At 35.8% G+C, this 72,089-nt stretch overlaps 2 protein-coding genes and 1 pseudogene across 4 annotated transcripts in view; 1 reads left to right on the forward strand and 2 right to left on the reverse strand.

The window, feature by feature from the left end:
• Window positions 1–36,576: 36,576 nt before the first annotated feature.
• Window positions 36,577–44,573, reverse strand: LOC128239434 (putative nuclease HARBI1). 3 transcript variants are annotated; one of them, XM_052956059.1, is made up of 6 exons: window positions 44,454–44,573; window positions 43,887–44,026; window positions 43,032–43,226; window positions 42,566–42,638; window positions 41,155–41,336; window positions 36,577–40,818 (listed from the first exon to the last, which is right to left on the reverse strand). In XM_052956059.1, the coding sequence occupies exons 1-6, from the start codon at window positions 44,517–44,519 to the stop codon at window positions 40,593–40,595; spliced, it is 882 nt and encodes a 293-aa protein (XP_052812019.1). In that variant the 5' UTR covers window positions 44,520–44,573; the 3' UTR covers window positions 36,577–40,592. The 3 variants fall into 3 exon arrangements, with proteins under 3 accessions (XP_052812019.1, XP_052812020.1, XP_052812021.1); XM_052956060.1 differs by lacking the exon at window positions 44,454–44,573 and adding an exon at window positions 44,230–44,290 and having other exon boundaries at window positions 36,578–40,818; XM_052956061.1 differs by lacking the exons at window positions 43,887–44,026; window positions 44,454–44,573 and adding an exon at window positions 44,073–44,281 and having other exon boundaries at window positions 36,579–40,818.
• Window positions 44,574–45,491: 918 nt separating this feature from the next.
• LOC128237944 (uncharacterized) lies at window positions 45,492–46,853 on the reverse strand (annotated as a pseudogene).
• Window positions 46,854–67,842: 20,989 nt separating this feature from the next.
• Window positions 67,843–72,089, forward strand: part of LOC128237945 (uncharacterized) — a 9,686-nt gene continuing 5,439 nt past the window's right edge. Inside the window, exon 1 of the mRNA XM_052953519.1 lies at window positions 67,843–68,169. Coding sequence (XP_052809479.1) covers window positions 67,843–68,169 — 327 coding nt within the window. The remainder of the gene's footprint in view (window positions 68,170–72,089) is intronic.

Raw genomic sequence — 72,089 nt, forward strand, 5'->3', positions numbered from 1 at the left:
TAAACCAAATTGCGATGACACATTTCCTACAGCCTTCCCACCAAGAAAACAACATGTTTGGTGATAAGTGGTTTAACATGAGCCAAATTTAGGGAGAGGACTCAGTTTTTGTCAAATGAGGGGGGTCATAACTCTCGAGTGACGGAGGCAACATGGCTGGTTATCGTAACTGACCGAGATATTATGCCAATACATATTCTTACCAAATTTAGTGATGATTAGTTTAAGTTTTATTGTTTGTTAGTTTTTTTTTGCAATAGACCGATTTAAGGTAATTCAAATAACATAAGGGTGATAACTCTCGAGTGACTCGAGCGACATGGCTGGTTAACGAACTTATTCAAAATATTATTCAAATCCACATTCTTACCAAATCTGGAGTTGTTTAGACAATGGATCGAATGACTATAGTGATATGGCTGGTAATCATATCTGTCCGAGATACACTATTTGACAAATTTAGGTAATAGGTCTAAGAATCTATTTATACACCATTCTGACCAAATGTATTTATTAAGAACCTTTTTATTTCAGGCACTCACACCAGGTGCATACGTTTGGCCTGCCCAAATTTTTCTTATTGTTTTATAGAAAGAAAGAACACAAACTAGCCAATAATCACACCTATTTTTTTTCTCACGTTATTTCAATTTTCTCTCTAAATATACGTCAAAATGCAGCATTACTAAGTTTATAAAATGTATAGTGGGCCTGCTTACAGACTACCCTAGTTTTGCACACGAACACCAACATTGGTGTACGTATGCCACTGAGAGGCAAAATTAAATACAACATATAATGTCTTGATTATCTTCAGCATGCAATTAAAACGTATTGAAATGAAAGTTTGCAAAAAGACCAAACACAATTGAACACTTGAAAGCAATCAAATGTCGTTTGTTCTTTAGTTCTAAGTTGATTTTGGACTTTATTAAGGTCTTGATGGAAACACTTGTGTATGCTGAACAAACAATACAATTGATTTGGGCCCAATATACTGCATCGCAAAATGTAATCGATCATTTAGAGTGCTTAAATGAATTTGACGAGTAAGTGCTCCAATCTTTACTCACACCTATAAAACGATCCGTGCCACTCGAATTGTATATAAGCTATAAGTCGCAAGCAGTCAGTGCTTTGTTAAGCGATTTTGTCCATGGGATAACGCTCGAGCACCGCTTGGCTACACATTTGTTGCTTGGTGTTAAATTCATGCAATATATTAGTTTTAAGCTTAACCTATACATTTGTTGTTTCATTCACAATAATAAGGCTTATTTTCCATATATACCTAAATCAGCTCTCCATTGAATATCGATACTTGAAATATGAAGGTGGCGATTGGTGATAAAGTGTACATATCATACGATATATTAGCTGTAATTTGGTTTTTATTTTTAAATGATCACAATATCATACGAGCACAACAGCAAACGAGCACAACAGCATACGAGCACAACAGCTTTTATGCGTTTCATATGTTGTCGAATCCTTCTGCCTGCGGATAATTTACATTTTGCTTAGTTTTTTTATTCTCTATTTTATCGTTTTAGTGATAAAATCAAAATGGAATCGTATCACCGTGATATGTTTTGCAAATATTTCGGAACATTTGTATATTTGTTTACACCAAAAATTGTCCTAATGGGCCTTTAATATGTTCTATGTATTTTTTGTAGTGAATTGAGTTGACATTCAATATAAAAATAGTACCAAAATGAAGACTTTTATTCATGTCAAAATTGTAGAAAATAAAGATATATAGGATCTGACACGAGTTATCATTTAATACCAAGATTTTATTAAACAAGTTCATTAACAACTTTCCTGGACGAGTCTAATGAAAATCTTGTATAAAATGACACCGAGTTTCAGATCTTTTTATCACATGCTTTAAACGTTGTTTTTATTACCAATTTAGTTCCAATTTCTAAACCAAATGAAAATAACAAAAACAGCTAGCAGTTATCAAGTTTTAATTCTGATAAAGCGCTGAACATGTCACAAATATAAAAATGTGTAGTAAAATATCCAACAACATGAATAGCGAACAATTTTAACAAATAACAACAACAATAAGTACAAAATTTGATGACGTCACACTGAGAGTACATGCATTTACGCGGTTTATGTGACCTACAATGGTCTGTCAAGTTTTACTGAGTGCACGGATTTAGAAGTTATTCGCTGTTGTTTTCCAGTTTTGAACGTCGGAATAACCGGTGCAAGGGGAAATTGACAGTGATGAACGTCTGGAAAGCCGGTACTAGGGGTGTTGACAGTGATGCACGTCTGAATAGCCTGCGCTTGGAGAAGTTGGCAATGTTGAATGTCTGAAATACCGGTGCTAAGGGGAATGGGAAATTTTGAACATCGAAAAAGCCGTTGCTAGGAGCAGTTGACAGTGATGAACGTCTGGATAGCCGGTGCCGGAGGAGTCGACAGTGATGCTCGTCTGAATATCCTACGCTTGGAGAAGTTGGCAGTGTTGAACGTCTGAATAGCCGTTGCTAGGAGACGTTTACAGTGGTGCATGCATGAATAGCCTGTGCTAAGGGGAGTTGGCAGTGTTGAACTTCTGAATAACCTGTGCTAGAGGGAGTTGGCAGTTTTGAACTTCTGAAAAGCCAGTGCTAGGGGGAGTTGGCAGTTTTGAAGTTATTCGCTGTTGCTTTCCACGGTGACATTGAAGCGTTTTCTTAGTGTACATGGATTTTCACAACATGGCGATGATTACGACGAAGCCTTACTCTGTACTGCATGGATGTTGGTGTTGAAAAAGTTCCACAAAGAATGTTTCCAGAGAACATGCTGTTCTAGCCGTCATGAGATGTGTAATGAGAAGCCTGTGCTGTTGAATTCGAATTTGTGTTTTGGTAACCGACAGCTGATTAAACTGGCAAGCAAATTTTATGGCATTGATTGCATATTGCCTGTTAAGATGGAGATGTTTGAAATGTTCTCGTGTTATTTGTCACTAATGTCGCTGTATTTGTTGACGGACTGGATATTTCTGTGGCTAGTAATCTGCATTATCTGGTTGGCGGAACATCAGAAAGTTTTCGAACAAGATGCTTTCTGGCACTATCATTCGTTAGCCATTTGTCTCCCGGAAGTCCTACAGCTTCATTATTGAGGTAAGTATTTGTTGGCGTTTTGTTTACAAACAATGCGAAGGGACATCTCGCGTGTGATTAATCTAGCTAATAGAAATGTCTGATACACACATGTGTAAGATAAAAATATTCGTAATGGGTATATTACACTGAAAACAAGGGTAAGCATGTGATAAAAGAATGTTATGTATCGTTATATAAGTTTATATTGCTAATTGTATCTGAAAATTAAACAATTGTTAAGTAATTGTCCATGAACTTGTTACATGCTGATAAAGTTAGACAAACCTATGTGAATAGCAGCTAGCAAGTGCTCCGTGGTACTGCTTAAATGCAAAATTAGTCATTTTGTCTGATACATCCCATATGTGTCAACGCTCTCAATGTTTATAATTGATTGTATGCATATGTGTATATGGGCTGGAGGCCTACATGCAATCAGTGATTGAATTTGAATTTGAATTCAAACAAATTGTATAGCACATTTTAGCTTATGTGAATTATTGTATTGAAATAGTGGGTGTCATCAGACGTTATTTATGGTATTTCAAACGTCCTATAACATTACTTCGAATAATGATATAACACTGATGTGATCAACTTAAAGATTAAATATTGACTCCTAATCATTCCTCCTTTTATGATTGTACAGACTTTTATAATATAAAATTGCAAATGTACATTTGTTACACTCGATCGAAATACTACAGGTACTAGGTATTTTATGTTTGTGCTAACGCCAAGTTGTGTGAGGTATGATTGACTTTTTTACACTCTACTTATACTCCGAATTGACCTATTCGGCGTACTGTAAAAACAAACACGGTACTCGGTACAAATTATGGTGATTTCTATGTAGAGATGTAAGAAAACACAACATGTAAGGTTGCCTTTAAAGTAAATTTTAATATATATTGTATTTCGATTTGGTTTCATTTTAGGTCATGTAGCTGTATTTTGCCCGTAGATTCTGCCACACACCTCTATTTGTTTTCTTTGATTGCGATACTTAACAAAGCTTTTAAAAGCTTTTTATGAATATAAAATTTGGATACTAGGAAAATAAATTGATAAGCATCAATCTCGGGAGTTGTTTTCTTTATAATTACAAAATATATATTTTTAAAGGTTAATTCGGTTTGAATATTGTTCTTGTCAAGGAATACTTTTAACTTTGACCAGAAATGTTGAACCATATTTCATATTGCTTTATTTCCAGTATATTCGATCTATTGAACATTATATCATATTTTATTTTCCATTTTATTACTCGATATATTTCTTTTATACCATTATCACTTATCAATGGTTTCATGATTAGCCCCAATAACAAACAAGGGTATTTTCTACGTCAGACATCAAAATGATCCCAAATTTTACCATTAATTCGAGATACAAATGTTCTAAGAGAAATCAAATCATGGTTGAATTGTACTTTAATTTAGAATACATTTTTAATCGTTATGTTAAAAATAAGACAGCAGCCGGTAAACGTTAATGGTGATTTGGACGAATGCTTTTTATTGTTTGTAAATATTGTAATCGCAGACTCTGATCAGTATATTAATTTCAATACTTGTTACACAGTTTCAAGTACAGTTATTCTTGACAAATGCCTCAAAGCAACATGGATATTGTATATTTAGAACTATAGTTAGAGGGAAATGACACATATCAGCTGTACAAATTCCTAAAACAATGGCCAATGTCATCTGAAATAAATTAGGTCCTTTTGATACCTCAATGAAGTCCCAAAGAATGAGGACATCTCCTGGTGTCACTTACAAATAAAACTTTCAAACCATTTACATTTATAACGTAATTGTTATATGATGAGCAAATAAACACAAACTATATCTCTTATTAGCGATAGCTCTAAAATTGACCGAATTTCTGTTGCTGATTAGATAATGCACGTGAAACGCTAATTTCAAGGTAATCTGATATGTCTGTTGTGTGTATCATTTAGATCTTCATCAATCAAATAACAATTGTGTTACAAGTTCTAGAAAATCTAGAATAATATATTGGATTCCTTTTATTGTATCGGAACAGAGAGTGCCATTAGAATGTATTAATTATATCGGGGACGTGCTGAAGTCTGACTTGATATAATATGTTGCTCAATAATTTGCATAGTTAACGTATGAAAAGCGTAATGGCATATTGGTCATGTTCAAATGCGACATGACTAGAATCACAATGATGCTTTTAAGTTAAAATATCGTTTCGTTTTTCATGTAATGTATTGTTCTTTGTAATGCAAATGCCATATATTTTTGTGACACCCAGTCATTTTTTCTCTTAATAGCCTCCGCATGAAAAACTTAGCGATCGCATGAAAACTTGGCCATGTATTGTATGTTGATGTTATGTGAGGTTGTCTCGGCAGTTCCATGTTATAACCGCTAATACAATGTTGTTGTACTTTGAAAAAATGCTTTTGGATAACTATAAAAACACGTTTAAAAACTCCAGCGATAAACTTCGTTTAGGTATTTCCAAAAAGCGTATCTGGTTTTCGGCAACGAAAGTTTGATACTTTAATATTATTTGTTTCAAAACAAACAATAATTGAATTACGGAAGACAATTCATGTCTGTTGTTTATGTTTCTTTTTGTTAGACGTGTATCTTTCGTATAAATTCGGTAAAGCATTTTCCTCTGAACAATGTCCTTGTTTATGTTTGGCTTGTCTCTGTAGTTTTTATTGTGGTTTTATCTATTAGGGAGCAAACGTCGCAGACGCATATTTTCAGCAGAAGGTATAGATTACGTTTTATATGATATCTTTTGTAATTGGTCACGAATTGTAAAACGAAAACAGGCTTATGGTATTGCCATTTACTTTACAACGATACAGAAGTTATGACAATTTATCTCATACCACGTCCGTAAAATGCTTGTTTTAAAGCGAATTCGGCACTCGTCGTCATTTAATATAAAACATATATTAATTTCGTTCAGGAAAATTAATAATCAGCTCGCCCAAAAGGCTCGCCTTCATTTTCCTGAACTCTTAAAGTAAGTAAAGTTTTGTTTTAAAATATAACGAGTGTCAGACCCTTTATAATTAAAAATATAGTGCGAAATCTGATATATGCATACTGGAAGTAAGTTTCTTAAGAATGCATCTGAATATCCGGTGCAAGGGAGTTGCACGGTCTGAATAGCCTGAAATGAGAGGAGTTGGCAGTGTTGAACGCCTGAATAGCCGTTGCTAGAGACTAATCCGTGAAAACATCGGATCAGGCGGTGATAGGGAGAGTTTACAGTGATGAACGTTTGAATATCATTTGCTAGGAGAAGTTGGTAGTGTTGAACGTCTGAATAGCCAGTGCTAGGGGGAGTGTATGGTGTTGAACGCCTGAATAGCCGGTACTAGGTAGAGTTTACAGTGATGCACGTCTGAAATGCCGGTGCTAAGTGGAATTGGCAGTTTTGAACGTCGGAATAACCGGTGCAAGAAATTGACAGTGATGAACGTCTAGAAAGCCGATACTAGGGGGAGTTGAAAGTGATGCACGTCTGAATAGCCTGCGCTTGTAGAAGTTGGCAATGTTGAACGTCTGAAATGCCGGTGCTAAGGGGAATGGGCAGTTTTGAACATCGAAAAAGCCGTTGCTAGGAGCAGTTGACAGTGATGAACGTCTGGATAGCCGGTGCCAGGGGGAGTAGACAGTGATGCTCGTCTGAATATCCTGCGCTTAGAGAAGTTGGCAGTGTTGAACGTCTGAATAGCTGTTGCTAGGAGACGTTTACAGTGGTGCATGCATGAATAGCCTGTGCTAAGGGGAGTTGGCAGTGTTTAACTTCTGAATAACCTGTGCTAGAGGGAGTTGGCAGTTTTGAACTTCTGAAAAGCCAGTGCTAGGGGGAGTTGGCAGTTTTGAACTTCTGAAAAGCCAGTGCTAGGGGGAGTTGGCAGTTTTGAACTTCTGAAAAGCCAGTGCTAGGGGGTGTTGGCAGTTTTGAACTTCTGAAAAGCCAGTGCTAGGAGGAGTTGGCAGTGCTGAACGCCTGAATTGCCGTTTTTATGGGAGGTTGACTTTGCTGCACGTCTGAATATTAGTAGCGGATGTTGGCGGAGTTAACAGTGATACACGTCTGAATAGCAGGTGCAAGTGGAGCTGATATTGTTGCACGTCTGAATAGCCGGTGCTAGGGGAGTTGTCAGTGATGCACGTCTTAAAATGCGTTGGTATGTTTTTTTACAGTGTTGCACGTCTGAATAGCCGGTGCTACAGATAGTTGATATTGTTGCACGTCTGAATAGCCGGTGCTACGGAGAGTTGACAGTGTTGAACGTCTGAATAGCGGGTGGTGGGGGTGGTTACAGCGTTGAACGTCTGAACAGGCGCTGCTTAGAGGAGTTGGTAGTGATGCACGTCTAAAATAGCCGATGCAAGGGTGAGTTTGCAGTGCAGTCTCTTTTGTACGTACTTTAACAAGTACAACCTATACTCAATTATAAATTAACCACTTCCATATAAAGTAGTGCCTATCAAACCATTATAGAAAACTTAAGTAAAAACTTTTACTATAGCATACGATTATACCTCTTGGAATGCGACTCTCTGTATAACTAAAGAGCTTGTCCAAGTTGTGAGAGAATGAGAGTTTACACGTTATATAAGGCCAGCTTTTCTTTATAGAGATTACTTCTACAAAACTATATGGATAACGTGAACATGGACATTGTCAGCAAACTTTTAAAGATCGTCGATGTACCTCTATGTTCCTACTTCAGAAGAAATATCAACGTTCATAAAGTACTCAATTATGTATGTAGCTAAATCCTCTATTTCAAGTAACTTGCCACATACTTATCATTCTCATATTATTATAACTATGCTTACCGACTTTGGTATATATTACCATGCGTGTTGATACTGGGCATGAGTTACCATTTAAATGTAGGATGCTACTTTGTTTGGAAAGGTTTCATTAGTTAGTCTTTGCTTGGACATAGTCAGTATTGTAAATTTTATTTATATCATTGAACAGACTCAATCAGAACGAGACTGTTATTTTCATTATCAATTGTTATTCCCTAATTTCTCTTAGGTTCGACGTGGATATAAAGGACCGATTTCTATCAACTGTAGCTAATAATTCCCGCTTGTCTCGAATTTTCCGAGGCTCGAGGTTATTTTCACCGGTCCATGAAGTTCGAGCCAACGGGCTTCGACTGTATTGTATACAATGTTCGGTCAATATAAGACCCCAACAACATGCCTTCCAGCTACCTTTCTTTTCCTACTGTTCTAAGTTGATGAAAATGCCTCCTTTTAGTTCCTTCTTCTTGTTAAATCCTCTTATTGTTCATACTCTTTGTGCAAAATGATTTATATAACTGTTTGTATATTTGTTCGTTTAAATTGTCCAACTTATGAGTTGTATTGGCCATGTATGCGGAGCGTATTATCGAATTGAAACATTGCCGACCTGAGATTGCCAGATGGCTATAAACTGTTCAACAAGTTGAAACTGACGTTTTAAGCATAGTTTCGTCACAAGTTTGATGAAAATTATACCAGATAGTAAAAGGTGTTTCCTAAATTAGAAATTTGGTGTAAAAAATGATCTTACACTGGTGCACACAATTCGTTATTTCCCTACTTCTTGTTACAAAACAACTCATACTATCTCATTCTTAATTGCCATAAAGCTCCTATTCTATTCTTATTTTTCTATAGATAACTACTGTAGAGCATGCAACTATAGAACACAGATTATCCTAATCCGAAGTGTCAAGTGCGACCAATGATTAATTATATGAACAATATATCACATGTTTTAATATTCTCATGGAATCTGAGCATTTTGTATGAATAGTGATGATGGATGGTACTGTCATAATTGCATAAGTTGAAATCACGTTTGAAACATCTGTTGTATATGTGCAATCAGATATGTTATAAATGTGCAATATGCATTGCATTATACAAACATATTTTATTTGTTATGCACGTTGAAAACATCTCTGCTGGAAATTCAAAGATGAGCTGCAAGAAAACTGTTCTCGCCATTTTGGCATGTGTCCTTGTAACTGCTCAAAATCTGAAAAAAGTCCCTGAAGGAATGGATATTAACGAGTTCGATAAAAATGTAAATACTTTTTTCAACTTATTTGATAAAGATTATTTTAAAAGTAGTTTAATGATTTCTGAGTTATGTTTCTTTAAATCGATTTTAAGAGTCTTATGTCATTGTAGTTTGGGACACAAGATGGTAGAAAGTAGAAAAAGGTGTCAGACAGGTATACTTTTCATATTGTATATATTTACATTCAGTGGTGTGTCTAGTTATGCAAACAAAATGTTGGACTGTGATATGGTCTTGCAAAATATAAAAAACTAAATCCTTTGATAACCTCAGAAACTCATGAAAAAATGCAAATACGCAATTTGATGTTTTCATTAACCATTGCCTTAAAGGGAATGTACACCAGATTGGCACCAAAAATATATTTTCTGTAACGAATCTCAGGACAATTATTTAATAAAATGTTTTACGCTTTGATATCATAATTGTAAAAAAAACATACCAAAATATAAAAAAAAATCGAGTCGGAGAGCGGGTTCGAACCGGTGTCGCAAAAATTGCAGTCCAGTGCTGTATCCACCGTGCTACGAAGGCTTACTCCAAACAGTTGGAATATTTAAGCTATATACCTAACATGGTCATATCACGTGATAAGATCGACTAGCCAATCACGCATAAGGAATGAATTCTACTATACCTAGTAATATTTTTAACTATGTGGTACTTCAGATAGTAAGTTCCAATTCATTGTACACATCGATACCAAGTTTATGTCAGTTTTCGACAAATTGTTTTTCGCTGTTTTATCATACGGAGTACAATCCCTTTAAGTGGATCACCCAAATCACCTTTATAATTTAATGGTATGGTTGTTAAACAATAAAATGAAACAAACACATGATTTAACATGAGTTTGATTTACTTTAATGATATGAGGTGTTTTATCGGTATAATTACCACACCGGCAATAAAACAACGCATACATGAAACAAGCAACTTTCCTCTTTATATAACCTCAGTAAGTATATTATTTAAGTTGAATTTACTGGTTAAAAGAAACCCTATAAAAATCAAATAATTTATCTATATAATAAGCTTTTTGCCACCATTCCCACCTAGAACTGATTTGTATGCTAATGGACCCAAAACCTGTTCACTTTTTGAGGTTGATTTTGTTTTATTTATTATCTATCAAAATGATCGGCAAAGTCTGAAGTAAATGGAAGTGATGGCCTAAATTTCCAACGCTTGGTATGGCCCGAGAAATCTATGGCGTCCAAAAAGGCCAAGATCAAATTTCAATTCAGTAAAAATGCTATGTTTTAACATGGCAAATTTCATAGTAAGATAAGGATGATTAAATTATTTTACACATGGATATTACTTCCCTAAAACTGTTCTAAAATTATATCTACAACATTGACCACTTCAAAGTACATGTAATAATCATTTCAAGGTCAGAGTCTGAAAAATACCAAATTTCTTCAACATCTCTTTCTCCTTTTTAAGTTTATTGATCTATTTGGACTTTTTTGAGACTCTATTGCTATAAAAACGGAATGCTAAAATTTCAAATACATTGAATACTAAAGGCTATCACACTCCTTATATCAGCTGAATACTGAGGTTGTCAACTTATTATCAACACATCATTGATTGTTATTTTATTTAAAGAATGAAAAAAAACGAGTATACGTGCAGTTTAAATGTTTTCTGATATTTCTTTTTCTTAATTACTACACCATTATATTGCTCAGTGAGAAAGAGTTATATTTAGTACAGATATTGATATTTTACGTAAATAATATTAACTTCAGTATAATGTCTTTTGAACACAATCTGTAGTTTTTAAACAAAAAAACGCTCGTCTGATTTTACCCTTTTACGGTTTATTTATTTTACATAAAAATCTTCAAATTCTTCTGAATGGCATTTTACCACACTTTTCAACAACAATGTTGAAATCTTATAGGCAGCAATACCTTCTATAACTCCATACGTTGGTATGATCCGCCTTTCTGTTAGACAAACAGTAAAGTTTAATTGTAACTTAGTACTAATAACAATTGCATACGAAGATTTTCTACTGTTTGATGAATCAAAATCACATCCATATAGATTATATCCTGGAAAAGCAAAGTCTAAATTTGTATCTTCTGAGCATTATCTTGTTTCCACAAAAAATGTTGATTTTGGGCATAAAGAGATATAACATTGTAAACAATACCTTGAAGTGTTCTAGACTGACATTAACAGGGAATGTAAGTGTGTGGTTTAAAGACCTTGTTGTTTCCAACCGTTTTATTTCAATTTTTTTACCGAAAATGCGACAAATATTTTTGATTCATTTTATGTACGTATGTAAAGCTCATTCAGAGATTTGACTCCGCTCAATGACACATAATGACAATGGTAATTTGAACGACCAGATAAATTCACAACAGCAGCCTCAATTGTATCACCTTGGCATCTGTGAACTGTTTTGGCTGCAGCAGGCCTAAGTGATATCTGGTTGCGGCGCACTTGTATCTTCCAACAGGGAATTGCCTCTTTATTTCTTGAATTGGTGTCCAAGTTCTTGGAGTTTTTAGCATAATTATATAGATGCTTAATTTCATTTCAGTTGTTTAAGCCAATGTTTTCTCTATCAAACTTGATCAATACAATTACTCCTTTTCTGGCAATTTTTGATCTTACAGCCATGACTTGACCTAATCCGTCATCAACATCTTCATTTGTGGATAATTCTACTCTTGTTCCAATAGAGATCTTCAAAGATTGTGGAAGACCCATTGTTCTGGACAGTTTTCTTTGAACTCTTTAGACAATTTCTGATTTGACTTCATCAGTTCTGTCACCACACAATATCCCAATCTTTCAAATTTCTTTTTCACTTTCACTAGACAAATTATAGATCAAGTCATTGTATCTGTCAACAGAACCATTTGTGAGAAATATATGTTGGGTTTTTAAGGGGTAAATTTGATTCATGTAAGCTGTTCAAATTACCCGTTATACAACGTATCAATGTCTTGTTTTGTGTATTGTCCCACACGCTATCGATTTAGCAGCTTTGCTCACGTTAAATAATCTTTTTGTCTCATTATTTGTGTCAAGCTGAATATTTCAAACACATACTTCCACAAATTTGTCGCAAGAATTGAAAATCCAATCATCATATACTCAATTTTATCAGACGTCAGTCCCACAAATGGCATTCATTTTCAATTTATTTAGTGTTTCAAACTGATTATTTTTATATCCTAATTAATACTAATAAAAGGTTTAAAGGTCTCCTAATCTTGTCCTTTTCAAAAATGTTCGTTTTACTTTTATAGCATTAGCGGTTTATTAGTTCAATTCATATCAGCTCGATTTTGAAATGAATAAGAACAAACTATCGCTTGTTGAATTGGTCTTTAAACTGCGAATTTATGTTAATCGAATATATATTATGGCAATGACTACTTTTCGAAGCACTTAGCGTTAAAAAAAACTAGTTCAACAGTAAATATTGTGGAATTTGTATAAATCCCTTTAGCGGATTGTGTGAGTGGAATTACGCCGCATATGAAACTTCCGCACGTATGTCTCTATGGGGGGGGGGGGGGGGGGGTACAACCGCCAAAGCCAGCCCTAGAGCAAATATAACTAAGGTTATAAACCGTTGCGTTTTTTCCATAGTTTTTCGACATACGTTATAGAAATACAAAGTGGATGACATAGTGGACATTTCAAGGTTCATTAAGGGCATCCATATTTGCTTTATTTGAAACAGGCGCGCGAGGATATATTGTCTTATCCTATTACACAGTAATGAATCAATATAACCACTAATGCCTACATTGTTTTGTTCTAAGCCTATGATATGGCGCCACAATAATAATTTGTATTTTTTTTCAAATTTATTTCAATCATTGGATTTAACAATCTTATTACATGTCACTTGATATGTTGAAAAAATAATATTGATTACATGAAAACAGGAGTTAGGGCCTTCGATTAAGAAAAAATTGACACATAGAACAATGGGAATCGTAGGACAACTGTGTACATTGTTTTTTATATCCATCAGCTATATCAGAACCAGGCCCCAATACCGCAAACATACTTTATTCAAATTTCAATCTCATCTTTACTAAAATTACCACACCTTATCTTAATTTATGTAATACTTGAGTGTTAACAGTTTTTGAAAGCGCATTGTCTCTTAGAACGCCTTGATATATTGTTAATTTACCAATATATCGAGGCGTTTTAAGAGACTATGCGCTTTCAAAAACTGTTACCGTAAAGATTCCAAAGAAACAAAATTATCCTGCAAACGTAAGAAAATGAGTACAACGTAGTACTTTTCTGCAATTACTCAAGTCCATTCTTTGCTCTAGAAGTTAATTTATTAACACATTTTTTTTATCCACAAATTCTAAATCATAGTTTTAAGAAAAAGAGTAAAAATCATCCTATGATTGTTTTTTTCTGTAAAAAAAGAAATTTGAGATTCAGCTAATGATTTGGCTTCAATATTTCCGTGAAAATGCGTTCAGTTAAGGCTAACGTTACCTTACTTCAGACAACTGTTTTTGTTTTGTTTTCCTGTTGCAACACGGCGTATATATAAACTGCAAGCGAGGAACCAAACTAAACGCATGGCAGGTTTCACACAGAAATTGGTTTCGGCATCCTGATTGGATGGTTATTATATATGTCTTTACCATTTATGCCGGGAATATAATAGATCGTCAAAGATATTTTGTAAAACTGGCCCCAGAGTAAGGATTATTGATGACCAAGACTGCTGTTTTTTTTCTTCAAAATTCCAAGTCTTACTTGAGTCCTTGTCAATATATACCCATTCATGTGTGCGGACGGACGGACTAAAGGACGTCCGTCAGTGTGTCAGGCTAATTTCTTTCTCTTGTATGGACATATTTTAAAATAACTTGCCACATGTATTTGACATACCAAGACGAAGTGTCTTTGCACGACCTGTCTTCCTACCTCTAAGGTCAAGGTCACACTTCTTCATATAAGGACATAGAGTAAAGGTGGTCTTGTCAGGGCTGTAGCTTTCTCTTTTGTGAACATAATTTATAATAACTTGATATATGTGTTCAACATACCTAGAAAACGTGTCGCGTGCAAGACTCGTGTCCTTAACTCTTAGGTTTAGGTCACACTTAGTGTTTAATTACAATGGAATGCTGCATTTAAGATAAGGTGGTCGCAGTAGTATTAAAACAGGGGTCAGCGGCTATTTTGAAAATTGGAACAGTAGAAGATGGCCGCGATAGGGGTCCAGGGGTTCCGCGGCCATATTGGAAAAATATTTCTTTAGGCGGCACATGTTTTTCTCAAAACCGATAATGACGGGATACCGTTAGATGTTGTGAGACCGTTGTCAATGTGGGTGCTAATTACTGTATGCAAATTTGGCTATGAATGAAGTCCTTCATTTGTGTGCTTTTTCGATAGTAATTATGGTTTTGAGAGCGTATGTCAGAGAATGTTTTCTTTTCAATAAGATCGAGTCAATGCTTTCGTCGGGTAGCTGATAATTTTAAGGTTTTATTGGGGGTTTCAGAAGCTTCACAGCCATTTGACATGAAATGATTTTTAAAAATAACCGTAAGTGTCAGTGTGGTAACATATTAATTAGCCCTCTCAACTTGTCATTAGCCATTTCCAATAGAATAATTTGTTACCACACTGACACTAATACTAATTGGATTATACATTACTATTCGTATTATTAAACAATCAATAACCTTTTTAATCACAAGAAGCCAACAGTTTTAAATGCTTTTATTTCTTAACACAAACGTGAGCAGATGTAGAAAAAAAACACAATGGTATTAAAATGTAATAATTCTTAATGCTTCTGAAGTTTTTTGGAATAGTTAAGTTAAAACATTTCTTTGAGAGTACTGTTACAATAAAACCTGATGAAAAAAATAGCAGATGTAAAAATAGGCATGATATTAGAAAGTAATTATTTTAAATGCTTTTCAAAACACTTTTTTAGTTACAAAATTTATTGGACTAAACATTACTATTCGTATTATTAAAACCATCAATAACCTTTGTAATCACTAGGAGCCAACAAAGTTTAAATGCTGTTATGTCTAAATACAAATGTGAGCAGATGTAGAAAAAACACAATGGTATTAAAATGTATTCATTCTTAATGCTTCTTAAGCTTTTTGGAATAGTATGTTAAAACATTTCTTTGAGAGTACTGTCACAATAAAACCTGATGAAAAAAAAAAACAGATGTAAAAATAGGCATGAAATTAGAAAGTTATGATTTTTTAATGCTTTTCAAAATACTTTTTCAGTTACAAAATTACAAGACTTGTTTTGTAAACAATAACTATCATTAAAAGTTGCACAGTCTGCCCATGAAACAACAATACAAATCACAGTGTACAGCTATTTGAGCATAATACTATTTACAACAATAAGTAACAACAAATACATAACAGAGTATGACTTTCAAGTATCAATAAATATGTTTGGAAGATAACCAATACAAATCAGTATACAGCTCTTTGAGAATCATGGAATGAATGTATATGTTATTGAAATAGTTTTGTTAAAAACTGTTAATGAGGAATGATTAGAATGAGTAACAATAAAAACCAAAACATTCAATAAAAACCCCCAAAAAAATGTTTTAATACTTAAAAAATGATATAACTTTAGAAAATAGTTATGATGGGGAAAAAATAAAATGTTTTGCATCAAAACTTATAATGAGGATGAGGTTTTGTTTGTTTTTGTTGTAAAACAATTTAAAATGTAAACACTAAAGTTATAACAGCAAAAATGTAAATTGAGTCTATTTTTCAAGTGCTTTTCTGTTAATATGTTTCAATTATGAAAATTACATGACTAGCTTTTAGAAAAATTCTAAACCATTACTCATGACTTATAAGTAACAACAATCACAGTATACAGCTATTTGAGTACAATAAAAACAAGGTTCACATTTTAAAACGTTCCATATCAAAACTTATGAGGTAAAAAGTGAATATCAAAATTTATAATGAGGATGAGGTTTTGTTTGTTTTTGTTGTAAAACAATTTAACATGTAAACACTAAAGTTATAACAGCAAAAATGTTTTTTAAACTAGTTAGCCACTTTGGAAAGAACATTAAACTATGTGAAAGAAAATGAAAAAAAAAATCTAATTATATGTCAAACGTTCAGGTTGTCTTCGATCTCTCAATGGATATCTCCTAGCAGGTAGTTCGAGATTTGCAAACTTTCTCATAATCTTATCATGTAAAAGTAAAATAATTTCTATAAGAATGTCAGTGAAAGAATAAAACACAAGGCTGATGATGGTTGTTGTGATGAAAACAATTATATCTAAAACAGAATAAACGATGATACATGAAATGAACCTTCAGGATCATTGAATTTTTTCAGAGTTATTCGCATTTAGCCCTAGAATGTTCAACAATTGAGCTATCCTCTGAAATTGATCTTAAAGGCTCTGAAATCACAACCTCTCTCAACTCAATACTCCCTCCATTTCGTCTTTGGCACCTCCCTCTACACATACACACACAAACAAACGCAAGTAATACAAACAGCAATGCAGTCATGATGGGGAGGATGATGGAGAGGATGGGGTAACGTGCTATGAATAATAAAAAATGATGATAATCTTTATATAATAAAAGTTATCTCATATAATGCCATAAAATAAATGATTCTTATCAAGGCATCTTTGAAATAGATCTACTTTTATTGATTCAAACCATTATCTTACATCTAATGGAGGATACATGAAAAGCTAAAACAAAGGATGGATAAAACAAATGAAAATTCATAGATACCTGAAATAGATATTTCCTCATGATATGTTGTCAAGGGTGGAGTGCTGTAGGTTGTAGTGGCATATGTTAAGATCGACACAGGTAGAGCAGTTATATCATCTAAAAAACAAGTATTGAAAAAACAACAACAAATATTGAAAAATGGTTGTGATATGTTGACCTTTTTAGATTTCCATTCAGACTTAAAAGCAGCTTATAGTAATTTTGATGATAGATGAATGCTAACATGAATTGATTTCAGGTCTTGAGTGATTTATGAAAAGCCGAAAAAGAGCAAAATGAATAATAATTAACACCTGAAATCGGTATTTCTTCCACATCATTATCCATTCTTGGGGGTCGAGTGGTGTGGGTTGTAGAAGCATAAGTTGATAGTTCATCACCGGGCTAAAAATAAATAAGTGGATTCTTGTTTATTTATGTTTTATCAACTTCAATGTTTTTGAACATTTGATATTCATGGTGTATATATTACACTATGAGAGGAAGTTTGCATAGTAAAAATCAAACAGTATTGATTCAACCAGTGAGAGCATTGAAAATGTCTGGAACGTCATAGGTGACTGCATTCAAGCATGTTAAAAGTGACTATTAGCATTTTTAGCGATACTTTTTATTGAGGGCATTAGTTATGATATTACATATGTAAAAACACTCGCTGTTCATTGATACTTACAGGACATGTAAGTGACTCCCCGTCCGGCTGGATGATTGTCAATGCCCTATTCCCCACTATATCTTCACATGCTAGAATGGGCGAAGTATAAAGACTTACCGCTTGAGCTGCGCTCATCGGTGGCGATGGTGGTGTCTGTAACAAGTGTTTAATATATAAGTACAACGAGTATAAACGCGATCATATGTATAACGTAAGAATATATATTTTAATGTTGAAACTTGAATAAGCGAAGTATAAAGACTTACCGCTTGAGCTGTGCTCATCGGTGGCGGTGGTGGTGTCTGTAACAAGTGTTTAATATATTAGTACAACGAGTATAAACGCGATCATATGTATAACGTAAGAAAATATATTTTAATGTTGAAACTTGAATGAGCGAAGTATAAAGACTTACCGCTTGAGCTGCGCTCATCGGTGGCGATGGTGGTGTCTGTAACAAGTGTTTATTATATTAGTACAACGAGTATAAACGCGATCATATGTATAACGTAAGAATATATATTTTAATGTTGAAACTTGAATGAGCGAAGTATAAAGACTTACCGCTTGAGCTGCGCTCATCGGTGGCGATGGTGGTGTCTGTAACAAGTGTTTAATATATTAGTACAACGAGTATAAACGCGATCATATGTATAACGTAAGAATATATATTTTAATGTTGAAACTTGAATAAGCGAAGTATAAAGACTTACCGCTTGAGCTGCGCTCATTGGTGGCGGTGGTGGTGTCTGTAACAAGTGTTTAATATATTAGTACAACGAGTATAAACGCGATCATATGTATAACGTAAGAATATATATTTTAATGTTGAAACTTGAATAAGCGAAGTATAAAGACTTACCGCTTGAGCTGCGCTCATTGGTGGCGGTGGTGGTGTCTGTAACAAGAGTTTAATATATTAGTACACCGAGTATAAACGCGATCATATGTATAACGTAAGAATATATATTTTAATGTTGAAACTTGAATAAGCGAAGTATAAAGACTTACCGCTTGAGCTGCGCTCATCGGTGGCGATGGTGGTGTCTGTAACAAGCGTTTAATATATTAGTACTACGAGTATAAACGCGATCATATGTATAACGTAAGAATATATATTTTAAAGTTGAAACTTGAATAAGCAAAGTATAAAGACTTACCGCTTGAGCTGTGCTCATCGGTGGCGGTGGTGGTGTCTGTAACAAGTGTTTAATATATTAGTACAACGAGTATAAACGCGATCATATGTATAACGTAAGAATATATATTTTAATGTTGAAACTTGAATAAGCGAAGTATAAAGACTTACCGCTTGAGCTGTGCTCATCGGTGGCGGTGGTGGTGTCTGTAACAAGTGTTTAATATATTAGTACAACGAGTATAAACGCAATCATATGAATAACGTAAGAATATATATTTTAATGTTGAAACTTGAATAAGCGAAGTATAAAGACTTACCGCTTGAGCTGCGCTCATCGGTGGCGATGGTGGTGTCTGTAACAAGTGTTTAATATATTAGTACAACGAGTATAAGCGCGATCATATGTATAACGTAAGAATACATATTTTAATGTTGAAACGTGAAGTATAAAGACTTACCCTCTCGTGGAGAAGCTTGTGGATCCGCTCCACCTCCTCCCTCATTTCCCAGAATATCAAATATTCTTCGCAGCTAAACGAAACTTTTTTATCCTTTGTAATGTCGTGTATATGAATAAATGTTTCACCCAAAAATGGGGTCATGCAAAGTAACTTCCTCGTTCCAATCCTAGAAATTGCTTTTGCCACACGGCCACTTCGGCTTCTTTTTATGGTGAAGCTCATGTATTTTTTTTTTTTTTTTTTGAAAGTTAAAAAAGCACGGTGAAAACAACATGTTACACTCTCTATATATAGTATTGAGTTGAGAGAGGTTGTGATTTCAGAGCCTTTAAGATCAATTTCAGAGGATAGCTCAATTGTTGAATATTCTAGGGCTAAATGCGAATAACTCTGAAAAAAATTCAATGATCCTGAAGGTTCATTTCATGTATCATCGTTTATTCTGTTTTAGATATAATTGTTTTCATCATAACAACCATCATCAGCCTTGTGTTTTATTCTTTCACTGACATTCTTATAGAAATTATTTTACTTTTACATGATAAGATTATGAGAAAGTTTGCAAATCTCGAACTACCTGCTAGGAGATCTCCATTGAGAGATCGAAGACAACCTGAACGTTTGGCATATAATTAGATTATTATTTTTCATTTTCTTTCACATAGTTTAATGTTCTTTCCAAAGTGGCTAACTAGTTTAAAAAACATTTTTGCTGTTATAACTTTAGTGTTTACATGTTAAATTGTTTTACAACAAAAACAAACAAAACCTCATCCTCATTATAAGTTTTGATATGAAACGTTTTAAAATGTGAACCTTGTTTTTATTGTACTCAAATAGCTGTATACTGTGATTGTTGTTACTTATAAGTCATGAGTAATGGTTCAGAATTTTTCTAAAAGCTAGTCATGTAATTTTCATAATTGAAACATATTAACAGAAAAGCATTTGAAAAATAGACTCAATTTACATTTTTGCTGTTATAACTTTAGTGTTTACATTTTAAATTGTTTTACAACAAAAACAAACAAAACCTCATCCTCATGATCATTTTGATGCAAAACATTTTATTTTTTTCCCATCATAACTTTTTTTCCCATCATAACTGTTTTTTCATCATATGTATTTGTTGTTACTTATTGTTGTAAATAGTATTATGCTCAAATAGCTGTACACTGTGATTTATGTTGTTGTTTTATGTGAACCTCATTTTCTAAAGTTATATCATTTTTTAAGTATTAAAACATTTTTTTTTTTTGGCTTTTATTGAATGTTTTGTTTTTTATTGTTACTCATTCTAATCATTCCTCATTAACAGTTTTTAACAAAACTATTTCAATAACATATACATTCATTCTATGATTCTCAAAGAGCTGTATACTGATTTGTATTGGCTATCTTTCAAACATATTCATTGATACTTGAAAGCCATACTCTGTTATGTATTTGTTGTTACTTATTGTTGTAAATAGTATTATGCTCAAATAGCTGTACACTGTGATTTATATTGTTGTATCATGGGCAGACTTTGCAACTTTTAATGATAGTTATTGTTTACAAAACAAGTCTTGTAATTTTGTAACTGAAAAAGTATTTTGAAAAGCATTAAAAAATCATTACTTTCTAATTTCATACCTATTTTTACATCTGTTTTTTTTTTCATCAGGTTTTATTGTGACAGTACTCTCAAAGAAATGTTTTAACATACTATTCCAAAAAGCTTAAGAAGCATTAAGAATGATTACATTTTAATACCATTGTGTTTTTCTACATCTGCTCACATTTGTATTTAGACATAAAAGCATTTAAAACTTTGTTGGCTGCTAGTGATTACAAAGGTTATTGATGGTTTTAATAATACGAATAGTAATGTTTAGTCCAATAAATTTTGTAACTAAAAAAGTGTTTTGAAAAGCATTTAAAATAATTACTTTCTAATATCATGCCTATTTTTACATCTGCTATTTTTCATCAGGTTTTATTGTAACAGTACTCTCAAAGAAATGTTTTAATATAACTATTCCAAAAAACTTCAGAAGCATTAAGAATTATTACATTTTAATACCATTGTGTTTTTTTCTACATCTGCTCACGTTTGTGTTAAGAAATAAAAGCATTAAAAACTGTTGGCTTCTTGTGATTAAAAAGGTTATTGATTGTTTAATAATACGAATAGTAATGTATAATTCAATTAGTATTAGTGTCAGTGTGGTAACAAATTATTCTATTGGAAAGGGCTAATGACAAGTTGAGAGGGCTAATTAATATGTTACCACACTGACACTTACGGCTATTTTTAAAAATCATTTCATGTCAAATGGCTGTGAAGCTTCTGAAATCCCCAATAAAACCTTAAAACTATCAGCTACCCGACGAAAGCATTGACTCAATCTTATTGAAAAGAAAACATTCTCTGACATACGCTCTCAAATCCATAATTACTATCGAAAAAGCACACAAATGAAGGACTTCATTCATAGCCAAATTTGCATACAGTAATTAGCACCCACATTGACAACGGCCTCACAACATCTAACGGTATCCCGCCAATATCGGTTTTGAGAAAAACATGTGCCGCCTAAAGAAATATTTTTCCAATATGGCCGCGGAACCCCTGGACCCCTATCGCGGCCATCTTCTACTGTTCCTATTTTCAAAATGGCCGCTGACCCCCTGTTTTAATACTACTGGTCGCGTCTTGGCCGTGACGTTCTCTAGTATTGACATATTTTAAAATAAATTGCCACACGTTTTTAAAATACCAAGAAGATGTGTCGCATACGTCACCCGTGTCCCTACCTCTAAGATCAGGTTTACACTTAATAATGTTTGTTCACAATGGATTGCTGAATATAAGGACAGAGTATAGGTAGTACTTTCTCTCGTATGGACATATTTTAAAAACACTTGCCACAGGTGTTTGACATACCAAGACAATGTGTCGCGTGCTAGACCAGTTTCCCTGCCTCTACTTTCCAGGACACACACTGTTTGATCACAATGGTATGCTGCATATAAGGACATAGATTATTTGTGGTCGTATGCAGGCTATAACGTTGTTATGCAAGGACGAATTTTAAAATATCCTGGCATTTGCTTTCTGCCCATAAAGGCAAGACGTTGCATGCACGACCAACTTTATCATGTACTAATCTTAATCAATAGGTATATGTCCCTTTCGGAGGCATTCCTCTCATATTGAGACAATTTTTGTTATTGCTGTTGATTGTTTTTGACTATATTCTTATATAATGTTTTTATGTTGTTGGTTATAAGCCAGTGTTAAATTTATAATATTTAAATTGTTTAAATATTTAGAGCATGTGAAGTGTTGCAACTGGGATGTTTTAATGACAACATGTATAGCCCCTTTTGTTTAAAAATTAGCCTAGATAGCAATGCTATACCCTTATGCCATTGTCTCGCAGTTGTCGCCGGAACCTCAAAAAAGAACCACCTAAGAGATAACAAAAACTTGATAATTCCGAAATACAAAATTTCGACTGTATACCATTTGGGTTAAAATGATCCTTAAGCCGACGGTACTAGGCGGGCACCTTGACCACTAAAGTCATGTACCCTCAATTGTATTTAGATATTTGATTTTTTTGTGTTTGTAGTTTTGTTCCATGTCTTTGTTGGTATGATCGTTGTTGCTTTAATGATAACAGGACATAAAAGTAATGCCTTTTTGCTGTTTTATTTGCTAGTAACTACTGCTGTTTTAATGGATAAGAAACGTGTGTTTTTTTTTTAAATAAACACGGTTCTAATGACTGAATGTGTCTTTATTAAATTATATGCCTGACAAAGTTCATAAACTAGCCAAAGATAATCTTTATTAAATAAATAAAGTTTAATACAATCGACTGCTTGCGAGTGAGGATCTTCTGTAAGAAAGCGTTACATTTTAAGGTGCAAGGAGCATTCTGACTAGTCTGGTTCCCTGCTTACTGATATTTCATACAGTACGTCAGGCAAAGACCAATAATGGCGGCGCCCAGTGGACGCTATAAGGTTACCATTTATTTTACTTTTGTTGATCAAGTTAATATAACAACGGCATTTGAGCACTTTTTATATGTATAATATAATGGTACACTCGAGTTTCGGTGATCACTTGTCTGGAAAGAAATATTTTGACTTGAGTGAAGTTAACGTAATTCGGACATTGTGTATTTTCGGATGATTGTCAAGTATAAATGAATGCCTTATATGACTTCACCTTCTGTTATTATGACTGATGATTAAAATTAGAATTTTAAATGAATAGTGGAACAAGTAAATTAAAATATAATTTCAACACTGTATTTATTGCATGATTTGTTTGGTTGTATCAAGATTAAATGTTTTATGTTTCAGATTTCCCAGTTCTGATGTTGGAAGAAGTTTGCTGTTCAATGACTTACATCACCTGATTTAAACATTCTTATTGACAAGTGTGTCAGTTTATTTCCATTTGTCGTAAGAGTTTTCTTTCTGGGTGTGTAAGCTTTCACCATAGATACAGAATATAAAGCTCGCCAAACATGTTTGAACTTTCAACCTACATAAAGTTGAAAATGGATGTCACAGTGCAGAAATAATTAAAAAGACGGAATTGTGACTAGTTATGCCCCCCACCCCCACCAGGTCGGGAATAGCGGGGTTTGACTTTCGGTCTAGCCAACCCCGGGTAAAATGCCTGCCCTCGGGGGACAAACTGATGGTAAAATCCCTGTGGTTACAATTGACTGGTGCATAAGTTCTAAGCTCAATTAAATTAGAAGCCCATTTTCCAATTTTAAGGCCAATAAAAATACATTTGCTTTGGGTTACCCGACCCTACCGACAGAAAAGGCGCCGACACTACTGTTTTATAGTCAGTTCGAAAAAAAAAAATGAAAAACAAAAAAAGTTTAATCGCTTTTGACTTTGTAGTTAAACCCTATATGCTTATACAGGAAAGATAACCATTATCTAATGATGAAAATGACATTTGTAAAGCCTAATAAAAAGAAATCCTACCCTACCTATTTCGGAAATGGATCTAACCATAACCAAACAAATTTATTTAGGTCTTATCTACAAGTTAGGTCAAAACGTGTTTTGCCATTATACATGTATCTTGGACAAATTCATTTAACCATCCATATCCATTTATTGTATCAGACTATCACTCTAAGAGATATGACCATTGAAATGGCATACTATTTCTTCACAGTGTCCGCTCTCTAAATTTTGCTTAACCACTTATCACCAAACCTGATGTCATAAAATAAGGACAGTGTTTTGTGACAGTGACAGTTAGCATCTATTTATTGTGATAGTTCTGCCCCACTTTGAACAAGTGGGTGTGCATTACTTTGCATATGCTGGTCATTCTGTCAGTAGACCAATGCTTGTGAGGTTGAAACTAGAAATGCTCAAGACTAGATTGGTCCTAACACTTGGTAGAGAGATTGGTGAAGGACACAAGATGACTCCTTATTTGAGATCTTAAGGTCAAAGGAAGAGTAAGGTAACATGAACACAAAGCTTGACAAACAACAGAATGCTTTGGCTTACTATATGGTATGTATGTATGTATTAAAATTTTCTTTTGACCTTTCGGTCAAGGAAAACCTGTGAAAGTGCAAGCACTTATTTTCAACGGGGTCCTTTGTTTTTGCTGAAGGGACAGCATGCTGAAGAGATAGTTCTTTTTCAAAGAGACCCCTTGGTTCTTTTACGTGTAAAGCACAGATACACGGGGTACATCTTCCTGGGTTAAACCAGTATTGAGTACACCACTTTTCCAAGCACTACCCTTAAATGCTGTGCGCCAGGCAAGAAAGCTACTTGTACCAACTTTTAAAGTCTTTTGGTATGATGCGGCCAGGGATCGAACCCACTATCCCCCGCTCCGCAGGCGGATTGTTTACCACTAGGCCATACAGCCGGAAGGATGACTGAAGATATGACTACCTTCACCAAACAACAAGACTAAACAAGGATTAAGGCTTGTAATTGACAACAAGTTTTACATTGTAAGATAAATAGATTGAATCTGTGTCTTTGTGCCTGCTCAGCCCATTGGTTCTTCTGGATGGGATGTGAAGGTCGTCTAACATAACTGACTGAGCTCTCAGAACTTGACAAGAGTAAACTGAAACCAAAATAGCTTCAATTCTTAAACATATATTTAATGTTAATTCATCCTCATAACAATCTGAACTGTAAAAACATAGTTTTTCACATAATTACCTTTACTGATAACTCATCATAATATGATTTGCTGAGCAGGTGGGTGACATAAAAGTTTTCTGTTGCTAATACAACCTCCAGTGAAAATATTTCCGCAAACACCAAACTTGTTAAAAAATCGAGAAAGGAAAGTAATTGTATTATCTGTAATGCTTTCAATTCTTTGAAGATCTGGTTCATAAGGAGGTTAAATTCACTAAATGTAGCAGAATTTTTTTAATTATCCTAAAAATAAAACCAGAAAAGTACACTAAATCATCCTGTGGTATCTAGTCTCAGAAATCGGTAAAAGGTGCATTACGACACTAGACAGTTCTATATTAATGATTTATTCTGTATCTAGATGAACTCACAGTTGCAAGACATACAGATTTATGTATGTCACGATGGTCAGAAATGTGTAACAGCATTACCGGTAAGCTATGTAAGAGCCTTTGAAGCATAGTTACCTCATATTTGGATTTGGCCAGACGAGCTATCCCAACTATCCAATTCCAGCGATTTGGTCTCTAGGGTGAACTCTTGGTCTGATAATTATAAAAGACATGTGTTAAGATTTTAATGATGCACAAAATAAACAAGTGTTTGTTTCTATGTATTACATATTTTAATACTTCATACAATCCTTATGATTGCATTGCTCAAATCAGATTGTTTGGATAGCTTAAATGGTCAAAACTGTATACTAGGTATACTAGGTTTTTAGTACTGAACTGATGTTTAGTTTAAAAATCTGATTTGAGTATGTAATAAAGAACCATTTACTGATTATAACCAGAACTGTTTTCATCAAAACTTCAGGTAGGGATTGAACTCCGGACCCTCTGAATCAGCGTCTGATAAGCTGAACTCTCGGCCATTGCAACCAATACACTTAACAAATAAATGTTTTGTATTGACATTGCTTTAGACAAGACATACACTCAATGCTTTAGACAAGACATACACTCAAAACAGGTCAATGAAATAATAGTAGTAAAAACTGATCACAGGGGCAGGGTGTGTTGTAATGCCATACCCCTATGGTCTTCCTTCACAATTACCAAAAAGTTAAAATTATTCCAAGGCTGATATATTAAGATTGGGGAATTGTTACTTGTCCTAAATGATAGGAATTGTAGCTTTTATGCCTCAAGTTTCTGTCTAGTCAAGAAATAACTGAAATCAATTGTGTAATTATTTTCTACAGATAAAGTGTTCAAATACCGTTGTTTCATTAATGGAATCAACAAAAATAAAATAAACGGCAACCTTTAATAGCCATTGGGCATAACCATTTTTGGCCTGATGTTTGTCGGTGAGCAGCAAACGTCTTCCGACATCAGAACTAGAAACTTGGAAAATCTAAAACATAAAACATCTCCATTTATTTTTTAAGTAAACAATCAAATCATGCAATAAGTACAGTGTAATAGTTCTATTTACTTGTTACAATAGTCATTTAATTTTCCCATTTTAACCATCAGTCTTAATAAGACAGGGTGAAGTCAAATAAGGCATTCATTTCCAACTGACAAACATCCGAAAATACACAACGTCCGAATTACGTAAACTTCACTTAAGTCATAATATTTCTTTCCAGACAAGTGATCACCGAAAATCGAGTATACCGTTATATTCTACATATAAATAGTGTTCAAATGCCGTTGTATTATTAACTTGATCAACAAAAGTAAAATAAATGGTAACCTTATAGCGTCCACTGGGCGCCGCCATTATTGGTCTTTGCCTGACCCGATAACGATAGTGTTAGGGGAAGGAACTCCAGACTACATTCTGGCCAGTGGTGTACTATTCGGCGTCTTTACTCAACGAAACCACACCGTATGATCCCTACGTCGACTGCTTCGTTCGAATAACGTACGTTGGTATCGGCGAGTACAGTACCAGTATACAATCGGAAATAAAGTAAGAAACTGATTTGGGGACAATTTACAGGTCCCTGATTGTTGAAAAAGGAAAAAAAAAAAACACCTTATCTGATGGAAAAGTTTACAATGTTGCACATTTCAATGCTCTTATTAAACAAACCGATACTGCTATTTTCATATTTCATACTTCGGATGTAGTCTATGCTTCCGATTTCTCACTTAAAGGAGAACAATAAACACTTCATAAAAAAGCACACTTACGGTTATGCTTAATAGATGCCAAACAATATGCTTTTGATTTTTAAATTAATGCATAATGTTTAACCAAAAACAAGCAAATAATTTGTGTACAGTTAAAAATGTTTAAAAACGGTCTTTGATTTAATAGCTACGTGGCCACAAATCTCTCCCAGTTAAAATGGCGCCAAATATCGCTAACGTTTAAGCTTATACTTTTTTGTATTGAGCACTAAAATCAAATAAGTACAACTTAATGCCTTAAAAAAATTGCATCCATCAAGTGTAACCTTATAATGCCCCTTTAACGAATGCATCATTACCAGATTGTGTTATTTCCGATTTAAGAACAAATACTTGGATGTCATTATTTTGCTATTTTAACCATAAAGTCGCTATTGAATATGTTTAATATTGATATGCCCCAGCATATGTACGGTTGTGTTAGAAAAATATGCACGTACCTTATTCTTTGTATAATATGTATTATTGTTGTTATCGGTCAATGGCAAATCACACAAGAAACCAGCAACGCCCCGACATTCCAGGCGCGCCAGCCTTGTTTGAATTTTGCCACCGCCGAGTGAGCAATCATTCCACAGGGATAAAAGTTATTACAAATGCTACACAAAGCTATCTACATTTATTTTATTTAGATTGCATTGCTCACAAACCTGATAAACTTGGGTAAAGACACAGAATATCAGACGTAAATATCCTCGTGTTCATGTAGAGAAGATTGTTTATTTACTTTTTCAATAGTTCACGATCTATGACGACGCCATCTTGGATTGGCTGTCAGCCAATATTTTTGGGTCATTTGACCCAAATATATGGGTCGTTTTCGGTCGGGTCATTTTCGGTCGGGTCATATGACCATGATTTTCGGTCATTTGACCATGTGTGTATATAAGGCGGGGTTTTCCAGAATCGAGAGGAGACGCAACTTGGACATAGCTTGAAGCACATCCCGTACGATTCGCCCTCGGGCGTTTCGTCCATTTTGGCATTTGGTTTTGACATTTAACTGGAAATAGAAAACGATAACAAATGAAACGATTTTTATTATTTGTCTCCTTGATAAAATCCAAAAAGAATTATATAGGAAATTCGCGGAAAATTAATGTTTAAAGGACTTATAAAATTCAACACGATGATATAGCGTTTTCCTGTGTCTACCCAGCGATTGCATTCTGTACCTTTTCTTCTTTTGATGTTTAAATGATGATTTATTCCGCTGGTGTACTGTTTTCCAACGTTTATTAAACTTGTAAACATCGATTTGAGTTGTCTTCCCGGTGAACTAGTTTTTGACACGCAATGGTTAGACTACATACAATTTAACTGCCATTGAGAGGTTTCGCTACCAGTACCTGAGGGGCAGTCACGAGGGGAACACTTCAAATACTTGGTCACCCTAAAAGGGACAGTTGATAGCGTCGACGGACCACGGGGCTAGGTCGTAACATTTATTGGTGGCAGCGGTGGGATCTGTTATTATAACAGATCCAGCGATACGAACTACGCCAGACGAAGCGGGTGGTAACATAGGACTTCACGCAAAAGGCGGGTCAGGGGTTTATCTAAGGAGTTCAAGAGTTCGCGATATGACTGATCCGAGGGACGTCGATAGTGAGGAGGTTATATTTAATAAGCCAGGGGTAGAGGACGACGCTGACGAGTATGCCACACTGGACTCCGTGTCCGAGGCCGGGTCTACAACCAACGAACCGCCAGGTGATCGTGACAAGGGGCCGTTACGTGAGGTTATGGTAGGTATCACGGGGGCCTTAAAGGATGTTGTTAGGGAGTTACAGTCCATCAAAAGAGGGATGGCTAAGGGCAATGATGGATCGGGAGAGACGGTCACATCTTGTACAAATAAAAGCAATATAAGTGAGTATAACAGTAGTAACTCAAGGAACAAGTGCAATGAAGCTAAGCATATTTCAGGTCAGGCCTGTAACGCAGATGCTTCTTCTTATGTGCGCTGGGGGACGACGTACTACGGTGCCGGCCGAGCGGAAGTGGATGCTGACCCCATGTGGGACGCGGGTAACCAGACCGGGGCGCCCTATGGCTACCACGCGACGGAGTCAACGCGATGGGATGGGTATGCGATATCCAGCTCCAGGAACACGGAAGTAGGCGGAAGTAATTGGGAAACGGACCGGATGTACCAAAGGCCATACGCTAAGCCTGATAGGACACGTGGCGTCCCCTATTTTCGCGAAAGCACTGCGAGGTACCCACCAGTTAAGTTGCCGGTGTTCACTGGTAAAGAAGACTGGACCACCTGGCTGTCGCAGTTCGAAGCCATAGCCGGACGTTTCCGCTGGTCCGAGGACGATATGCTAGACCAGCTACTGCCTAGGCTGGAGGGTGCAGCAGCACAATTCGTATTTTCACAATTAAAGCCTAACACCGTGAATGACTACAAAGAACTTATTTTTGAGCTTAATAGTAGGTTCAGGGCCGTTGAAACGCCCCGGTCATATGCCGCGATATTCAGCAGACGGACGCAACGACAGGGGGAGACGGTAGAAGAGTACGCATCGGACCTCAAGTTGCTGTATGAGAAGGCACATGGGTTCAGAGACCGGAAGACCAGGGACGAGGACCTCGTGCGGCGGTTCTTGGACGGGGTCACAGACGAGGACATGCGGTTCGAACTTGAATTTAATAAAGAACCTAGGACGGTCGATGAGGCGGTGTACTTTGCTGTCAACTGGATACAGATCATGGGACGAGACAGAGCTGACGGGAGAGGGAGTGTTCAAGCAAGGCGGGCGTACGAACCACGTTGGGACAAGCACGATGGTGGCCATTACGGACCTGAGCGGCAAAATACGGTCAGACGATTCAAGGGGCCGAACTAATGCCAGATGAGCTACAAAATTACCTACTAAAGGAATTTATAACCCGACTTGAGCGTTTAGAAGGTCGAGTGAACGCAGACCCCAAGACGAAGGTCGAGTGTTACAACTGTCATGGGCAAGGTCACTACGCACGGAAGTGCCCGGATCGGAAGGAGCGGAGGACTAAAGCAATGACCAACCGCGACCAGTACCCAAGCGAAGTCGGCGGCGATGACGGCTACACTGCAACCCGAGAGGTTCGGAACGGGTTAAGCAGATTAGACGCCATTAGTGATTCGAATTCGGCAGACACTGACGGAATCTATGACAAGGTTGGCAAAAAATACCACGATGGTCAAGGGGGACATTTAAACTTCCCGGGACCAGCCCTTGCGACCGGAGGGTGGTCCATGTAAGCGTGAAAGGTCATGACTCGGATGAGACGATCGACAACACAACTAGATTTAAGGAAGGAGAACCATGTAGCGCAGCATGGGTAAAAGGGCAAGCACCAAAATGGTACATCCAGGGATCTGTAAACGCAACACAGACGGCGTTTGTGGTGGACATTAGTGCCCCCTGTTCGGTTATTTCGAGCCGTTTATTTTTGTCTTTGGACGAGTGGAATCGTCCTGAGCTAAGGCAAGTGGACATTTGCCTGACCGGGGCATATGGTGTGCCTTTGGAGGTAAAGGGCGTTTCCACGTTGCAACTGGATATAGGTCCTGTGGTTTTCGACCATGATTTCGTTGTGGCGGACATTGGGGATGACGCCTGGATTGGTCGCGACGTATTGGTGTGCCATGGAACGGGACCGGTAGACATTCTATATAGCAAGCAAAAGTTGGTTTTCGGTGGGGCGGAGGTACCCTTGATTCAGGCCGGGAATTGTAATCTAGTTAGGCGCGTGATCGTCGACGATACAGAAATATTATCCAAGGTATATAGGCATGAATGTAAAACGGTAAATAACGGTGGAGCCCCTTTAAGTAAAAAGGGCACAAAGAAAAAGTGTGCCAAAACAAACCAGAATAAAATACGCCAACAATCTTGTTTTTCTTCGGCATCGTGCCAATCACGAGCGCACCTACTAGTAAGGGAGAGCCGTCGCCAAGGGGAACATCGCAAGCGCACGGGATGCGCGCTAGCGGTTGTCATTCCCGTTTCAAGTACAATGAAACGGTCGAAGAGGACGTCATCGAAGGGGACGAGAAGGCAGCACCATTGCCATGGATCACCACGAGGATACCGGACGACTACTGCGATTTCTGCAGTAGTTCCGTGCCGAGACCGGCTATGTATGGGGTCTCCGTGCGGATACGGGGGATGTGAGCGGCGCACCCCCTTTCACGGCCCAGGACCACCGTCAGCTCGGAGCTTCTAACTACTGACGGATCTCGACGGAAACGAAATTCAGGATTCTTATGAAGACAAATAATGAACACTTTACTAGTGATTATTTGTGAACTGATAGTGATTAACAAAAAAGTGATATTGTGCAAAGTGAAATTAATAACTATTGATAAAAGCGACGTTAATTGCAAATAAGTTTGTGTTTAAGCTTTACCGTGGCGTAATTCAATTACAGTATGGTATTAACCTTTAGCTTTGTTGATGTTTAATTGTAGGCAGCGGGAGCTTTGCCTATTTGCCAGGGGGGTATTGATATGCCCGAGCATATGTACGGTTGTGTTAGAAAAATATGCACGTACCTTATTCTTTGTATAATATGTATTATTGTTGTTATCGGTCAATGGCAAATCACACAAGAAACTAGCAACGCCCCGACATTCCAGGCGCGCCAGCCTTGTTTGAATTTTGCCACCGCCGAGTGAGCAATCATTCCACAGGGATAAAAGTTATTACAAATGCTACACAAAGCTATCTACATTTATTTTATTTAGATTTCATTGCTCACAAACCTGATAAACTTGGGTAAAGACACAGAATATCAGACGTGAATATCCTCGTGTTCATGTAGAGAAGATTGTTTATTTACTTTTTCAATAGTTCACGATCTATGACGACGCCATCTTGGATTGGCTGTCAGCCAATATTTTTGGGTCATTTGACCCAAATATATGGGTCGTTTTCGGTCGGGTCATTTTCGGTCGGGTCATATGACCATGATTTTCGGTCATTTGACCATGTGTGTATATAAGGCGGGTTTTCCAGAATCGAGAGGAGACGCAACTTGGACATAGCTTGAAGCACATCCCGTACGATTCGCCCTCGGACGTTTCGTCCATTTTGGCATTTGGTTTTGACATTTAACTGGAAATAGAAAGCGATAACAATTGAAACGATTTTTATTATTTGTCTCCTTGATAAAATCCAAAAAGAATTATATAGGAAATTCGCGGAAAATTAATGTTTAAAGGACTTATAAAATTCAACACGATGATATAGCGTTTTCCTGTGTCTACCCAGCGATTGCATTCTGTACCTTTTCTTCTTTTGATGTTTAAATGATGATTTATTCCGCTGGTGTACTGTTTTCCAACGTTTATTAAACTTGTAAACATCGATTTGAGTTGTCTTCCCGGTGAACTAGTTTTTGACACGCAATGGTTAGACTGCCATTGAGAGGTTTCGCTACCAGTACCTGAGGGGCAGTCACGAGGGGAACACTTCAAATACTTGGTCACCCTAAAAGGGACAGTTGATAGCGTCGACGGACCACGGGGCTAGGTCGTAACAATATTTTGTTGCTGGTTAATACCAATAAAGCCAAGTGGTGTATAACCCTTTTTAACAAATACAGAGACGATAAATTACCAATACACTTTGTTTATCATTTAAGTAAGACCACAGGAGGGATTAAATGTATCCAAAGTCCTGACACCACTTGTGTAATTTCCGATCCAAACACAACAGCTAAATTCCTTACTAGCGAAGGTAGGTTAAGAATTAAAGCATTGGCGGAGTTATCCGGCCATTACAGATATGCATTGTACAATACGGCAGAAAATAATTCAACCGTCTTTGTTTATGTTTTCAGAACTTTAAACATATTAATCATTGTGGTCAAATGATCAATGACGTCATTCCGCTCTTTTATGACAAACGATCAAAACACGTGCCAAAACTGTATTTGTTTTGTGCTCAACTAAATGGAATAAAGAGTGTATTCACTATTCTATTCTTCTTTACGGGTACCCGCGTGAAATTGAAGATTGGGTATTTGTTATTTAGAACTATTTGCTTTCCTGTCCTTCCCATCCTAGAGCTAATTGCATGAACATGATAAGAACATGAATTTCCTGATTGAGACCATGCAACCCAAATAAACATAATATCAACAATTTTATCGAAAGCCGAAAAACGATTGCCTTCTTTTAATAAGTCAGGCCCAGAATTAAAATTAACACTCAGTTGATATTATAATAATACACGTTAATGTTGGATTGCATATCTATGTAAAAGGATTTTGGCATACTATACGTGATGTATATTTTCTACCAATTTCAAACATAAATTTTGTCATCATTTTACAGGGCTCGTGCAAACATACTGGAGCTCTAGTCCTAGTCAGGATATGTGGACGCTACGTTGCTTAAACCAAGAAGAAATAAAAAAGCTCACATACTGCGCACTTTTTGATATATATGACATAGCACTCATTGTACCACCTCTCCCCCTAAACTTATCATTACCCACGGTGCTAAAAGACCTAGCCAGACTGGGTTGGAGTATGGCGACAAGAACTTCAATTGGTTCCTCGTATTAGTGATGTCAACACGTATGAACAGTTTCTGTCTGTCAAGTAAATTCCATTTTGCCGCTTTCTTGTTTTGTTTAGTTAATGCCAACGCATAATAAAAAACGCCGCCCTTACGGTCCACACACAGCCACTAACAAAAAAGTAGGAAAAAAGTAGGTTTTCTGACAGAAAAGAAGGAAATAGTAGGAATATTTTTTTACAAAAAAGTAGGAAAGGTAGGAATATCTTTGGTTGAATATGTAATTATTAATTGCTATTAACTTACCTTGACGAGATGTTTTTAATGCAAAATCAGACCATTCTATATGCCACATTGAATATTTTAGTGAATGATGCTTGGTCGGTTTCTGTTGCTGAACTGTGTGGGTAAAAAGATGATGCACGTCAAAGTGGAACATGTTGCCACACCTTTCAACAACAGAAACCAGCCATTTTGACATCTTTTGTTCATTTTCTGCAAATAAAATTAGCACAAAGATCAAACTAATATTTTTGCGGATTTTTTTTTTTTCAAAAAAGGAGGAATAGTAGGAGTTTTTTAGAAAAAAGTAGGATAAATAGGAAGCTGTTAAAAAAGTAGGAAGAAGTAGGAACGTTGGAAGGCCTACGTTTGCCTTTAAGAATTTAATAATAAATGTGTTCAAGCAGATCAATAGAATTTGATTATTTAGTCAAAACATTACTTGAGCCGCGTCGTGCGAATTTAGACCTTCGGACATTTTTTGCATATTTTGAGGTTTTACATTAGTAAGAAAGCTAGATAACTTCTGAAAACAAATCTGTTTATCTGAAATATACAGATTTATAGTTCGTGTTTTTTTAATCCGCGTCGACAAGAAAGCGAGCGTCACGACGTTGGAATGACGTTGTTATATAAACAACATAACGTCCTATGGTTTTAAAGAAACAAGGGTGCGTTTCAGGTAGATTTTACGATCTGCCATTATCGTAAATTTACGATCAAAATAACGACCAACTTAACGATAATCATGAAGGCGTTTCAGAAACGTATCGTAAACCGCCCGGTCGTTCGTTATATTTTACGATCGAAGTTCACACTGAATCCGAGTGACACAGTCTGTTTTAACCACGTGACCTATTATATGCGCACCTGTTTACTGAAACATGGTAAGTAAAACAGTGTTTTCCCATAAAAATAAGGTCTGTAGTGTATAGCAATATTTTATGATTTTATAATTATATATTTATAATTAAAATATGTAATTATGTCTCACAAAAAGTGTTTTAATAGTAAAAAAACAATGAAAAACTAGCAAATGGGCGTGTCCTTACATCTGCATCACGTGTTATTTTAGGCGATCCTGTGGGCGTTCCTTCAGCGTTTGTTTGTAAACAGTGCATACATGTGCAAAACTTGCTAGAAAATGGAACTTAATGTTAAACGGCGCAGAAACAAAAAGTGGAATGCGGAGGAGATGTGTGCAGTTGCAGACCACGTGAGCGACAATTATTTTGGTAATTTACTGAGATTATTAACCGTTTTCTTAATGGGAATTTCCTGATGAAAAGTAATCATTTGTACCTTAATTAGTAATGCATAGTTAATAAAAATGATTAATTATCTAATACAGAGTTAATTCGATGGGAAACTGTAGGGACCGTGACGAGGTGTATCGGAAGTGGGTTGACATGAAGGTATTTAATTATTTATAATTAACAGGTATTTTCAATCAAATTTCACATGAGCTGATATGCTTTCCAAAAGTAACATTAATGTCTTAGTTACTAGCAACAAGTCAATAATTTAAACCATTGACAGCCAAAAAACAACACTAAAGGTAACAGTTTATATCAGGGGCTGATCCCGGATTCGAAGTATGAGGGGGCATAACTTAGGGGCGTGCCCTTTTTATTTGCGCCCCTCCCCAAGAAACGGAATTGATTTGGTTAAACTTGTTGGCATGGGGTATGGGGGTTCTCCCATGAGAAAATTCTAGTCAGAAATGGTTCATATATAAAAAGTAAACTTGGACGATTTTAGTGAGGGGGGCGGGGTGTCAACGGGTGCGCCCCCCTCCCCCCTATTGAATCCGCTAGTGTACATAAATTATGCCAATTAATCTAAAACGTTCATTATTTATATATATTTTGATTATGATACTTGTTTAATGTCAACAATTGGTGGAGTTTTTTTTACCAGAATTTATTAATGATGATGCCAACTGGTACATTAAGCATTGTTGCATGTATTGCAATAACCGCTTTTGACCTTTTTACACCCTAAGAGCCTAACCAAAAAGAAGCTGGTTGAGCAGGTAAAAGACAGGAACCTCACAGGTGGGGGGCAAGGCAGGAAAGACCTTCAACTCTTCAGCTGGGAAGAAAAGGTATTGTATAACAAAACAAAGTCTAGAAATAAAATTGAATTATAACTACAAACTTTAAAGGATTGGATGGTTTTTAATGGGTTCCCTATGTATAAATGATTTTTACAGATAAATAAAATATATGTCAATATGGAAGGAAATTAAGAAATGCTACGACAGTTTAAAGTCCTGATTATACAAACTAACATAATAATGTCTAAATCGTTTGTCACTTTGTAGATTGCATCAGTCATTCCCAGAGAAAGTGTATATGGGCTGACCACTCCAACGGAGAATGACACTTTCAGAGGTATAGCTAATAATGCATTTTGGGAAATAATTTATTTGTTTTACCAGTGATTTTTTCGGTGCAATTTACTGCCTTTTCCTTTTAATTTTTTTTCCAAAATTATAACTGTTTGCCAATTTGATAAAAACATATTACTTTAATGAATAAAAATACAATTAATGTCCTGAAAAATAAACACATTATTGACCAGACATACTCTTTTAGAGCAAAGTGTATCCATGAAATAGTAAAAACAAAATTAATATACTTGTAGTTACATGAGTTATTTTGGCCTGATATTGTTAAATTTCCCAATGATGATTTTTTTCTCCAAATATGCAAGACACAGGCAGTGGACATTATTTCAAAAAAAAAAATCACTGTTTACATTCACTATCTTAAATCACATTTTTCTGTGTTATTCTGAGTTTAAATAGCAATAAAAACCATGAATTATAACACATCCATATACCACTCTTTTGATAGTGCATATTTTATGTACATGTATAAGGGATAAATAACGTATTGTTATAAGAACAATGACATATGGAATTCAAACAATACAGGGAATATACTAAAGATGTTAACAAAATACATGTACATATTTTCATTTGCAGATACAACACAGCGTTCCACAGCAAAACCAGATCTTCTGGTTCGTACAGGTATAACTTTAACTCAAAAGATATGTTTTTGGTAACATTTCACTGTTTAAATCAGTAAAATATCATTTTTATTTCACTTATTAACATGCATAAAACACTTAAATATATTTCAAGAATTTTTTTTATATTACTTTTGAATTTCAGAAGCAGATATATACCTAGACAAGCTGTTGACCGAAAATATTGAAAAGTCCAGTGTGCAGTCCCGTTCGTATGAAACTGATAAATCTGGTATGAAACTAGTTAAACCAAATGTTAACAATTTGTCATAACAGTATTTGATACCCCCAATATATAGTGATTTTACTTTATTGCATTGAGTCATATTACTTTCAGTTAATATTTAAAAAAAATGTACGGTGCATTTAGAGATGGGCTTCATGACATACTATATAATCATTATCATGAGCTCCCACACATTGTTTTGTTTTAACTGGAAACAATTAGCAATGTATATAATCCTTTATGTTTGGGTAATTTATGTAACTTATGATGACACCTTATTCCAGTCACACCCAGTACCAGTACAATGCCAGACAGAACACCAAATGATGAAGTGTCTATGTGTATGTATCAATAACTTAGATAACATAGACTTTTAACAATAAATAACCATGGCAGAATTCAAACACAACTTTATATACATTTCACATATAAGTGCTATTTATCTCCAATAAAGATCTTTGAACAAAAGAAGTACATCAGTATATTAAAATCACAAAGTCACATGGGCAAGTTACAACAGTAAATGATGATTCACATAGTCACATGTGTAAGAATGTGCTTAATGCAACTGTTTTTCTCATTTTTTTTATACATATCAGGGAAATATATGCTGAAATGTAATTAATACATTTGTTCTTAATATCTAGCATGTGTGGAAGCTCCTCCCGTGAAAAGGAAGATGGAGGTGAAACGGAAAGGTAGGTATTTTTGTTAGAAGTTTGATTAACCTATAACAATTAATTGCATTTTGTTAAGATTATAATAAACAAGAGCTGTTGTAAGACAGCGCGCTCGACTACGCCGCTTTGACTTAGAAGTGAATAAAATAATGTAATATTACCAAGTTTGGTCTCTTCATGTCAAACCTTACTAAAATTATTAGATACATAAGGTGACTTTGATGCTGACATCACACCAGCCCGCCTGAACAATGAAGCAAGTCATTAAAATAACTTGGTTTCCCTTTATGAAAATGTGGTTAAGAATATAAAAATGTGCCTTTCAAAAGAAAAAAAAAAAAAAAGTAACTTAAAATATCAAGGGCCATAATTTGTAGTAAGGACTAAAATGGACATATGTTCCTTGTAAGATGGCCGTAAATAATTCTGAATTTTATTATGTTCATTGAATGAAAGGTATATAAGTTTTTTTATTAAAATCCCAACTTGCCCTAACTTTAACTTGCCTAAAACTTTATCCTAAGCCAATCAGGGGCCATAACTTGTATTAAGGATATGAAGTTATGTAACCTCATTGTGTGATGGTCCTGAACAACAGTGTGAAATATTAAGTCAATTGAACCAAGGGCATAGAAATTATTAATAAATATCCCAACCTACCCTAAAACTTTAAACTAAGTTCCATAGTCAATCAGGGGCCGTAATCTTTGTAAAGAATACTATTGAGTTATCTAACCTCATTATGTGATGGCCCTGAACAACTGTGTGAAGTATAAAGTCAATTGAATGAAGGGTATTATACTTATAAGTAAAAATCCCAACTTTCCCTAAACCTTTAACTGGACGCTGGGGCGAGTAGTATAGCCCCCCTTATTCTTCGAGCTGAAAATCACCAAAACACTGTTTATTTCCATTATTATAAGAAGCTAATTATTTGGGTCATAAAACATCTTTTTCCCACATTTTTATAATAACCCGATTTGAAACTTTCTTTTACAGAGAATAACATTGTGAGAAAAAGGCAAAGAGGTATCATATTTACTTTTAAATATTTTAACTACTCATACAAGAACATCATTTGAATACCTTAAACAATTTGTGAGTCATCGTCAGGGTTAAATTTTCGAACCATAACTTATTAAAAATGAACTTGTTCTGTAATCATCAGAATGGTTAGTTGTAATTCCATTCTTAATTGTAATTACTGTTTGTAAGTCATTTCCAAACGTTGTGCATATAACAGGGAATTTGATTGTATGATTATACACAGAGTCAAAACTGTTTCATCTAGTGTGCAATTCTGTTTATTTGTAGCTGCATGTACCTGCAGTGCAGAACTTATGGATGTTGAGAGGGGCATCTTGCAAGAGAGCAAGAATAGAAATGAACTGCTGAAAGAATTAAATTCGAAAATGGACGCCATGCTGGCAATAAAACAGGAGAAAATGAGAATTTTAAAGGAGTCGCACTTGTTGACTAATGATGACTCTTTTGTTTACATATAAACACTCAAACTTTATTCTGACAATAATTCATGTTAGTCTGTCTCATTCAGGGTCCATATGCACCCATGTCTCAAGTTTAAAACTAATTAAGCTCTGAATGCTGATTTTTTTTTTACTTATTCAAAATAACTGTAATGTAAAACATTTTGAACGAATATCTCTTTACAGTACAACAGATTATCTTGTACAGATGCAATTTTTATCATTTCTTTTCTTGTATTAACATTATTACAACTGAATTAAATCAGAGTATTTAACTTACACTAAATTTCTTAATGAATATGGGCCAAAACTCTATCAGTCGGTGATATATTTGGTTAATGTAATTAAAAAGTTTATATTTATGTACCTAGATGTTATTTATGTGTGTTATTTTGTTTTTTATTGCAATTATTGTTAACATTTTATAGAAAAGTCATTAACAGTTGTTCCTTCAGAAGTGTTCATTATTGTAAATATTAATATTTGAAATCATAATTGACTGATGAACGTATGTAAATACAGTCCACTAAACTACTTTGTTGTTGTGAAAAAGTGAACAAAAGGTATAAAGCTTTCAAGTATCTATGTAAGTTAAGGTTGTGACACTGGAAAATAAGCAAACTTTGAGATATATGAATGGTTTTGCTTTGCCAAACAAGGAGTAGCATAATATGTAATAAGCAGTTACCAAAAACATTTTTAAAAAAATGTTGACATTTTAAAAAAAAATGTTATCTCGAGAAAAGTTGGGTGAGTTCATTTCGCCTTTGTATTCCTCCTCTTCCACATTCATGTATGAATTCACCAGGCGTTTGGCTGTCATCATTGTCTGATGAAATGTCCGGAAGAGGCAGCCCTCTTTCCAAGCACAGATTGTGCAGCTTGAAACAACACAATATTATATTTGCCGACTTCTCTGGGGCGAATGGCAGACACCCACCGCTCTTGCTGAGACATCTGAAATGGCATTAGTTAATCGCTTATAAATGGAATTGTATTCAGGATGTTATGTCTTTCTGGGGCTAAAATCTGTCAATTGACACAACAATGAAATTTAAATGTTCAAGGACCAAATCTGACGAAGAAAATTAGATATAACGCCCGCTTATTAGATATGTACAAAGGAATTATCCTGTTGTCTGGAGTTCATCATTGTACAATCATCTATTACCAAGAACTAATGCGTTTGATTCCTAGCTTTTGTGGATATAAGTTTGGGAAGTCATCACCAAGTCTTACGATTTGTCTCCAGCCAATATAATCTTAACAATCAGACAACCATGATGTACTCACCGAAATCTTGCCTTCAGCACGCCAAACGAGCGCTCAACTACTACTCGGCCCCTTTTATGGGCCTTGTTGAAGCGTTCCTCTGCAGGAGATCCTGGATGTAGGTACGGTGTCATCAAAAAGGGTTTCAATGGGTATCCACTGTCTCCTAATAGGTGGCCGATGTTTGTTGCCTCAAGATGCTCCTTCAATACAGACACAAAGGTTTTAATGTTACTATCAAATAGACATAGCAAAAGTTATGTAAATTTTAATAACATATGTAAAGCCTAACACTACAACCTTTCATATACATCCTAGTAAGACCAATATAATGTTGAAATGATCTGACTGTTTTTGCTGCAATTATTTCAACAGTAAAGTGATTATAACCTGCCTTTTGTATGACGGACAGATAAGGTAAGAAAAGTTTGGTTACGGTTACATCCTTAACGGGATAACCATTTGTCTAATATAAGTGAGAGTAAGTTGTTAATTTCCAAATTTATCTATATTTAAACTTAAATAACATTTCTTTAAAAGTTACATATTTCATTGGCAAAGATTTTCTGTTTCAAAAATAAAAAGTGTGCTGGTTTGACCAAGGGAAAGGAAATACAATGGATTTTAAAAGTAGTTCTGAAATTTCATATTTTCACTCCTTTTTTGCAGTGAAAATTGATATTTTCTCTGTTGTTATTTCACTGATATTTACTCCATATTGCATCACAAAGCATGAAAGAAAAACATTGGGTTTGGTAACCCGAACGAAATGTTTATCTTTTAGGCCTAAGTTTTGCTTTCATTTATTTGGTACCTCAGAAACATCTTGCGGTTTGATCAAAGGTTCCTGATGGACCATGCTGTTTCGGTGATTGGGATGACTCATGATTTAAAAAAAAAGATGTACATATAACAAGTTCATGAAATAAACAATTGGAGTGTTTTGATAAATAATTTGAAATGAAAAGCAAACGAACATGAGTATATGAAACACACACATGCTTTGTTTTGCTCAACATTATGCCAAAAAGCAAAGACAGGTAAGAGGCGGGATTTTTTTAGGGTGAATCATTTAACAAAAGTCAATGATTACTTAGCAACCCCATCCCCAATCATGTAAGTCATTTGCAAGTGCCATATTGGAAATATGTACACATCACAACTAACATGAGTATAATAGTACACACATGCTTTGTTTATTTGTGTTACTAATATGAACATAGTTCTCGAGTATATACATTTATTTTAGTATACGCCTTACTGAAACGACCATGAAAATGAAATGGAAATATCAGATTTTAACCTTGTGACATTATACCAATGTGAAGAATTACCAATGGAAGGGGGGGGGGGGGGCTATAACAACTTCCCCAATTCAGTAGCTATAAGCATATCTTATACACTTAACAAAGTAATGCAGTTTTAAATGTACCTTCAATGCGCAATTATCAAACACCATTGCATCATGTGAAGCGCCTGGCCATCGACAAACTACATCCGTGAAACTGTAAAGTGAATTATTCATAAATTCAGAAATGTATGCTTCAAAAATAAATAAAACTTTATTAATCTGGCTTGATTTTATTTCGGAATGGTGGAAATAGGACAAAAAAGGATGCAATGACAATGCCTAGATTGCAGTAGTTCAAAATAGTACTAAATAGGTAATCTGAAGAATAGCTTTGTCATGGAGAATCATCAAACTTTTAACATTATATTATATTCTTATAAAAAGTACTTTTAACTTGCTATTTTGAAACAATAACAAACCTGTAAAACCATATGGTGCTTTTGAAAAAAATAAATAACTAATACATACGAGTATTTAAACCAATAATTTACATACAAATATTGGTAAAATGTTCATAAGCAAAAAATGTAAAGCCAAATTTTCAAACCGCATGTCAGCATCTGCTACGGCTTGTACATTTAATGCATGGCATCCCTTCCTTGAAACAAAGGCCTCTTCATTTTGTTTAGGGGCGATGATTGGCACTAAAGTGCCATCAACGGCCCCAAGGCAGTTGGGCAGTCCACAGCTGCGCTGAAACATGACCTTTGTATGAAGAATATCTTCATTGGTTCTTGGAAATCTGAAAAAATAATATAATGCTGAAAATAATAAAGCGTGCTTTGATCAAAATTGTTTAAGTTTGACCATCCATATTCGGTTCCATCCAAGTATCTGACAATTGATCGTACAATCTAATTCTGACAATAACTTAATTGCAGTTTTGTACAACAGTCAATTGTTACCACGCCCCCCCCCCCCAGATCCGGGGGTATACAGGGGATAGCCGGGAAAATGGGCCGTGTTTAAATTCACAGGATGCCCCGCCATGCCGGGTGAATGCGGTGGTTTTGTCATCGCTTTAAATATAGCGGGAAATGGACCTTACCTAGGGTCCCTGTGGTGCGGGGGCATTTGGCAGGATGTTTCAATCGGTTCCTCCCCGCTGTTGGCTGGACTGAAAGTCAAAGTCCCCGCTATTCCCATGGCATGGGGGTGCCATGGTTACAATTGACTGGTGCATTGTTATTGTAAACATTAATTATGACAACATCCATTGAATTTACTGTCGCCAATTTCAGGGCCAACTGATCATTTTAATTACAATCCATCATTGAAACATCAATACCGTGTAACTGAACACTGAACTATCATCAGCCATGCATTTGAATCACCATTACTTTTGAATGAAAAAGTGTGATTGGCATACAAATCAAAATTGAAAACCCCAACTGAATAATACCTTATATTGTGTAGCCGTTTGTTTATGCTTGTCACAACATTATGAATAATTCTACACACACTAGATCGCGAGACCCCATGAACGTCGCCTGTCTCGGAATAAAAATCTCCCTTTGCCATGTATCGTAGAGTTACTAGCACCTAAAAAATGAAATAAAAAGTATCATTTAATAATAACTGTACTCACTTGAGTTTCTTCATGTACAAGTTACTTCCGTAAACACCGTAATACCATTGTCATCATTTGTATGGTTTACATTTAGTCACAACAATTTCCATACACAATAGTGCATCTATAAACTCTTTAAAATGAACGGTCATTAAATTTTGTTGTTTCGTTATACCACTAATGTCTCGTAGTCAAATTGACAGATGTTACATGACCAGTGTTTCGGTGTTCGGCCATCTTTCAATAAACGGAAGTTATGCCTATTGGCTAGTTATTTATAGACAGAAAACTCAACAATGTATACACAGTGGAAAGATGCACGCAAAAATTTCACTTTACCATACGTGAGGTGTTATAACTATGATATTTTTCAGACTTCCAACTTAACCCTCTATTTACCTGTGTTTCGGGGTCGATACTCCTGCCTCTTCCTGACTTTCTTATGTCACCTCCTATCAAACGCATTAAATACACGATACTTTCTCTATCGAGACGATACCTGCTCTCAATATCAGTATCTCTCAGGTTATTTAGCGTTAATCGCTCTCGGTAAATCCTATCAACAGCATTTCTCCTTTTGTGTAAATTCAGAATGCCAATGGCCGCCATCTTGATCGTTAAGCTAACGAGCGCCTCTTACCGGTCGTAGGTTTACGATCAGAATTAACGATAAAGCAGGTGCACGTTGCGTCTCTGAAACGGTACGGATCGGTAATTTTGGTCGTACTACCAAAATCAGCTAACGATCGCCTTAACGATCGTCTCTGAAACGCACCCCAAGTCTTGTAAATGATTAACGTCAATTTTATTTTTTAGCTGACGTTCTTGTAATATGAATAAAAACTAAAATAAAATTTAAATACATTGTCGATGAAGTCTTAAATAATAAAAACAACTACATATCTAACAATGTGCTTTCAAAAATATACATGACAAGTTATGTAATAAATATATATGTAAGTATGTAAGTATTTTTCAAATAGCCGTAATCACTCGTCATTACGAAACAAATGGCTTTGAAATCAAACAAGCTGTCAAACTATTCTTCGGGACACGTTGAATCACTGCACGCTGGTCACACATACTGGCGTACGTGCATCCTTAGGTAACGTCGTCTTTCTGCAGTAAGACCGGCCGGCGTTACTGTGTTTGGCATTCCCTGAGGTAAAACAGCGGCCCGTTTCATGAGCTGCACCCTTCCTTCTGGCTCTCCGGATTTCCATTTTATATAAACTGCGGAAGAGTCGGCCTTGCAGAAACGGAACGAGTGGTATTTTTGAATACCTCGAACCGGCAAAAAATCGAGCTGTAGGTATGACTTCCAGTCTAATCTGCAATTTGTTTGTTTCTGTTTAATTATTGAGATACTAAGATAATAGTGTTATTCATACTTATTAAAACAAATAGGTGTAAGTGTTTTAGTAGAGAAAGTAACAATTAAAAGTACCAAGCCCAGTTCTCAGAGCCGTCTGTCTTCTTGTAAAGCGCGGGAACGTTGCTTTTGGAAGATTTGTTGACTACCTCCGCAAGCTGCGCAAGGCTGTCCACATCGCACCGTCGGAATAGTTTTTTGATGTTGGCAAACCCGCTATCTACCAGGCACCTAATGCATTTGCATGAAAATAAATATGAACCGTTCATTTAACAGCACTTGAGCTAAATTTTTAGACACAAAAAGAGTTGTAAACAAAATCATCTCAAGAAGTTTTTCGTCGAGGCAGAAACATCGTACCGTTTATTTCCATTTTTTATAATTGTTTTTCAAAAAACAAAGTTAACTGTTTTACCTTGTATGACCTGGTATTTACATGAGTAGCAGTATTTCCTCGGCAGCCCCATTTGAATCCTCCAACTCAGGTATGCCAGTACGTACCGGTTCTTATTTTGTCCTGAAGCATTATACATACGCACGTAAGCATTTATTTAACTACAGTTAACAATAAAAGATAAGCTAATCATACACTCGGTATGTGTGTTACACTATTACTTTTAACTTTACGATTACCATCAATATACGTCTCTTATAATTACTGAAAATGAATGAAAAGCCATGTTCATATTATATTTGTACGTTTCACATTGTATTTATTGGTTACCCCCACAATTATCTGCGTGGATGACACAGCGACTCTCACCAAAACCCTGCTGTTGCAGACAGTCGTGCAGCATGCTTATAACTGAATTCGGTCCATGCGTTCCTGTTTCGTCCGGCACTGCGATTTATATTAATACAGATAACGATATATAGATATGATGATGATATTTATGATGTGAGAGTAATGACGACTATGATGATGATGATGATGATGATGATGATGTGATGCGGATGATGATGATGCTGATGATGATATTGATGATGTGATGGTAACGACAACTATGACGATGACGATTATCAATATTACTATTATTATTACTATTATTATTATTTATTTTTTATCATTATTTTCATTATCATTAGTATTAATATTATTACAATTATTATAATTGTTATGATTATTATTATTATTATTTAAATTAAGCAGAAATGGACCTAAAGTTATTACCAATCGACTGGTCTTCGTCAATGAGAAAGTTGAACTGTTTTCCTGTGCTGTCGATTCTAACCCCAAATATGTGCACGTTTCGACCAGTGATACAGCGGTCCCATTTGACGACTGTGGTGTGGTATTGTAACATTTTGGCTATAGTCAAAAGTGTAGTGCACATGCACTAGCTCCGGACAGCTGAGCACCGGAACTGGACCAATGGCCCGGACGTGCGAGGACATTTCGTCTGCGGCTTCTTTTAGTGTCTCCCTGTACACCTCTCTTTCCCTACGTGCGACCTATAATCATATTTAAAATACAAGCATTACTTTCGTATTTATTAATAAATTATTCGTTGAACTGTTCATTTTCAGTGTCGATTACGTTGTTTATCTTTCTTCATATATGTAACAGACGGACTTTTATTTCTTATAAAATAAATTGAGTTTGGAAAGTTGATACTTGATTTAAACTCTATTTTTATTACCCTTTATAATATTAGTTTGACTATTTAAACGTGAGATACCTCCACATGCTCTAGGAACGCAGATGATGCATCCAACTTGTCCTGTTCTAGGACGGCGTCAACTATTTTCTTCCGTAGTAGTTCGCACGTTTGGCAAACATCGTCACGAGGACCACTTATCCTTATGCCTTAGAAGCTGGTGATGCCCAACTTTCTTGTACCGGCTTTATCGGCCTCTTCCTGATATGTTTTGTGAAGGCCAATTTTATGTTGTCCGATGGTAAATAGATAGCCGCTTCACCATCGCTGCCGCAGGCTGAAGGAGACCATCTGTTTCTGCAGTCTTAAGAAGGAAGTTAACCACAAACCTAACATCGTCATATCTAATTGCATTGTGGGGCTTTCTCCCGGTGTTTCCATGCACTCTTGGAACGGGCCCATTTTCGTTCAGATGCTCCTGAATAGTTCTTAATGTTTTTAGTTTGAGATCGAATATATCGGCAAAAGCCAACTTGCATACGTTTCGCAAATCGTAAACATATCTGTATCTTATTCTCTTTCTTTTTCCACCCTTAGTATTTTCATGAGCAAATTTTTGCAAAGACCCCATAACGTATAAATCCTTTTCAGATTTTTCCATTTCTCGCACTGAAAGGATATGCTCTTGAATTCTGTCTAAATCAAACAGACTCATGTAGGTTGTTTTACACCTGCAGTCGTCGGTATTCATATATTCATCCGGTGCTTGCATGCTTTCGTCATTGTCGTCACACATGGAACCCGACAGAAAATCTTTTATCCTGGTATCCAAACGAGAAAGCTCACCATCCTCATCCGTTCCCTCTACAACATCCCAACCAATGTCTTCTCTTTGTGTGCCATCCCTGCTCGTTATGCTCGGGCGCAGATGTGGACTCACGTATTGAAACGGTTTCAATACTATAGGTTCCCAGGAGTGAGTCCAATTCCTAGTTTTGAAATAAAATATGTAAAATATAAGAACAAAGTATAATAATAGATCACCTATATTATTCATGCAGCTTACAAATTGAAAACATACTTTATGAAAAAGACATATTAATCCCCGTCACTCATAGTTAACGTGTTAACACAGTAATTAAACAAGAGATGTTTGTCAAACATTATGCCCCCCCTGAGCGCCATGTTGTCAGGATTATATGGACAATTGAATGAAATATGCATGGACCGAAATGACAGCTGATTTGTTGCTGTTTTAAGATTATGACCATTAAAGTGTGAGGATAAAGTGTGTTATGACCGTCATGACCTTTGACTCTATGAACTCAAAATCCAGAGTCATCAGCTGGTCACCAGAAACCTAAATGTCAAATTTGAGGGCCATGGGTGCAGGCATTGTCAAGTTATCCCAAGACAAGTTTTTTTTCGTTCAAGGTCACTGTGACCTTGACCTTTGACCCGATGACCACTTAAATCACAAGGGGTCATCTACAAGTCAGATGCAACTCCAAGTTAAGTTTGAAGGCCATTGGTTCAGGCATTGTTGAGTTATCACTCGGACAACCTTTTACCATTCAAGATCACTGTGACCTTGACCTTTGGCTCTATGAATCTTAAATCAATAAGGGTGATCTACTGGTCAGGCTTAACATCCATGTCAAGTTTAATGATCATAGGTTCAGGCATTGTTGAGATATCAGTGGGGGAAGATTTGTTAACTCTTTTGCGTTAAAGGTTACTGTGACATTGACCTTGGCCTGATGACCCCCAAAGTCGATTGGGGTCATCTACTGGGCAGGCCCAACCTTCATGTCAAGTTTGATGACCATAGGTCCAAGAATTGTCGAGTTTGCTTTCAAGGTCACTGTGATCTTGACCTTTGACCCCTAAAATCAATAAGGGCCATCTACTGGTCAGGCCCAACATCCATGTCAAGTTTGAGGGCCATGGGTGCAGGCATTGTTGAGTTATTACTTGGACAACCTTTTATCATTCAAGGTCACTGTGACCTTGACCTTTGGCCCAATGACCCCTAAAATTAATAGGGACAATCTTCTGGCCGGGCTCAACCTCCAAATCAAGTTTGAGGGCCATGGGTGCAGCCATTGTCAAGTTATCACTCGGATAACCTTTTACCATTCCAGGTCACTGTGACCTTGACCTTTGGCCCAATGACCCCTTAAATCAATAGGGACCATCTTCTGGCCAGGCCCAATCTCCAAGTCAAGTTTGAGGGCCATGGGTGCAGGCATTGTCGAGTTATCACTCGGACAACATTTTACCTATCCAGGTCACTGTGACCTTGACCTTTGGCCAGATGACCCCCAATAACCATAGGGGTCATCTCCTGGTCAGGCCAATTCTCCAAGTCAAGTTTGAGGGCCATGGGTGCAGGCATTGTTGAGTTATCAATCGGACAACCTTTTACCATTCAAGGTCACTGTGCCCTTGACCTTTGGCCCAATGACCCCCAAAAACAATAGGGGTCATCTACTGGTCAGGCCAAACCTCCAAGTCAAGTTTGAGGGCCATGGGTGCAGGCATTGTCACGTTATCACTCAGACAACCTTTTACCATTCAAGGTCACTGTGACCTTGACCTTTGGTCTGATGACCCCCAAAAACAATAGGGGTCATCTCCTGGTCAGGCCCAACCTCCATGTCAAGTTTGAGGGCCATGGGTGCAGGCATTGTTGAGTTATCACTCGGACAAGCTTTAAAATTATTTTACCATTAAAGGTCACTGTGACCTTGACCTTTGACCCGATGACCCCCAAAATCAATAGGGGTCATCTACTGGTCAGGCCCAACCTTCATGTGAAGTTTGATGACCATACGTCTAGGAAATGTTGAGTTATCACTCGGACAAGCTTTGGTCTACCGACGGACCGACCGACCGACCGACCGACCGACATACCGACATGCCCTTGCAAAGCAATATACCCCTCTTCTTCGAAGGGGGGCATAATAATACTTCTAAATATAGATTTTCAGCGTCGCTTATAGCAACTGAGCGTAAACAAAACTTTATTTCTTATATCTTCGATGAATACTTATGGAACTAATACCTAACTTAGGTTTCGAAAGCTGATATTGTTTTTCTGCATAAATTGTACATTTAAGCACTTTCATGATTTGCGTAAACTTTATTATATCTTCGATTTTGCCTCAGCGTAAAATAAGGAAATTGGACGCACTGATGCAGACGCCTTAAGCGGATTTTTCAAAATAATTGCAAAATAAATTCAAAGATATTACATACCTCGAATGGGTCCATTTCTTTTGCTCAATGTACAGTGCGCTTTCATTAAACAACAAAACAATTCACATACTGGTCGACGGAAAGTCAAAACAGGTGCGAGTACTTTCCCGTACTTTCTGACGGTGTCAGAAAATTGTCCGAAGACCCAAAATCGCACGACGCGGCCCATTTCACAATCACCAAATTTGATTTTAAGGCGAAATTTGAATGCACGTGCGAGCGTTCAACGGGCCGCAAAATGATAATCGCTGAGTCATGCAAATAACTGCGATATCCCTGAACAATTGTGTTACTATATATAGTAACATATGTATTAAATGATGCATAATTGCTTAAAACATTTTCTTCTCTCACATTGTTTTAAGACGATAACTAAATCTTTGAAATTGGACATCAAAACAATAAGTAACAACAAAATAAATTTTGATAAAATTACTAACTGAAGTACCAAAATGATTGAAGTTTAGCAGTTATATCGTATTTTATTTCATTAAAATAGATTACTGGGTATGTCTACCTAGTATAAATCATTCCTTACGCGTGATTGGCTAGTCGTTGTTATAACGTGATATTACCAAGTTAGGTATATTGCTGTAATATACCACCGTTTGGAGTGAGCCTTCATAGTACAGTGGATACAGCTCAGGACTGCAAATTAGCAACACGGATTCGAACCCGGTCTCCGACATTATTTTTTTTACATTTTTGTACATTTTTACAATTATGACATCAAAGCGTAACTTATTCTTTTAAATAACTGTCATTAGATTCATTACAGCAAAAACATTCGTTGGTGCCAATCTGGTGAACAGTCCCTTTAAAATAATAATCTTGATCATGTGTTTGTTACAGATGTGGGTCGTCAGTGTCCCGGCAGCTGAAGAAGTGGAAAGAGTGGTCAGATTGTAAAATCATTCGTGTACTTTATGTCTCTGCATGTCCTTCAGATATAAACTTTGATATTAAAGCTGCATTCTCACAGATGTACCGTATTTTTTTTATTTTTTGTCTTAGAGGAGTGAATTTTTGCGTAAATATCTGCAAACCAATGATAAAAAATTGCTGACAAAAGATAAGATCGCAGATTCTCATATTTCCGTTCGAAAATTAATGTTTTATGGCTTAAACCGTTACTAACGGTTTTAAGAAAAACGCAAAAAAACATGCCTTTTTGAACTAATAAAAATATGCGATCTTATTTTTGTCAGCAGCCTTATATAACTGGTTTCCATGCATTTTCGCAAAAAAAATGGCTCGTTCCAAGACAATTTTTTTTTAAAGTTGTGATAACGTTCAATCTGTGAGAGTGCAGCTTTAAAGAACGCTTTATTTAAAACTTAACGAAATAAAGACTCATCGGCTGGCTGAAAACGGTTTTAAAGATAACCCTTTGTCCAAAAGAATACCATCCTCGGACCTCAGTCGAAAAAGTAAATATCGGCAGCAAACGTTTAGCATTCATCTTTGCATTCTGAGTAGGAGAAGGGTATCACTTGGGAACTCTAACGCTCACTATTTAAGCGTCCAGGTGCCAAAGTGAATACTATTTTCTAATATAATATCTCAGATTAGGAGATACTAACTCATAATAATGACTTTGACTTACTATCTCCTAATTTTGACTTATTATCTCCTAATTTGGAGATTCTTACTCATAATTATGACTTACATTTATAAATGTTTCTTAAGTCATAGCTACGAGATACTATATCCTTATTTCGACTAACTACCTCATAATAGGTAGATACTTACTCATAATTATGACCTACATTTATAAATGTTTCTTCATGAAAGTTGCTCAGAATGTTTATATTAATTATCTCTAAGTAAAGTTTAAATCTGGGTCATGTTATTACTTTCAAATATCTAGCGTAACCCTGACTGATATGCGACTCTCAGTCTGAACAATACAAGCACTCTACATTTAAACAGCACTCAATAAAAAAACTAATAAATTCAATGAAGAAATAAATTAGTAAAATATGTGATGTATTATATTATGTACTTACTGAAAATAAAGAATGTCGAAATATCTTAAATATCCACTGGACAATATCTGAACCTTCCACAACAAGTCGTTAAATTAAATTATATTAAATTAAGAATACGTCGGCCTGTTATACGTTGAAGCAAATCAGTGCTAAGACAGGCAAGGACATGAGATTCCACATACGACAGCATTTTTGTCCTGTGGTGACATTCGAATCTCCTAAGACGACACATGACTTCGATTTCTCGGTTGAAGACCTGTCTTGGATCCGGTGTGACAGGAGATTGAGCAATTATTTCAAACACATTACTTAAAGATTAATATCTCTTTACCTGTCCAAACGGATGTTTCACCAACTCCATTTTATTTGTATCCTCGAAGAAGTCTGGTATACTCTGCAGAAGGTCTGCTTGTTCTGCAATATCAATGGCAGTATCAGCTATCCCAAAGTCTGGTAAATCCGTATCTTGGCAGGTACTTGTACTCAAATAAAATATAACCAGGCCTGTTTGAAATTTGTCGTAACAGTCATTGACTGTTATGTTGATAGGTAGTGGTGTTTCCTTAAGTCTAAAATATCAATTCGAAGTCTTTAACATCTCCCCTTAGCGACATTGACATTCCGTCTGGAAAAGAATAAGTCTTTGGCAATTTTGATCAAATATTTTACTGCCTTTATTTGGACATCTTATTTTCTTTTCCGCACCTGCTTTTTGTTATGTATCCATCCTATTTCAATATTTCCTAGTTACTTTCTTGGCTTTTTCAGTCAATGGCCTCATTTTACAAGTGTGTTTTCATCACTGGTCTCAATTTTTGTTTTTTAAAATTTCAAATAGTTTTAACCTTTTGGGATGTTTTCTTCTTACTTTATTTACTCTTGCTGTATTTTTACAAAACATCCGACGGCGACCGTGTTCCCTATTGAGAGAGTTGTATCATCGGTGTTCGATACCGTTTCTTCCTCAATCTGAAAATGTTACAAAAATGGTTAACTAGAGGCACATCAGTGCCTGTGCTCCACTGGCCAAAAGGTTCAAGCAAAGACCACCTAACGAACATTTTCGTCAAGTTTCATAGAAATACAATCATCAATTTTTGAGGAGAAGTTATTTAAAAAATTTTTTTACTTTAATAGCTCTGGCTGCCATGTTGTGCAGTGGACCGAAATGATTTGGGCAATTTGAGTAAAGGAGCACCAAACAAACATTTCTGTCAAGTTTTATCGAAAAAAGGTCATCGGTTTCGACGACAAGTCGTATAAAGTTTTTTTTATTTTTTAGCTCTGGCAGCCATGGTGAGAATGAGATAATCTTCTTGACAGTAGTCTTAGATGGTTGAATTGACGCGAAGAAGTATTTGTTATTGTTTTTTGCGACTTTTAATGGCGACACGTCTTTTAAATAACCCGTTGCCGAGTCATTTTCACGTTTTCTTTTCGCAGCCATGCTTGTTTTTCCGCGGGAAATTATCTGGAAATCGACGAGACGTTCCGAATAATCGCTGTCACTAAAAACCGACAAGAACCAACAACAACAGAAAAGAACCCTCAACCTGAAGTAATATAAGCATTTACTGTCTTTTTAGTTTTTAACTTAAGTGATATCGATTTTAATCACTAGTTACTGATTATCAAAATATATTTATACAAGCAGCATTCAACACGCATCCACTTAGTCCTGCATAAGACCATCTTTTTTTCACTTCTGATGTGATGTCGGGTCTTTTGCCACTCGCGACACGTTGTCGCTGTTTAAGATATAAGTTTTTCCTTTAAACTATAAATATCGACCCAAAATAATGCTTAAAAGTTAAACAATTAATAAACATTTAATCTGAATAGATTATGAAGCAAATATCTAACCTGAATAAGAACTGACGAGATAGAATCGACTTGGTGTTTCACTTACACTTTTCGGCCATTTAAGTTACTAAAAATAGCTGTTTCATAAACTTTCAGAATGTCACTTAAACGAAAATTAATGTTCAGTCTATATATACTTTCCTATGTATAAATGTAAGGTTTTTAAATTGATCTTTTTGTGAGAACTTTATGCTTATATGTTTACTCATAAATTATTATTGTTTAAAAATTATTTAAAGATGCTATACGTGAAAAATTAAGACATTAATTTTTTTTCTATTAAAGGGAGGTAATTCAGTAGTAAAATGTAATCAAAGCTATTAAAGCATGGCATTTCTTTTCTAACCATGTTGATATTATTACAGTCTATTCAAGCAAGATGCCTTTTGTTTTTACATAGTACCCATAGGTTCTGAAAAACAAGGAGCACTATTCCCAACAGAAGGATGTCACTCCCTATCACTGCATGAGCATCATAATAAAGAAATGTTTACTCAAACTGCAAGCTGCTCAATTGAAATAGGTATTTACCTCAAGCATACAGTTTTATAATGTGGCAAAATAGTCGGACTACTAGATTGTCATTCGGACTAGTAAAATATGCCATTATGCTAGTCCAACTGGCTAGTAGGTTAAAATGTTTTTCGTGAAGACTGCGGACGAGAAGTCCTTAAAGGTTTTTCTATTTTTAACTCTCGCAGCCATGTTGTGCAGCGGACCGGAACCATTTGGGCAATTTTGGTTAAAGGGCATCCCGATGAACATTTATGTAAAGTTTCATCAAAATCTGATAATCGGTTTCTGAGAAGATGTAGTTTAACGTTTTTTTTCTATTCTTAGCTCTGATGCCCATGTTGTGCAGCAGACCAGAACTGTTTGGGCTATTTTGGTTAAGGACTACCCAAGTAACATTTCTGTCAAGTTTCATTGCAATACGATCATCGGTTTCTGAGGAGAATTCGTTTAAAGGTTTTTCTATTTTTACCTCTGGGAGCCATCTTGTGCAGTGAACCGAAACCATTGAAGCAAATTTGATAAAGGACCATCCAAGGAACATTTCTGTTAAGTTTCATCAAAATCTGATCATCGGTTTCTGAGAAGATGTTCTTTAAAGGTTTTTCTATTTTTTTGCCCTGGCAGCCATGTTGTGCAGCGGACCGGAACCATTTGAGCAATTTTGGTTAAGGACCACCCAAGGAACAATTCTGTCAAGTTTCATCAAAATCTGCCTATCCGTTTCAGAGGAGATGTCGTTTAAAGATTTTGCTATTTTTAGCTGTGGCGGCCATATTGTGCAATGGACCAGAACCATTTGAGCAATTTTAATAAAGGACCACCCAAGGAACATTACTGTCAAGTTTCATCAAAATCTGCCGAACCGTTTCAGAGGAGATGTCGTTTAAAGATTTTGCTATTTTTAGCTCTGGCGGCCATATTGTGCAATGGACCGGAACCATTTGAGCAATTTTGGTGAAGGACCACCAAAGGAACATTCCTGTGAAGTTTTGTCAAAATCCGCTTATCAGTTTCAGAGGAGATGTCGTTTAAAGTAAAAGTTTACGCACGCACGCACGCACACACGCACTCACGACGGACAATCTGTGACGACATAAGCTCCATGGCCTTCGGCCAGTGGAGCTAAAAAGATCTAGCTGCTTTCTACTTTCCTGTCAGACATCGCATGACCATTGTCATGCAGAGCATGAGCACGTACCGATTTTCACCAGTCATTTTCAATTAGTATTCTGTTGCCCCTATGATATGACCATTGCGTCAGTTTGGGTTACTAATTATTAACGTCCGAAAACACTCGAGCGAATATAAACAACTGCGATTAATTACGCCGTACAATTAGGAAAATTTAACATCGCCATCCAAAGAATAAAAGTTCAAATTATATTGTATTGTTTTGTATTGTATTAATTTTGATGATCATTTTCCCATTTGTAGCTTACTAGTTCAAGATCTAAAACATCTTCATCAGATGTGTCTGAGTTTATTTAGGGCTTTCTTATTCTAAAGGGTATAATATGCCTTGAAACTATATATATAATTATGTTTGTTATCTGGAGGTTTTACTTCAGAATGGCATTAGTAGTAACCCGATATTTTCTGTCTTATTATATGCATTGATTGTGGGCTTTACATTGACATCGTCAAGCTTTTACAACACTTTAAGTACAGCGGCAGACGACAATGATGTTTTTATTTCCCTATGCAGTGATTTTTCCATTAATAAAGTAACACAGTGAAATGTAACAATTAGCATACCTTGTAACACGGTATATGCTCGGACTGCATACTGGATGGTGCCTGTCTGCCCTTCCGTACACCAAAGGTGAAACTATTATATGCCCAGATTTTTAAACATATGCCAAGTATGTGTTTGTTTAAAGAGATACAAAGGGCAATTGCCCTTACAAAATCACAACAAATAACAATTTACTGTGAATACGTTCATGAAGTTTGAAGCTTGTACCTTCAATGATTTTCAAACAAAAAATAACAATTAAAAACCCAGATGATTCATATGCAAACTCGACTTAAAATTATCAAAACAAACTAACATTTTCAGGATATTATGGCTGAAAATGTTACATCTAGATTGTTCACAATTTTTGTTTCTATATTTGGGCTCTGTGACCTAGTTTTTGATCCTAGTCCCTTTTCTCGAACATGAGCTAGAAATCATCGCAACCATCTTTCTGACAAATTTCCAGGATATTTGGGTTGAAAATATTTCCCCTAGAGTGTTAAGGTTTTTCCATATTTGGGCTCTGTGATCTAGTTTTTGACCCCATATGACCCATATTCTCACTTCAGCTAGAAATCATCTAAATGCCTTTTAGACGACTTAACAGGATGTTTGGGTAGAAAATGTTACATTAAGAATGTTAACAAGGTTTTTTCCATATTGAGGCTCTGTACATGTTTTTGGCTCCAGATGATCCATATTCAAACTCAATATTACTGGGACAAACATTCTTACCAAGTGTTGTGATAACTGAGGCAAACATGTGACCACTAGAGTGTTAACAAACTAAGTGTGTACGTACGACAGACGACGAACATTCATCGATCCTAATAGCTCACCCTCAGTCTACGGCTAAGGTAAGCTAAAAAGCGGGAGATTGTCACCAAACTTGATATGTACCAAGGTCTCATGGAAACCTCTCATTGGTTTGGGTTAGTTAACACACAGCAAACAAAATATCAGCTTACATATAATTCTCACAACACAGACTGAAGTTGCTATATCTACGATTGAAAACCGGATTCTGTCGCAATGCGGTGTTTCTTGCTGTTTTTTTATGTACATCATCCGCACTGGTAGCGAAATAGGCATGTTCATAGTGAATCAACTCTCAGAACTACATATGAAACAATTTACAAACGAAAATAACAATCCCCCCACGACGACGCTATACCTACAGCCATTGAACAAAACATGAAAGTAATTGTGCGTATCATACTATTCTAATTTCTATTAGCCAGATTGTGAAAAAGGTAATAGCTTACAGAATCACGCTTGAGTTTCCTGGATACAAACCAGAGCTGGTGTCCATTTTATTATATATTAATGGGGATCGATACGACAACCTGGATGAAACCTTCTGATAGTGTTTGCAAGTTATGGTACATGGATATTCAATAACGTCTTAGCGAAATAATACAATCCTTGTCTGTAGAACTTCGGTAAAATAAGCTGCATTGGTTCTTCTTGGCCTAGAGCTTATCAATATAAACATTCTGACTAAGTTTCATGAACATACAATCATAAATGTGACCTCTAAGAGTGCTAACAAGCTTTTTCTATGTTTTGACCTAATGATCTAGTTTTTGACCCCACATGACCCAGATTTAAACCTGACTTAGAGATTATCAATATTAACATTCTGACCATCTTTCATGAAGATTTGAACTTGGCGTAGAGCTAACCAATATATACATTCTGACTTAGTTTCATGAACATACAGGCATAGCTGTGACCTCTAGAGTGCTAACAAGCTTTTCCTTCAATTTGACCTGGTGACCTAGTATTTGACCGCACATGACCCAGATTCGAACTTGACCTAGAGATCATTAATATCAACATTCTGACTAAGTTTCTGTAAATACAGTCATAAATGTGACCTGTATAGTGTTAGCAAGCCTTTCCTTTAATTTGACCTGGTGACCTAGTTTTTAAACTCGTCCAAGGTTTTATTGAGGGTAACATTCTGACCAAGTTTCATTAAGATTGTGCCAAAAGTGTGACGTCTAGAGTGATAACAGTCAAATGTTTGACAACAGACGACTAAACAGACGACGCAGGGCCATCACAATAGCTCGCCTTGAGCACTTAGTGCTCAGGTGAGCTAAAAACATGAATTGTCTCCCTTTTACTAATTTTATATAATGCGCGTGCTTCATATAATTCACGTGGCCACAAATTCCACAATATTTTCACATGTTCAGTTTTTTTTATCATTTAAGAAAATGAGTTGAGCATAATAATGCATTTGAATTAAAAACATGAAACACTGCAATGCAACGGAACCAGGTTTTCAATGATCGAACAACTTCACCTTGTAGTTGTTGGCTGAAAACGAAATATCTATATTACAGTGACATTGACCTTTTACGGAACATATCTAAAAGCAAACATAAGCAACTTTCAACATGTTCTTAATAAACACCTCTAGTGTCAATGTGTTTGAAACTAGTTATTCGCCGGAAACAAAAATTCTATATTTAGTTACAGACACCTTGACCTTTGACGGAGCCGACCCAAAATCAACTTTAAGCAAGCTCCCGCGAAGGTTGTATTTTAAACTTAAATGAAACATGCATGTAATGTTGTACGTTATATCTAGTGAGTTCAGTTGCGATAAACGATGACACAATGCAACGCACCGTTGTAAACGCAACCGTTGCATTTTCGTCTTGTCATTTTAACATTGTCAAACTGGTGCATGTTGCAAATAACTTATCTGATGTAATTTGTACATGTTTAAGGGGCAAAGGATACATTTTTGACGCATAAATTATCTTGAATACTTTTTTATGTTTAACTTATTCGATGATCAAAACAAAATAAGGCATAGCATTTGTGTGCAGATTAAACAATATTTTAGATATTTTGACATTTTTCTAACTAGGGGATTTGTGGCCACGTAGCTATTTGAAAACCCCGTTCGAAAAGGTTAATATTTTGTTATACCTTATAATACATCATTCGTATGACTTGTTTTCATTTTAATTATTGAGGACAACGTTAAGGATTGAAGTGTTAATGTAAATGTTAGAAAAATGGTTGAACTCGATTAACATAAGTGTTAGGATTGACATATCTTGACTATACCTGGTATTTAAAAGAGTTTATGGAGACCTTTCATTGGGTTACCGTTAGGGCCCATGGGTGAAGGTTACTTTTACTAAAACTAGAACAGTTGAAAGTAAATCTCACCATTAAGGCTAAGGTTAGTCTGTTAGTCATTGATAACCTGGTTTTGACGAAGTGCGGCGTTTCTTGTTCTTATTTTCCTTGTCAGCGTCAGCAGCAAGAACTCCACTATACAACCTGTCTGTATTGCAAAAGCTATCGTGCTCAATATATACTACTCAAAGTTTGCTAAGCACCAAAACTATACACATGCATACCTTATACTACATTTGAAATACAGTTTTGAAAAGTATTTATACTTTTAGATAGATGATTTATTTAATGATGTCGACAGTTTTTAAAGGATTTTTTTTGTTCTCTGTGACTTTTTAGAAGTTTAGTAGGGTGACCCTTGAAAAAAAAAAAAAAATTGATTGAATGTGAAATTTTGTAAATTTGCTAAAAAAGGTATATTGTAAGCTGGTATAGGATTAATATCGGGTATGTGACCCGTTGCTGTTAATAACAGCTTCACATCGCCTCCTCATGCTCCCTATAAGGTTCCTGATGGTTCTTTGTGGAATATTGTTCCATTCTTGGACCAACATAACACCAAGCTCCTGGAGACTTCTTGGTTGGACCTGACGTGCTGAAAGTCTAACCTGTAGCTCATTCCACATGTGTTCGATGGGATTGAGGTCAGGGGATCGTGCTGGCCAGTCCATACGTGTTATACCCTCTATGTACAGATACCTCTGTACAATATGGGCAGTATGGGGGCGGGCATTATCGTCCATTAAAATGAACTGATCACCCGCTGCACCAGCATACAATCTCACCTGGGTATCCAGGATCTCATCTCGATACCGCTGGGCAGTCAGTGTACCTTGGTTAAGGACCACGAGATCCGTGCATCCATCCCAGCTAATCCCGCCCCAGACCATAATGGAGCCGCCGCCATAGCGATCATGTTCAGCAATGTTTGCCGCATGGAATCTCTCGCCTGGTCTCCGCCACACCCTTGCACGCCGATCGGTGTAATCAAGGCAATACCTGGACTCATCTGTGAAGAGTTCATGTCGCCAATCCATTCGACGCCAACCAACATGATCCAAGGCCCAATCATATCGTGTCTGGCAGTGGTTCCGAGAAAACGGAATGCGTATACACGCTCTTCGTGACCTAAGACCACGTTCGTGCAACCTAGATCGAATGGTTTGAGTAGAAACTCTGACCCCTGATGCATTCTGGAGGTCGGCGCGAAGCTGTGTCGCTGTCGCGAAACGACTTCTACGAGCCTGAATAACCATAAAACGGTCTTCAGCTGCAGTTGTTGCCCTTTCTCTGCCACCAGCATGTCTCCTAAGTGGTGTACCATACTGAAGAAACCTCGCCCAGGCCCTGGTGACAACTGTATGGTGCACACCAAGGGCCTCCCCTACCTGGCGATGGGTAGCCCCTTGTTCCACCATCCCAACTGCCCGCCACATTTCTTCATTTGACAAATGTCTTCTAACATTTCCGTTTTCCATAATTAACTCATACAACTTCAGATTTTTAAGTTGAAGTGAAGATTAAATACCCTACACATTTCGAGTACATGTTTTCAATGCACCTAAAAACGTGAAAACCGAGGGGTACATCATTTCCATGCCATGCACGAATGATTTACCCGTTATTGACGCTTATGTGTACACTGGTAATCATGTCAATACATCACCAAACCGTATCCAATAAGCATATCGCAAATATATTAAATGCATACTTCATAGTGGTGTGGTCATTTTTTGGTGCTTAGCAAATTTTGAGTAGTATAGTTTATCTATGTAAGACAGAATAAAATTATGTCAACAAACATCTTATAAACAGTTATAAAAAGGTTAACAATTAGTATCTTTAGTAACGGATTAGTATATATTCAATGAGTCGGACAGTGTCCAATATGTCGACAATAACCCATTATGTCAGCGAAAAACCAGCATCGGCACAGCTTGCCTCGGACTGTTCTTTCTCTGACATAATGGACAGTTTTCGGCCTTTCAACCTTACATCAAACACTCCTCTAAAATTAGCATTAAGGTAACAATTAATGAGGATAAAACGCCTTATTTCGTGGGTATGCAGTTTTCCGTGCCGCCCGTGCACGCGCTGGTAGAAATACAATCAAAATCATCGAACATTCTAGATGCCTAGGAAGGGATAAAACTAATGCTTTGAAATTAAATAAGCATGCTTATTTGGTTAAGATTTTACAAATAACTAATCAAGTGATCCTTATCAAATTTTGAGTAGTATATATAAACGTGATATATATCGGTTTATAAAAATTAAGCTGATCTAAATCTAGTGGCAAAAATGAAAACAAAGTACATAAAACAAGTATAAAAATAGTATAATGACATACAAAACTAAACCTACAATAATCTAGAAAACGCACACACACAACAATAGCTTACCCTTTGTGGAACGAAGTACTCACGTACTCGATCGTCTCTCTCTACCGTGACTGGTTGGGAATAGTCCATGACAGGTTAGCTGTAATATGGATTATTTTAAAAGTGTAAAGTATGTAGAAAAGTGTTTGCAATTGGATAAGTTAATTATCAGTTAAATTAGAATTCGCCGCAATCTCGACTTCTGAGAAATTCGTGCAGAAAAGTAAATGTGGATCATATGCATAATTCATAAATACAAAGCACATATCAACTCATTGCATATACAGAAAAGGTAATTATTGCAGATACAATATCGGACATAATATGCTAATACAGTTTGTTAATGCCAGTTTTATTCATTGACTGCAGAAAATTGAAAACATATATAAAAATCAACAAATATAATTACTATATTCTGTTTGATTATCAACAAATAGAAAAACAGTATTTTATACAGATAGGCACAATGTGAAAAAGAACCATATATTTGTACATTATTTACCCTCATAACAACAATGCAACAATAGCATTTGTTTTATATCTGTCTACCATTACTTCTTCTTCAGGGAACCCTGACCAACTCGACACCTGTGGTTGTCGGTCACATACTTAATGTTATACTCTGTAGAAACAATAGGTTCATGACTGTGAGCATTTACTTATGATTTCTCACGAATTAAATGAATAAGTTAATATTCAAAACAAACTCATAATTAAACATTAAGCAAGTGGGCCATTGTTGCCCTGAATTGCTCAATAATGTCTTGCATTATGACAGCTATTTGAATGGACTGAAATAGTTCACATACTAAGACTATACATAACAAGGGGTTGCTAATGTAAAATGAGTTAAAAGGCTTTCTTTTTCTTAAAGTTAAAAAGAAGACGTTCATAAACACACATGTAATGGAGATTGGTAAGACAAAGTAAACTTACAAACTAAACATAAATACTGAATACTAAGGGTCCGTAAGTTCAAAAAATAATAATTATTTAGCTAAATAAGTGTAGTGAAAAAAGGAATCCCGGAAGTGTGGCGAGCTCTTCACTCAAATGCCATTTCTTGAACAATATCGGTAAAGAATCACTACATGAGTCTACATACTAAACTAGAGCTGTCACAGGAGTGACATATACCTCTTGGGCACAGGATAGATCAAGTATTTCTTTGTAAATAGGCCATCAGATTATTGTACACTATATTACCACGTATCATGCTTAACCATTGTGTGTTGCTTCAATCAATTGAGTAATTCAAAAATCCCACAGATGACAAAAAATAAATAAACAAGAGCAGCGCCTGCGGTTGCTGAATGCTCGTCTGATTTTATCCAAGCACAAAACTTTAAAAATCAAGACTAGTTAAAAATAAGAAACTCCAATATCCCCTCACCTTACATTTCTAAATGTGTGACTCAAAAACACATTTGATATATGTGAAAGAAAATTTTACCATTTTCAAACTCCTTCAGTCTCATGCTCCACCAGCAGATCTTAATATTTCAGCTTGTAGTCAACCACAAGCTCCTCATTTGGTTGTTCAGGGCTTTCAAATAAGTCAACGTTATCGAAAAATTCTCGTCTCCATCCAGTACTTCTTCAACCGTTGTGGGTGGCAGGCTTGTTTGCTGAAAGTTAATAAAATGTCTCGTCAGTTATCCGTTTTGGCATACTGCCATATGGACATGAAAAATCATTAACCTTTGCTTATATATGAAGGTTTGTTATAAGTAAAGCCTTGCTATCTTTGTGAAACTTATATCAAGTTACACAAAATCATAATCACAGACACAAGTAAAACAACACGTTGAAGAATTACTTTCTTTCCTTCATACATAAATTTATTTTTATTTCAGACAATCTTTAGACATTTTTTTCAAATGAAAAAAGCAATGTAAATGATTCACTCTTAAACCCCCTCAATTCCCCCCCCCCCAAAAAAAAATGTTCCATTCAATAACAAGGTAAGCTTCCATTGAAATGAAAAACGTTTTACTTAAAAGATTTATATATTACAATATTTTGAACTTCAATATTGGTATTTGAGTGATCAAGCTTATACAACAATTATTAAGGATCCATCGTTAAATATATCAACAAAAAGGATAACTACACCAACTATTTTTTAAAGCATGAACATATTATAAGCTGCTGAATGTCAGACTACCTTTGCTCTGAACACCACAATGAGTGAATCCTTCCAGGCCTTCAACTGACTTGCCGTCATTCTCTCGTCTGGGCGTAAATGTCTCATCATCTGCACCTTGTCTACGAAGGACAGTCTTCTTTTTCTCATGCAACACGACATTTTGCATGTATCCTAAAGACAAAGCCGCTTCTCTGGAGAGATCTTGGTAAACATTGACCTTTGCCCAGCGGCCCTCATGGTACTGTGCCTTGAACAATATGTTAACAACTTAAGCAAACCATTTTTATATTTCCAATACAACTAGGTTTGCATTAATTCACACATATCCATTGATCACTAAACTTTACAATCTTTCAAACCTTTCTTTTAATGTGTAATACATTTTAAACATATTGATTGAAGTTTGTGTTTATTCATTTTGAGCAGTTTAAGGATTTCCACTTCAGTCTTGTGACCCACATGATTTGCAAACCTGGAGTCAGTGGTCATTTTATAGGATTCGGTATACTGTTTGCACTACCAATTTGTCTTGCTCTATGGGATGCAAAGTTCACTAAGGCTAGTATTGAAAATGGCTTGGAATAGTTATTTCTATAACTTTCGCAACAAACAACAATTTGTTATAATTTCTTTGATTTAACTAGCTTATAGTATATGCAGGTTTGTTTTTTTGCTCGGATTGTCATGGTTGATGTTTCGATGTTAAATACTCATTTTTGCTTTATATATTGTTATAATGAACTGCAGTATCATTATACGATACTTATAAGGTAGTTGAATAAAATAACATTATAACTACTTGCTATTCTTATGCATGTAGTTATTTATATGTTTCCATTAATATGACCTTTTCGACTCATTTTTGTGTGTTTTTTTTCTACTTGGCTTATCACTGTATTTATCATTATCAATGTATGCTCCTCACCTGAAGTTTGTGATTAGCTTGGATTTTTTTAATTAATTTTCTTTTATCACTTAAATCAATTATGTTTAAAGGGCACTTCTATTGAGCATTGACCTATTTACATAGAACTGTTACAATTAAACCCAAAAAATATATTTTGAGGAATTGTTAAGACTAAAACTTATTTAATGTTGCTAATCAACATAACTGTAGGGCCTGTCGAGTGTGGTTACCCCCTAGGCACTCAACCCTGCCTGCACCATGCTGGTGTAGAGGCAGGATTCACGTCTTTGTCCAACACCATGCCCTGAAGTACCACCAGCTGTTCCATTTTCGTCTCTGCAAATCTGTCAGCAAGGAATACAGCATGGTGGGGATCAACATGTCTGGTTGCTTTGCCGTTTTTAGGTGCCACAAGGTTTTCAATGTGAACATCATACACACCTGTTTCCAATACATAATCCAATCAAAGTATATTTTATCTTATTATGGAAAAAATACAATATCTTGCATTCTTCCACTATTCTTATCATGATAATTACTCTCATGTTGTATATCAATTGTTGAAAAAAATATATTCTAGTACCTATCAATACTGCTCTTTCATTGCAAAAAAAAAGAAATGTGCTAATTTTCGACTTTAAAATCTGACACTGTATCAATAATTAATAAATATGAATTCCTTTTAGTTGTTTCAAAGCTTGCTTTTTAAATGTTTAAAAGAAATGCAAAAAATGGATACAGTTTTATGGGTCGTGCATGCAGAGGTGATCATCTAGTAGCTTGTCTCCTATACACTGGTCCTGATTCAGTTTAATCCCATAGGCTGGAGTTGTGGCTTTGGGCTCTGCTGGAGTCGGAAACATCACACTCACCGTCAGTTGCAATCTAGTCTTTTTTGGCACTTGCACAACAATTGCTTTTTACAGAAAAAAGAAGCTGCAACCATGACCAATATTCACTAAAGCTGCACTCTCACAGATTGAAGGTTTTGACAACTTTTTTACTTTTTGTCTTTGAACGAGCCAAGTGTTCAAAATCCATGGTAACCAGTTATATCAGACTGCTGAGTTACAAATGTATGTTTAAATTTTAATTTATGCATTTTTCTTAAACCGTTACGAACGTTTCAAGCCATAAACATTAATTTTCGAATGGAAATATGAAACTCGGGGATCTTATTTTTGTCAGCAATCTTATGTCACTGGTTTTGCAGATATTTACGCAAAAAATTGGTTCATTCCAAGACAAATAAAAGTTGTCAAAACGGTAAATCTGTGAGAGTGCAGCTTTAAAGGGGCTGTACTCGGTATGAAAAAAGAGCGAAAAAAAGAACATTGTCGAAAACTGACGTAAACTTGACATCGATGAGTACAATGCAATGAAACTTACTAACTGAAGCACAACATGGTTTACTATATATTTAAGTTTAGCAGTTATTTAAAAAAAAAAAATGGGTATGTCTACCAGGTAGATTTCATTCTTTATGCATGATTGGCTAGTCGGTGTCATCACGTGATGTTACCGAGGTAGGTGTTTAGCTTAATTATGTCACCGAATTAGAGTTAGCCGTCCTAGCTCAGTGGATACGACGCTGTACTGCAATTTTGGTGACACGGGTTTTATATATATATATTTATATATATATACATGGTACTTTTTTACAATTATGATATCAAAGCGTAACACATTCTATTAGAAGATTGTCCTTAGATTCGATACAGAACATTTTTGGTGCCAATCTGGTGTACAGTCCCTTTAAGTCTCTTAGAATCATGACTAAAAATGTAAATTCATTTTAACACTGCTATAGTATGAACTAGTCCCGTGCCAAATAAAAGCGCAGCTTTACAAAAAGCACAGCTATAGCGACGCTAAAGCTGCCCTTTTTCCTTAAGTTGAGAAAAGCTTCACTATTTTCTGAAAGGTTCGCAAAAGCTGCGCTTTTTCTTCGTTTTTTTTTGAAAAGCTGCGCTTTTTCTTCATTTTTTGAAAAGCTTCGCAAAAGCTGCGTTTTTTCTTCGTAATTTTGAAAAGCTTCGCAAAAGCTGCGTCTTTTTATTGAGAAGGTTCGCTTTTCGTAAAAAAGCTTCGCAAAAGCTTCGTCTTTTCAAAAAGCTTCGTCTTTCTGTTTAAGCCCTAATTTTCATAAATGAAAGCTTCGTCTTTTACATAAAAAGCTTCGTCTTTTTGAAGTTTGAGATGGCAAATATTTATGAGAACAGACGAAGCTTTTCAAACAAAAGACGAAGCTTTACAAACAAAAGACGAAGCTTTTTTAGGGTAAAAATTCAGTACTCGATTTTTTAAGATAGTGAAGGTTGAACAATAGTTCATACATTGTAACTTGTATGTCATTAATAAATAAGGCCGAAAAAAACAATTTTGGTTTGGGTTACCTGCCCCTACTGTTAACAGTTTCTATAGTCACTTTTAAACAATGTATCTAAAAAAGTTTGTGTTTTTATATATGCTATTTAAACCCTTTAAAGCTTTTTACTGAAGAACTCAATTTTCCAATGATAAAATTTTAAAAAGCCTACCTACCCTACCAACTTCTGAAATGGATGTAACTCTAACCAAACCATTTTTTGGCCTAGTAAGCTGAATCAAATCTTTGAAAAAAACAACAAGAAAAAGACAACATTAAGTAATGATTTTAATGACAAATTGCAAATAGTATGCTAATAATATTCTAATATTTATGACAATGCTCAAATTCTTACATTGTTTGAAACATAGGATACACCAGGGAATATGTTACATATAATGTAGCATGTTCATATTAGAGGGAATCATAATAGCATATATATATATATGATAAAAAGTAATGCTTTTAAACACTCAGTTATGCACCTATCAATAATTTGCCCCAGGGGGGGGGGGGGCGGCGGGCATACACGGCACTTTAGACAGAAGACAATTCCCGACAGGCGGGAATTTGACACGCCGAATAATTCCGGGTCCCGGGTTTTAGACATAAGACGGATTTTACATCTCGGTACCCGGAGTTGTATAGACAACCGTATTTCGTATCCCGGTACCCGGAGTTTAGACAACTGTACTGTCGCACTAAAAAAATGGCGGACAAACTTTCACACGTTTCATCCTTCTCAGTTAAAGAGATGTGTGAATGGGTGGATAGCATCTCAAAAGATCTCACAACCATATTTAAAGGTACAGTATTAAATATAAACAGGAAATGTTCATCATTACTATAATTTATTTTGGCATATCGTATTAAAGTTCCATTCTATTGCCATGTGTTTTTGCGCGCGCTGTCCTTTACGATTTTGACATAAAGTCCGTTTTGATCAATTTCTTCTTTTGTCACTATGTTTTCAAATGCCCTCTGCTGCAGTCTCGTCAAAAAAGCGTCTATATGAGGGAGAGGGTTTTTAAAAAAATGACCGTTTGTCATATTATAACATGAAATTTTCATGTTATAATATGACAAACGGTCATTTTTTCATTGAAAATAATTAACATGATTATCATTATAGACCCACTCATTGACCTCATTCATATTTGGATTACCTGCCCTTGTAATTGGCTATATCATAGAATATTATTGCAATTTTCGATGTTTAATACACTTGTTTGTGCAGTGTTTTCGATATTCCGCCCTAAATATACGTCTGTAGCAGGGTATTAATCTTAATAGCCCCGTAATTATAATATTTATGCATTTATGCCCATAAGAAGAATAAATCGCTTCTTTGGATATCTTTTTTCAGATTTTTTGTTATGCTGCAACAACTATATATTAACAAAAAAGGTAATTAAATGTGAACTCACAAATGGTATAATACTAGCAAAATATTTCAGTACTGTATGCTATGGTGATGGTGTGATAAAAGTAGTGCAAAGTATTCTGTGTTTCGAGCAACCTGACCTTATATACTTTCTTATTAATAAAAATGTCCAGGACTCCTAAAGCTTTTACAAATATATAGGGGGAGGCACTTAATAATACAATTGAACGTGTATATACATCCATCTGTTTATTTTATGGACTGCAAATTAGTCATGCATTGTGAAAATTTTCAAATAATGTGGCACAACTCATTTATGTTTCCAAAATGAAGACACCACCCAGATCCCTACCTAAAAGGTTTGACAAGGTCACCCTGAGACGTTAACTGTCGTCTCCTTTGTACTTTGTCACACACACACTAAGAGGTTACAGGTCAAAAATAAAAAATATGCATGTTTTTGGTGACAAAAGGGTGATGAGATCTCATTAAAAGGGCCTCATCACATCAGATAGAATTGACAGAAATAAAAAAATCATGATACTTTTACCTGTCCAACTCAATGAGTCTCAAGAGAAAATGAATTGAAACCATCTACACAAAATTTTGTAAACTAGCCACAATTACCTGTGTGCGGATTTGTTTGGTTGCAGACTGCTGAAACACATGTTTTGCCTTATTTTTATATATATATATGTAAATTAATCCTATCCTTGCTTAGCTAGATACTAATTACATTCTGATATATGAATGGTATATATTGTAGCATGCTTTTAAAAACTATCTCTGTCTGCTAACTTGTCTTGTCATACTGAATGCTCTGCAGAAGCGCCAGCGGCCAGCAACTTTTCTGGGTATTTAAAAAATGTAGCATTTTTTGCCCCATAAATTGGCTACGTAAATTGCTCCAAAGTTGTGGACTGTCCATTTGAGGGAGTCAACGTCATACACTTTTATGACTAAAACTTCCTAGCAAACACAAGACGTTGATACAACATCGGATCTAGGTAGGATCTAGGGTGTGACGTTGGCAACTTAACTTCAATGTCAAAACGGCTTCACATTTAATATGATGATCATCCTGTCATACCGACGTTGTTTTTTAGGCTTAGTTCGTCACGACACAAATACAACGTCGCGTTCATAATGTCAGAAATACGACGTCCAATCAACGTATGTTTCTGACTTGTAGACATCTGGTACTGTTCAATATCATTAGTATTCTAAATTAATATTTCTTAAATCGATTTTGAAGCCAATTTCTGTAATTCAAACGCGAACATAGAGCCGATTTATGCCGTGAAAAGTGGAGATAAGTTTAAACATTAATGTACGGTTTCCGATTGGAATTGTTCATACTTTTTTGCATACAAATGCTGTTACAATTTTTAAACATAATCCAATGTTAAAAAAAAACAACTGAACTTTTTGTCTGAGTGTCAAACAGCTTTGATCCAAATCAGACTTGCTGTCTGATCTGGATCCGAGCTGTTTGAATTATCATTGTAGCCGCAAATAGCAGACTAAGTTAATTCAAATGTACACAGTCTCATTTTCACTCATAACGATTTTTCTACAAACCAGGACTTGTCTCTATCTGTTTTCAACTCTTTAATGCTTGTATGGGACTTTTGGCTACTCTATTTATAATGTTTAATTATTATTATTCACATGGCATGGCTTACATGTAAAAATTTATTTGACCAATGTTACAGAGAACTAACAAAGATTTCATCTGCTCTAGCTGTCAATATACTTGATATTTTGATCATAGGTGGATGTCTTAAGTTTAGGATCCATATTCTGTTTATATATGACACTTTATATGTCCGATGGCTATTAAACACTTCAACTTGGAAAAGCAAGCAATATCTCATTTAATTAGCAATTGTTAACAATTAAAAGCCAGTTTAACAGTTTCTCCTCATTTCTGTTTATAATATTGTCATTATGGTTACAGGTAATTAATGTTGTTTCACATCTTAAAACCGTAAATTTGTTCATGTAAAGAATTGTCATTATTGAGTGTTCTGATTCAGAATGATACCAAAACTGTACATGCAACCTTTTAAATTGCATTTGTGTCTATTCCAGAGAATGACATAGATGGCCAAGGGCTTCTGGCAGTGGTGGAAGATGACACATTATTCAAAGAGTTGGTGCCAAAACTGGTTCTTAGGGCCAAACTGAAACAAGGGCTCTTTTCAGAAAAACGGGTAAGGTTCATTTAAGGAATGAAGAGATTTTTTTAACTTTGCATCGAGGTATGAAATCCAAAACCTGATCACATACTATGAAACCCCGAAGCAAAGTTAAAAAAATATCTTCATTCCTTATAATTAAGGGTTAAAAGCAGTGAATAATAAAACAATATGGTATAGATCTACAACGTTATTTTCAAGTCACTTGTTTACCAACAAAATTACGTCAACGTCATCGCGCTTGCATTCTATTATGTTATCAAAATTGGAACTCAAAAACATTGACCAATCACTAAAAAGCAATGGAGATGAAAACAAACAAAACTAAATTATTATGTTTTGTTTTTGTTGGGCTTTACATCACTTCGACAGTAGTTCAGTCATTTCGCAACGCCCGGCTAATAACTAGTGGATGAAGACCCCAGAAACCCGTCTAGAGTTGCACGGACAGGCAACCGGGTAAAGCTTCCTCACATAATGATTTTCACCCCGGACGAGGCTCGAACCCACAGCAGTGAGGGACAAAGGTATTTAAGTCGGAGACTAACCCCTCGGCCACGGCAGACCCGGATCATTATGGATCTGCATTGTATTTATCTAAACCTGTTAAGTCCAACCTATGGACACATTTTCTAGTTTCTTTTAATAGAACTAACATTACAGAATATTAACACGGACATTCCCAGATATGTCAGTGTGGGTGTGGGGGGTGGGGGGGAGAGACATTTGTTTTCTATGAAAATAATTTCTAAATTCAATGTGCGGAATTTATTCAATGAATTTTCAGGTTAGAAGTACTTTCATCTTTCAGAAACTTGAAGCGGCACCTGAACCTGAAGTGGAGAAAACCACACCAAAGGAAAAACTGACAAAACCAACGACAAAACCATACAAGAAACTGTGCGTTAAAAACGGCAAATGGGAATTGGAAACCGTTCAGAGTTTGGTAAATAATATTGATTGACCCTAAATAAAATGTTGAAATTTGTAGGTTGATTCTTGTTGAGACTGCTTGCGGTGTGCTGGACATAATAACCACAATGGCGCTGGCCAGGCTTAAAATTTATCATGGAGAAAGGGATTTTAAAATAACTTGGTGTAAATATTTGTTACAAATAGACGATGTGTTGCATGCAAGACC

This window comes from Mya arenaria, chromosome 6, assembly GCF_026914265.1.
Source record: "Mya arenaria isolate MELC-2E11 chromosome 6, ASM2691426v1".
Taxonomy (NCBI): Eukaryota; Metazoa; Mollusca; class Bivalvia; order Myida; family Myidae; genus Mya; species Mya arenaria.

What these genes read in the sequence shown, in the direction of transcription:
- LOC128239434 (XM_052956059.1), bottom strand. Translation starts at nt 44,519, where the DNA reads ATGCGTTTGATAGGAGGTGACATAAGAAAGTCAGGAAGAGGCAGGAGT. An exon ending in GTAGCAGATGCTGACATGCG is followed by an intron (nt 42,639 to 43,031) that starts GTTTGAAAATTT and finishes TTCACTTTACAG; the next exon opens with TTTCACGGATGTAGTTTGTC. An exon ending in GTGCTGAAGGCAAGATTTCG is followed by an intron (nt 40,819 to 41,154) that starts GTGAGTACATCA and finishes ATGCCATTTCAG; the next exon opens with ATGTCTCAGCAAGAGCGGTG.